Source organism: Schistocerca americana, chromosome 8 (assembly GCF_021461395.2).
Source record: "Schistocerca americana isolate TAMUIC-IGC-003095 chromosome 8, iqSchAmer2.1, whole genome shotgun sequence".
Lineage (NCBI taxonomy): Eukaryota > Metazoa > Arthropoda > Insecta > Orthoptera > Acrididae > Schistocerca > Schistocerca americana.
This window is the reverse complement of record NC_060126.1, coordinates 359,796,575-359,868,663: the sequence shown is the minus strand read 5'-3', so window position 1 is coordinate 359,868,663 and position 72,089 is coordinate 359,796,575. Positions and strand designations below refer to the sequence as shown.

At 42.1% G+C, this 72,089-nt stretch overlaps 1 protein-coding gene and 1 non-coding gene across 2 annotated transcripts; both read left to right on the top strand.

Moving 5' to 3' along the window:
- The first annotated feature begins 25,364 nt into the window (after positions 1 to 25,364).
- LOC124545851 (dynein light chain Tctex-type 1-like) lies at positions 25,365 to 51,074 on the top strand. Its single transcript, XM_047124809.1, has 3 exons — positions 25,365 to 25,388; positions 37,952 to 38,184; positions 50,879 to 51,074. Exons 1-3 carry the CDS (start codon positions 25,365 to 25,367, stop codon positions 51,072 to 51,074), a joined length of 453 nt encoding a protein of 150 aa, XP_046980765.1.
- Trnat-ugu lies at positions 50,326 to 50,399 on the top strand. The gene has a single exon. It is a non-coding gene; the product is annotated as a tRNA-Thr (tRNA).
- Positions 51,075 to 72,089: the final 21,015 nt, after the last annotated feature.

Sequence of the window (72,089 nt, the reverse complement as noted above, 5' to 3'; positions counted from 1 at the left end):
GCAGGTTCGAATCCTGCCTCGGGCATGGATGTGTGTGATGTCCTTAGGTTAGTTAGGTTTAATTAGTTCTAAGTTCTAGGCAACTGATGACCTCAGAAGTTAAGTCGCATAGTGTTCAGAGCCATTTTTTGAAGAAAAGAAATTGTCAAAATATATCTTATGCCCCATTTGGTTTTTTATTCTCTGGGCTAATTGTAAAACTACTGTTGGACCTTGGCCAAATTCCTTCAACAAAGATGTCTGAAATTCAGTCGATGCTCCCTGATAAAGAATAAAGTCATAGGCTTGTTCACTCTTAACACATAACATGTACATTTTGATACCCCACGGAGAAGGCTTTCCCTTCACATACTGTTTTACTGACAGCTTCCTTGTGAATGGGATTATTGCCTCATCAACAGCAAGCTCTTCCTCCACAGATAACTCCAGACATCTGTTACGGATGGCAGTATATATAGGCCGAACTTTATACAACTTGTCTTTATTGTCTGCTGGTATAGCCATGTTGTTAACAAGATGTAAATTTGTTCTGAGTTGGAAGAATCTATTTCTGGGCATACTGTCCAAGAATAATTGCATTTTCAATGTTGTGTCCCAATATTTTCGGACTCTAGGAAATTTTAGAGCTCCCATAATTATATGAAGCCCAAACAAGATTTGGAGTTCCGCTGGTGTAGTTTGTTTGAAATTGCTAATTGTTCACTCTGCAAGGCATATAGGTTTGTCATATCAGCCATAGTACTGAACAGATCATTGATAATGTACTTGCTGAAATAAGTTGAAGGAGACAGTATTTCCTGTTCTTCAGTACATTGTTCCCATTCGTAATATGAATCCAGTATAGAGAGATGACGATGACGCCACTTTATGTCCTTTTTTCTGACAAAATGTATTTTACATCACTGAGCTCATTGCTGGTAAGTGGATCACTGTCTTGAATATCACTATCGTTGTTACCATTGTCACTGCACACACCGCTTGCAGTTGACTCATCATTGACTTCTCCCCTGTTTATTTTGTCAGCCCCCACTCTCACTTCCTTCTCTCTTGAAGTACAGTAGGATTCTACATCAGGAACTGATTCTTCATCTGATGATAAATCGAAGTCTGACACCTCTCCATCTCTAAAATGGCATCTGCATCTCGCTCAATGTTGAAATACTGTTTCTTCGACATGATGAACAGAACTGAACTATTCACAAATAATAATATCAGTAGTGGTTTTCCCTAAAATAATAATTTGCAGTAGACCTAACAGACATTGTCATCAACTGGAGCTTCAATGCTATGTCTATTTTCCAAATTGTTGCTCATAACAATACCTATTAATACAACATACTTCATGTTTTGAATAAATCCTAGTCAAAACTCATACATCGTCAGGATAAAATGAAACTGTTCCAACAAGCACTTCATGTGAAGGAAACACAAGATACTCAGAGTTATCCCAGATCACGTGATCTAGGGTGTTATGTAAAACATTGTTCTTGGGACCTCATGGCTAGAATTGTGCACACAGAAAAACATCGCTTCTTATTGTTGACTAAAACAAATGATTTTGAAATATTGATTGTTGTAATAAATAAATCGAACATTCTACAATGTTCGTGCAAAACAACAATACTGGTACTCAACTATACTGTGGGTTATAGCTTACCAAAGACTACCAGGTACTTTAAAGGTCATAAACTGCTCTGCGCTGCTACATTAATCTGTTGATATGTTTATAGCGCTGCACAGCAGATGGCAGCACTTGTGCACCGTGAAAAGAATGAACATTTACAAATGTGTACATCAGCTCCCAATTGAGGAAAAATATTTCTATTGGAGTTAAGACGTCGCGAAAATTAATGTACACAATTGTAACGATAGTATCTGAAAGGGTTAAGCTGTTCCCTCCATTCACCGCCGAATATACTCGTAGATTTCGACGTCTTCTATCGTTCTTCTTCCTCTTATTCTTCGTCTTCTCTTCTTACATACATCAACTAAAATGCTTTGATTCTCTCTGTCTGCTCAGGCTAACCTCAGGAACTGCTATAAAAAGAAGGAAAGAAGATAAGAGTTTAACGTCCCATCGATAGTGAGGGGATTAGAGATGGAACACAACCCCGGATTGCGAAGGAATAAGGAAGGAAATCGGTCGCGCCCGTTTCAAAGGTACCATTTTGGGGAAATCACGTGAAACCTAAATCTGCATGACCGGATTGGGATCTGAACCGACGTCCTCCCAAATACGAGTCCAGTATACCAGCCACTAAGCCACCTGCAACTTCTGTAGGGATTTTGATACGGTTTTCAATAACAGATTTATAAGGCTTTATTTAATTTATTTATATTAAGGAAAGGCAAACCTACATTTCTAGCATTTGTAGACTTAGAGAAAGCTTTTGACAATGTTGACTGGAATACTCTCTTTCAAATTCTAAAGGTGGCAGGAGTAAATTACAGGGAGCGAAAGGCTATTTACAATTTGTACAGAAACCAGATGGCAGTTATAAGAGTCGAGGGACATGAAAGGGAAGCAGTGGTTGGGAAGGGAGTGAGACAGGGTTGTAGCCTCTCCCCGATGTTATTCAATCTGTATATTGAGCAAGCAGTAAAGGAAACAGAAGAAAAATTCGGAGTAGGTATTAAAATCCAGGAAGAAGAAATAAAAACTTTGAGGTTCGCCGATGAAATTTTAATTCTGTCTGACACAGCAAAGGACTTGGAAGAGCAGTTGAACGGAATGGACAGTGTCTTGAAAGGAGGATATAAGATGAACATCAACAAAAGCAAAACGAGGATAATGGAATGTAGGCGAATTAAGTCGGGTGATGGTGAGGAAGTTAGATTAGGAAATGAGACACTTAAAGTAGTAAAGGAGTTTTGCTATTTGGGGAGCAAAATAACTGATAATGGTCGAAGTAGAGAGGATATAAAATGTAGACTGGCAATGGCAAGGAAAGCGTTTCTGGAGAAGAGAAATTTGTTAACATCGAGTATAGATTTAAGTGTCAGGAAGTTGTTTCTGAAAGTATTTGTATGGAGTGTAGCCATGTATGGAAGTGAAACATGGACAATAAATAGTTTGGACAAGAAGAGAATAGAAGCTTTCGAAATGTGGTGCTACAGAAGAATGTTGAAGATTAGGTGGGTAGATCATGTAACTAATGAGCAGGTATTGAATAGGATTGGGGAGAAGAGAAGTATGTGGCACAACTTGACTAGAAGAAGGGATCGATTGGCAGGACATGTCCTGAGGCATCAAGAGATCACAAATTTAGCATTGGAGGGCAGCGTGGAGGGAAAGAATCGTAGAGGGAGACCAAGAGATGAATACACTAAGCAGATTCAGAAGGGTGTAGGTTGTAGTAGGTACTGGGAGATGAAGGAGCTTGCACAGGATAGATTAGCATGGAGAGCTGCATCAAACCAGTCTCAGGACTGAAGACCACAATAACAACATTTAATTTATTTTCTACTTCACAATGACCTGCTCTTCAGTTTACACTGAGGTGACAAAATTCATGGAAACCTCCTAATATTGTGTCGGACCACCTTTTTATCAGAACTCGACATGTCATGGACTGAACACGTCGTTGGAAGTCCCCTGCAGAAATACTGAGACATGCTGCCACTATAGCCGCCCATGCGGAAGTGTTGTCGCTGCAGGATTTTGGGCAAGAACTGTCCTCTCGATTATGTCACACAAACGTTCGATGGGATTCATGTCAGGCGATCTGGGTGGCTACATCATTCGCTCGAACTGTCCAGAATGTTCTTCAAACTAATCGCGAACAACTGTGGCCCGGTAACATGGCGCATTGACATCCATAAAAATTACATCGTTGTTTGAGAACCTGAACTCCACGAGTGGCTGCAAATGGTCTCCATATAGCCGAACATAACTACTTCCGGTCAATGACCGGAACAGTTGGACCAGAGGACCCAGTCCATTCTATGTAAACATAGCCCACACCACCACCACCACGTTGCACAGTGCCTAGTTGACAAACTGGGTCCATGGCCTCATGGGGTCTCCGTCATACTCGAACCCTACCATCAGTTCTTCCCCACTGAAATCGGGACTCATTTGGCCAGGCCACGGTTTTCCAGTGTCTAAGGTTCAACCGATATGGTCGGAGGCCCACGAGAGGCGCTGCAGGCGATATCGTGCTGTTAGCAAAGGCACTCCCGTCTGTCGTCTGCTGCCATATCCCATTAACGCCAAATTTCGCCGCACAGCTCTAACGGTTACTTTCTTCGTACGTCCTACATTGATTTCTGTGGTTGTTTTACGTAGTGTTGCTTGTCTGTTACCAATGACAGCTCTACGCAAACGCCGCTGCTCACGCTCGTTAAGTGAAGGCCGTCGGCTACTTTGTTGTCCGTGGTGAGAGGTATTGCTTGAAATTTGGTATTTTCGGCACGCTCTTGACGCTGTCGATCTCGGAATACTGAATTCCCTAACGATATCCGAAATGGAATGTCCCAAGCGTCTAGCTCCAACTACGGTTTTACGTTCAAAGTGTGTTAATTCCCGTTACGCGACCTTAATCATGTCGGAAACCTATTCACATGGATTAGCTGAGTACAATGACAGCTCCGCCAAATACATGCGCCTTCCTACCGTGTGTATGCGATACTATCGCCATCTGTATATGTGCATATCAGTATGCCATGACTTTTCTCATGTCAGCGTACAGTAACAGGTCTAGGGTTGCCAGACGTCCCGGTTTTCCGGGACAGTCCCGGTTTCGGATTTAAAAAATGAGCATTCTGAAAATTGCTTCGGGACGCTAGTTTAGTCTCGGTTTTGTGATGCCAAAAGAAACACTCTCATACCGTCTATTTCTTCCCAAATGCTGGCGTGGATTTATATTTCAATTGTCACTGTTAAGCAAAATATTGATTTTTGTTTCATTGTTGCACCTGCCAGCGTCTATCAATGGCATTTGTTGCGCGTAACGCTTCTTTCTATTATTAACTGTTGTCTTGGGATTCAGTTCAATTAAGACGTTTCAGCTATGTTGTTCTCTGTCTGAGGCTTATTGTGCTTAGTTCATATCTGCGTGTGTGTGAAGTGAGCTTCAAATGTCGAAGCGAAAGTGTTCCTTTCAAGACAAATATACAGAAGAATGGTCTTTCATCAAATGAGGAACTATGAAGTGCAATGCGTAATATGCAAGACATATGTTTCCATTTCACATGGAAGAAGGGCAGATACTACAGATCATTTAGGCAGCCAAAAGCGTAAGTCAAACTGTGCTCTGCTAGCACTTAAAAAAAAATAGACAGCTTTTCTTTTACAAAGTCATCAAAACAGAGGCAGTCAGTAACAGCAGCGGAATTAACCATGTGTTACCATACCATTAAACATCATAATTATGTCGTTGAAATCTGTAGACTGTACTTCTAGGCTAAGCTCCAATCTTTTAAACGATTCTGCCACAGCGAATAGTATGACATTGGGCGGAACCAGAACAACAGCACTTTTGAACGCAGCTTTGCCACCTGACACTGACAAACAAATATGCGATGACCCTTCACTGCTCCGCTATTATTCAATAGCTACAGATGCGAGTAATCACAAGGCTGAAAAAATATTTCCATTAATTGTTCAGTATTTTACACCTCAGAATGGCATTCAAGTGAAATTGCTTAAATTAGTTTCGGTGCCAAATGAAACCGCCTCTACAATAAGTATGCACTGAATTACTGCATTAGAAGAAAATAAAATTGATAAGAGTAAGTGTATTGCATTTTGCGGTGACAATGATAACACTAATTTTGGAGGAGTGCGACGAGCAGGTACAAACAATATATTTGCTAGACTGTAAAGCGAAGTAAACGAAAATCTTTTACGAGTTAGCTGCCCTGGTCACATACTACACAATGCTGCCAAGACAGCCACTGACGTGATGATTGTTGACGTAGAAACCTTTATAATTAAAGTTTTCAATTACTTCTCCATATACACAGGACGAACGGAGCGTCTAAAGGAGTTTTGTGAGTTTGTGGACATAGAGTGTCATGCATTGTTGTCACACACAAAAACAAGGTGGTTATCTTTGTTTGTTGCTGTAGAGAGAGTACTGAAGTTGAATGATGCTCTTAAATCATTCTTCCTCTTAGAAGAAAAGGCACCTAAATTTCTGACAACCATCTTCCAGAATCCGTTAACGGAAGCATATCTGTGGTTCCTGCATAGTCAGTTGAGCGTGCTTCAGAGACAAATACTTGAACTTGAGAAAGCTGACAGCAGTGTTACAGAAGTAGCTGCGATTTTGAAAAATACTAGCAGAACCATAGAACATCTTAAAGCAGAAAGTTTTATTCCACTCGAAGTGGCATCTCTCTTGCAGAACAGTGAGGTTGCGTTAATCAGCGAAATTCAAAAATTTCTTGTTGATGCAGAAGAGTTTTATGAAACGTGTACAGCTTATTTAGAAAAATAGTCAACAAATCTCAATGAGTTTTTCATTTTTAAATGGATGTTGCTGGACGCAGAACCTGAGTGGAGCAATGTGACAAGGACAACAACATTTCTACAAGGTAGAGCATTGTCATTAGATGATAGTTTATTGTTTGACCAGTTTTCTTTACTCAAGCAGTTCACTGACTCAAAAATCAACAAAAATAGCGATAACGGGGTAGTAAATCATGTCAGGAGAAATGTACCTATTTCTTTCGACAGATTGGATGCGAAGAACAATATTCTCAGTTGCTGAATCTGTGTGAATTCGTCTTCGGTATTCCAGGGCATAATGCAAATGTGAAACGATTATTTCATCTCATGAATGTGCAATGGACTGAGGAACGAAACAGATTACAAGTAGCAACGATCGAAGCAATAATTAAATGCAGAATGAGAGAGTAAAGTTTCAATATTTAAATGTATTTTTAATTAACAAATTAGTTGCTCTAAGTTTTATGAATACATCATACAGTGCAAAGATCTACTCTCCAAAGCTCAGAATTCAGATGAATGTGAGGTGTAGGATAACAAATTACGTGAACTTCGCACTTCAACATACAGTGTTTCAGTAGACAATTTTGTATCTCGTATTACTGTTTAAAAATAAAAAATTCTTGAGTTACCAGTACTAATATTGTAAAATTTCATTACCATTTGAATGCTGTCCCTTGGGTTTTATTAAATTAATTACAGTATAAAGTGTTCATTTATTTATTTATTTCACTAAATCAATTGAATACAGCAGTAATTTGCACAAGTGTTTCTCTTTTTTAACGTTAAGAAAAGTGTCCCGAAATACCCAGTTTATGATTCACAAACTATGGCCGTTTTTAGTTAATTTTAGAGAAATGTCCCGGTTTGCTAGCAACTAATTCTGGTAACCGTAAGCAGATCACGGAATTTTTTTCCTTTATTGTCACTTCATTCCCTCACGCAAGGACTGGCTGGCAGCAGCTATATAACAACTCTTCAGCCTCTAGTTTTAAGAACTTAACAACAGTGTTAACAATCATAGCAAGCTGAACGAAATGTGATAGCACTGAAAAACAATGGAGTGATGCCGATGTGGCGGAGCTGACGTATGGTGAGCTGCTTGGAGATGACGAGTTTCAGATCATGATGATGACGTCGTTTCTGCTCCAGTTAATGAGTAGACAGTCGAGATCAGAGTGGACAGTGAATGGAGGATGAGGATAGAGAGCAGATGTTGAAGTTGTGGAGAAAGGGAAAAGGCTGTTGTGTATAGATGGGTGAGGGTTGTGGTGAATGGGTAGGAACATCTATGCTGTGACGTGGGGTTGGGTGCTATGGGGTTTGAGGGGCTGCTCAAGTGTGAGTGGGAAAGTATTCAGAAAGGGTATCTGCTCGGAAAATGAGAAAAATGGGAGTAGTTTTATGAGTATATGGCGGTGGCATTTAAACAAAGTTCTGAATGGGCTGCCAGGGTGACTTGAGAGAGGATATGTAGATGCTCAAATGGGTCGATATTTTGAAGTACAGTGGTGCTGAATTGGATGACCTCTTGAGCAGTAGGAGTAAGTTCTAGGGAGTTATTTGGGTCAAGTGGTGTGCCGACAGAGAAGATTGGGGTAGTCAGTTCAGGTTTGGTGAGAGTGGGCTTGGCTGAACACTTACAGGAGTTTAAGTGGGACATTATTGGTTGCAAGTGTTCCATACGGATGCAAACTGAAGTTTAGTACCAAAGGTGATAGTTTTTGCAGTTGGGAAGGAGTTAAATGACCACTGGAGATGAGGCATCTGTGGCAGTGGTGAAGGCTGTACTTTGTGCTTACACTGATAGATGAAGACTCCGTTCTGAAGGAGGTGAGCTATGGTTGAGGGATCTTCAGAAAAGAAGCAGATGAGAAATGAAGGACCAGGATGGTGGTGAATTCGAAGAGCTATTCCGATTTTGGAGTCAGAATTTGTATTTAGCTCCTGCTCAACTTCCCCCACTGTGATCTCGGGATCATTCCCCTTGATCACAGCAGTGAGAGTGAGAGGGCAGAGTGGTGGTTGTGGGTATATTGGTACTGATGGGATGAGTGGAAGCAGGGAGGTATGTAGACCAAAGGTGATAAAATGTAGTCTTTGCAGTAAGTGGGTTTGACAATCAGGATCAGAAGACCTGATGATTATGAAGTCTTTGTGGGGTATGAGGTGTGATATGTTGAGGTTTGAAAGGTACTTTTTAGGATTGAGGAATCTGACATCAGGATGTGATAGGATGAAGGAATGTGTTGGAGGAGATGGTGGGTGTGGGATGGGAGAGGACTCCATAGGTACTGATGTTTGGGACTTACGTGTGGGTTTTCTGGGTGTCATAAATAGGTGGGGTATCTGTACTAGGTGGTGTGCAGCGATCGTCTGGGGATGGGTTGTTGGAGGGTATTGATTGTGGAGCAGGACAGGATTTTGTATGGCTCTTCAGTTTCTTACCTGGAGTTGGTACATTTGAGACTCATGCAGTCACAGCTGCGGCATGTGAGGCTGGTGCAGGTTTAGTTGTTGCTGGACTGGGTGTGGCAGGTGCTTCTTCTTCTTCCAGACAGAGATGTAGTGATGATGGTGGTAGCAGTGGTACAGGCTCCTGGCGTTGCTGGCTGGTACAGTTCTAATGCTGCTGGCAGAGGTGGTGGTGGTGCTGGTGGTGGTGATGGTGGTGGCGGTAGTGGTAGTGGTGGCAATCGAGCTGAAGCGCCTAGTGTAATGATGTCATCTGCAAATGAGGAGTCAGCTAAGTCTGGGGATGCAATGTGCATCAGTGGGAAGATGGATAAAGTCATCTGAATAGCTGTGAAAGATACACTACTGGCCATTAAAATTGCTACACCAAGAAGAATTGCAGATGATAAAATGCTACTCATTGGACAAATATATTATACTAGAACTGACATGTGATTACATTTTCACGCAATTTCGGTGCATCGATCCTGAGAAATCTGTACCCAGAACAACCACCTCTGGCCAAAATAACGGCCTTGATACGCCTGGGCATTGGGTCAAACAGAGCTTGGATGGCGCGTACAGGTACAGCTGCCCATGCAGCTTCAATACGATACCACAGTTCATCAAGAGTAGTGACTGGTGTATTTTGACGAGCCAGTTGCTCGGCCACCATTGACCAGACGTTTTCAATTGGCGAGATATCTGGAGAATGTGCTGGCCAGTGCAGCAGTCGAACATTTTCTCTATCCAGAAAGGCCCGTACATGACCTGCAACATGCGGTCGTGCATTATCCTGCTGAAATGTAGGATTTTGCAGGGATCGAATGAAGGGTAGAGCGACGGGTCGTAACACATCTGAAATATAACGTCCACTGTTCAAAGTGCCGTCAATGCGAACAAGAGGTGACTGAGACGTGTAACCACTGGCACCCCATACCATCACGCCGGGTGATACGCCAGGATGGCAATGACGAATACATGCTTCGAATGTGCGTTCACCGCGATGTCGCCAAACACGGATGCGACCATCATGATACTGTAAACAGAACCTGGATTCACCTGAAAAAATGACGTTTTTCCATTCGTGCACCCAGGTTCATCGTTGAGTACACTATCGCAGGCGCTCCTGTCTGTGATGCAGCGTCAAGGGTAACCGCAGCCATGGTCTCCGAACTAATAGTCCATGCTGCTGCAAACGTCGTCGAACTGTTCGTGCAGATGGTTGTTGATTATCTCAGTAGGTGGGACTATACCAGGCACGGCCTACATCTCAACAGGAAAGGGAAGGGGAAACTGGCTGGGGTAATAGCACGAAATTTAAGGGGGGGAGGCACTGCCATGAATGGTAAAATACCAGTGGTTACAGGTGTTGGAGCAGCACCTTTTTTAGGATAGGTAAGACAGAAAGATGTCAAGTTCTACGAGAGGTCAGGATTGAAACAAATCTTCAGTTTAGGAAAGAAATTAAACAGCACAATTCTAGCACATTGGATCACCAATCACAGCTATCAGTTATAAATTTTCACCAATCACCAGAAATTTTATCTCCACCATGTTGTATCTCAGTCCTAGGTAAGTGCATTGATGAATTAAAGTCACCCAACCCAGTTGACATAATCTGCCTCTCTGAACGCCATGTGACCACTGGTATAGGAACTAGGCCTAAGCACAATGAGAAACTCAGACATGAGAATACTGCAAATGTTAGAATAAGGAAAGGTTCTCATAAAAGTATAATTAAAAATAATGTAAGTATATTTCATCAAAATATTGGGAGTTTAAAGAATAAAGTAGATGAGCTTGTGGTTTGTTTAGAAGATTTAGAAGCTGAGAATGAAATAGATATACTATGCCTGTCTGAGCATCACATTGTTACTGATATGGATAAGGTAAATGTAAGTGGTTATAAGCTCTCTGCACATGTAATGAGAGAAAATATGGAGAAAGGAGGAGTTGCCATATATGTCAAAAGTTATCATTGTGCAAAAAGTATAGAAACAAAAAAGTTTTGTGTAGAGAAACGTATAGAAGCATGTGCCTGTGAGCTTAAATTAAACAAAGGCACATTTATAATTGTAACTGTATATAGATCCCCATCAGGAAATTTTCATCTATTTCTGAAAAATTTGGACTCCTTGTTGTGCTATCTGTCAGACAGGGGGAAGCAAATTATTATTTGTGGGGACTTCAATGTAGATTCTCTGAAAGAGGGTAATAGGAAAAATGACCTTGAAGTATTACTCGGTTCTTTCAATTTGACACCCGTTATTGATTTTCCTACTCGGGTGGTATAGGATAGCAGCTCACTGATAGATAACTTCTTTATAGACCAAGATAAGTTTAACCAGATAAATGCTCAGCCTGTTGAGAATGGTCTTTCTGATCATGGTGCACAGCTAGTTACAATATATGACATAGCTCCATTCAGCAATACTAAACAGTTCTCCAAAGTAGTACGTTCAGTCAACGATTTAACAATTGCAAATTTCAGAGAAAGCCTACAGCAGTTAGACTGGGATGAGGTGTACCGTGAACCTGATGCCAATTTAAAATATAATTTATTTCATGACATTTTTGTAAATGCATTTGAAAACTGCTTCCCCAAGAAAATAGTTAAATATACTCGTAAGAAACCTTGTAACAAACCATGGCTTACTAAGGGTATAAAAATATCTTGTAACCGGAAAAGGGAAATGTATCTGACAGCAAGAAAGAGTAGTGACCCAGAAACTATCAAAACTTATAAAAACTACTGTGTTATATTAAGAAAAGTTATTAAAAAATCCAGGAGTATGTGTATCATGTCTGAAATCAGCAACTCTGATAATAAAATTAAAACAATTTGGAATATTATTAAAAGAGAAACAGGTCAACCAAGAGCAGAGGAAGACAGTATTACCATCAAATTGAATGAAAACTTTACGAACAAAAAGTCAGAAGTTGAAAATATTTTTAATAATCATTTTCAAAATGTTGTGGATATAGTAGGATCCAGGTGTTCATTAGAAGATGCTAGGCTGTTAATGGAAGAGGCCATACCTATGCAATTTGATACAATTGAAATCTCACCCACTTCTCCCTCTGAAATTAGGAAAATAATAAACTTGCTTAAAAGTAAAAACTCACATGGAATTGATGGCGTTTCCAGCAAAATACTAAAAGCTTGTTCTCAACAGATAAGTAAGATTCTCAGCCACCTGTGTAATAACTCTCTGGAACAGGGCATTTTCCCTGATAGACTGAAATATGCTATTGTTATACCTTTGCATAAAAAGGGGGATAGATCTGATGTCAACAATTACCGTCCAATCTCCCTTCTAACAGCTTTATCCAAAATTTTTGAGAAAGTAATGTATTCAAGAGTAGCTTCACATATCTGTAAAAATGAAGTACTAACAAAATGTCAGTTTGGGTTCCAGAAAGGTTTTTCAACAGAAAATGCCATATATGCTTTCACCAGTCAAATTTTGAATGATCTGAATAACCGAACACCACCCATTGGGATTTTTTGTGATCTCTCAAAGGCTTTTGATTGTGTAAATCATGAAATTCTGCTAGACAAGCTCAAGTATTGTGGCATGAGTGGGACAGTGAACAAATGGTTTAATTCGTACCTAACTGGAAGAGTGCAGAAAGTTGAAATAAGTAGTTCTCGTAACATGCAAAGATTAGCACATTCCTCAAACTGGGGAACTATCATGAATGGGGTTCCACAAGGGTCAGTCTTGGGTCCTTTGTTGTTCTTATTATATATTAATGACTTGCCATTCTATATTCATGAAGAGGCAAAGTTAGTTCTCTTTGCTGATGATACAAGTATAGTAATCACACCTGAGAAACAAGAATTAACTGATGAAATTGTCAATACTGTCTTTCAGAAAATTACAAAGTGGTTCCTTGTAAACGGACTCTCACTGAATTTTGATAAGACACACTACATACAGTTCCGTACAGTGAATGGTATGACGCCATTAATAAATATAGACCTTAATCAGAAGCATATAGCTAAGGTAGAATATTCCAAATTTTTAGGTATGTCCATTGATGAGAGATTAAATTGGAAGAAACACATTGATGATCTGCTGAAACGTTTGAGTTCAGCTACTTATGCAATAAGGGTCATTGCAAATTTTGGTGATAAACATCTTAGTAAATTAGCTTACTACGCCTATTTTCACTCATTGCTTTCATATGGCATCATATTTTGGGGTAATTCATCACTGAGGAATAAAGTATTTATTGCACAAAAGCGTGTAATCAGAATAATAGCTGGAGTCCACCCAAGATCATCCTGCAGACATTTATTTAAGGATCTAGGGATATTCACAGTAGCTTCTCAGTATATATACTCTCTTATGAAATTTGTTATTAACAACCAAACCCAATTCAAAAGTAACAGCAGTGTGCATAACTACAGTACTAGGAGAAAGGACGATCTTCACTATTCAAGATTAAATCTAACTTTGGCACAGAAAGGGGTGAATTATACTGGCACTAAAGTCTTTGGTCACTTACCAAATAGTATCAAAAGTCTGACAGATAACCAACAAGTATTTAAGAACAAATTAAAAGAATTTCTGAATGACAACTCCTTCTACTCCATAGAGGAATTTTTTGATATAAATTAAGAAAAAAAAAGAAAAAAAAAAACAAAACAAAAATATTAAAAAAATAAAAATAAATAAAAATAAAAATAAAAAATAAAGAAAAAAAACAAAAAAATAAAGTTGTTATATTAACTTAAGTATGTTGTTAAATTAACATAATTATGCCATGTATTGGAAAATTCGACTCGTTCCACATCATTACGAAATATCGTATTCATGATCCATAGAACTAGTATTAATCTAATCTAATCTTGCAAACGTCCCCATCTGTTGACACAGGGATCGAGGCGTGGCTGCACGATCCGTTACAGCCATGCGGATAAGATGTCTGTCGTATCGACTGCTAGTGATACGAGGCCGTTGGGATCCTGCACGGCGTTCCGTATTACCCTCCAGAACCCACCGATACCATGTTCTGCTAACAGTCATTGGATCTCGACCAACGCGAGCACCAATGTCGCGATACGATAAACCGCAACCGCGATAGGCTACAATCCGACCTTTATCAAAATCGGAAACGTGATGGTACGCATTTCTCCTCCTTACACGAAGCATCAGAACAACGTTTCACCAGGCAACGCCGGTCAACTGCTGTTTGTGTATGAGAAATCGGTTGGAAACTTTCCTCATGTCAGCACGTTGTAGGTGTCGCCACCGGCGCCAATCTTGTGTGAATGCTGTGAAAAGCTAATCATCTGCATATCACAGCATCTTCTTCCTGTCGGTTAAATTTCGCTTCTGTAGCACGTCATCTTCGTGGTGTGGCAATTTTAATGGCCAGTAGTGTATTAAGAGCAGGAGGAGACGGTGAGTAGTGGTTAAAGGAATAAGTGGACGTGAGAGAGATAATGCAGGTGTGAGTGGATGATTGTGGACATTGTAGTTGTGAGGATGATGGTAACAAAAGCGACAACTGGCAACAAGGACTAGCAGAAAAGGCAATGACTGGTGGCAAGGAATGGCAGCAAAGGAAATGACGAACAGTAAGGACAGGCAGTAATGACTGGCAGTGAAGGTGATGATGGGCAGCAAGGTCTGGCGGTAATGGTTTTGACGTTGGACACGTCTCGTTGACGAGATTCCAACCGTGAGAGCAGCCCAGGCATTTGTTGTTCCTGAGGGGAAGACGGAGTCCAACTCTTGGATCCTGGTTTTGGAAGTGATTATACAAATATGAAATGTTGTCCACCACCAAGTAAACCAAATACAAAACATGCTGATTAGCATGTAATCTATTTCAAAAATTTTAACATAAAATTTAATAGAGAGGTTCATTTATGAGGAAAGTTTGTGCATATAATGTATGAATATTTCGTGCAACTTTTCTGAACTATGATGAACTTAAGTCCCCTGCCGCCGTGAAAATAGTGTCATTGCCATTTGGCAGTGAATGCCACAATTCTTCGGAATCGCGGTAGCTCGCGTACCTTGGTGATGCAGTCGAGTGCCTTTGGGTGGCAGAGGTTGCTTCATACCGACGTTGTGTGCCAGACCTTGCTCCATACCAAAGTTGCATGGAGGAGACTGTTTCGTACCAATGTTGAGAGTCAGAGAGTGTTTCGTATTTATATTGGATGGCAAAGAGTATTTTGTACGAATGTTGCGTGACAGAGGGTGCTTCGTACCATTGTTGCGCGGCAGTGGGTGCTTCATACAATGTTATGTGACAGAGAGTGCATTATACCGATGTTGCGTCGCAGATGGTGTTTCGCAATTATGTTACTTTGGAAAATACAGAAAAATACCACACCAAAAATGCAGTATGCGCTGTACTGCCTCTGGTGTCCGATTGCCAACATGTGGCTGTTGCTTGCACAAAACTGTTGTGATTGGGAGCGCCCAGGAGCCCAATACTAGATTGAAGAGACTACTCCACGAAGCCAAGCCGTGACTGAATATGTCACGGCCTCCATGATAGCTCGTGGCAAGCTGTCAAATAGTCTTACTAGACAGGGGAAATGAAATCACTGCTTACTGATACAAAATGACATTGCCCAGAGTATAGTCTGTAACTAAATGCAACAACTGCTCGAAAGTCGCAACCTCAAATGACCCTCGCCAATATGGCTTACTCACCAAATACCGTCACGGTTTTCAATGCAAAGACGCCTTTGAGTAGTCTATTCCGCTTAGTACTAACACGTGAGCTCATGACCCACCGAACCGTACTGACGCTGCGGCCCTGCCTCTAGCCATAGCTCACAATGAATGGCGCTGCACTGCAGCCCGTATTTCCCATCAGTGCCACGAGACGTCACGCCAGGCGCCAATTAAATATAGAATAGATTACATTTGTGCTTCTCAGACACTTTCTTGTGCCGACCGGGGTGGCCGAGCGGTTCTAGGCGCTACAGTCTGGAGCCGCGCGACCGCCTCGGGCATGGATGTGTGTGATGTCCTTAGGTTAGTTAGGTTTAAGTAGTTCTAAGTTATAGGGCACTGATGACCTCAGAAGTTAAGTCCCATAGTGCTCAGAGCCATTTGAGCCCCTCTCTTGTCAAGCACTGCTTAAACTGTTTAAGTTACGAGAACGTCACGATATTCAGCTACCTAGTGTGGTTCTCTGGATTTTAATCATAGCTCCATGCTGGGATCCATAAACAAAATTACCATTAAATAAAAAAAGTCGTGCGATCATAGGTACTAAGCTTATCAGTGCTAATCCGGAGTGGGTCACTGGTTTCATATAATTATTGACTGAATTTAAAAGTTTAAAACACTGTCACAATCTTCCCATTAAGAGGTTAACGCTATAAACCCAACAATAAAGTAAGAAACTGTGTATGTGTCTTGCGGCGGTGCAACTCACACCGCGCAAATTACACACATTATATTCATCCAGTATCTGAAAATGAGAGCATTTAGCTACTTCTAACAAACTTTACACATGATTTCAAATATTTTCTACACTTTTCTCATTTATAAACCAACCACAAAATGGTGGAAGACTTCGGTTTGTTGATAGAAGACTGGGGAAGTGCAATCAGTCTACAAAAGAGATTGCTTACAAATCACTCGGGTGACCGGTTCTAGAATATTGCTCAAGTGTGTGGGACCCGCACCACATTGGACTAACAGGAAATATTGCACGTATAGAGAGAAGGACAGCACAAATGATCACAGGTTTGTTTAATCATTGGCAGTGCGGTTCTAGGCGCTTCTGTCTGGAACCGCGTGACCGCTACGGTTGCAGGTTCGAATCCTGCCCCGGGCATGGATGTGTGTGATGTCCTTAGGTTGGTTAGGTTTAAGTAGTTCTAAGTTCTAGAGGACTGATGACCTCAGAAGTTAAGTCCCATAGTACTCAGAGCCATTTGACAGCCATTTGTTTAATCATTGGGACAGCGTCACAAAGATATTGAAGGAACTGAACAGCTCATTCATTTTTTCATAAATTAAATAAATTCCAGAGTTTCGTATACCTGTAAGTATGGTTTGCATGCTGTGCAAATTTCATCGAAGAATCTCTCTTACTTATGAAGAAAAGTGTACCTATAGCATCAAATGCCGGCTCCTGAAGACAGAGACTATCCCAAGAAAATCTGTTAAAAATTTCGAGAATCGGCTTTCAATTATTAATCTAGGGATATACTGTATCCCCCTACGCACCGCCCACATATGGATTATGAAGATAAGATTAGAATAATTACTGCACTCACAGAAGCATTGAAACAATCGTTCTTCCAGCGCTCCATACGTGGATGGAACAGGGAGAAACGCTAATAACTTCTACAACGGGACGTATCCTCTGTCATGCACCTCATGGTGATTTGCAGAGTACAGATGTAAATGTAGAAATAATGAACAACATTTTATCGATTACTTAATGTTCGTTTTCATGTCGTAATACTTCATCATCATGCTTGACTTTTTAATTTAGAATTTCTTTACTACCAACTCTTACTAAGCATCTATGTTGACTGCTTTCATAGAAGTAAACATGAATGAAGTGTCGCACAAACAAGAAACATATTTAACACATTAATTCATGTGTAAAGTAATCACACCGACTCGGAGCGCATCAGAAACGAAAACTTGTGCAGTGAAATGAGTGCCCAAGTCGCCACAACACAGCAAGAAGCATTATTCACAAATGAGTAGGAGAAAACGTCAGTCTTACTACACAATAATGCGTTTGGGACACAAAAAAAACCTGTCGCAGCTCAGGACTAGCCAAATGCTACAATGATGATATCGTGTACTGTACTGATTTAGTCTTGTGGCCGATTTCGACTAGCAACGCCAGGACACGCACAACATAAATAAAAGAGAATAATTAAAGAAATGCCCCACGGAGGATGCCATAACTGTAGTGAAACATGTTTGGGTGTTTAAATAAAAAAAAATGTACTTGCAAGAAGGAAGACCCATCCTTAATTCATTATTATTATCTGCAAGCACGGCAACTGAACTCCAAACTTCAATACGATAGTAAAATCAGGTTTGTCAACTACTTTCCTTCTGTAAACACATGAACAAGCACATAACTTGGTTTCACTCATTGTAGAACATGAACAGCTCATTCATTTTTTCATAAATTAAATAAATTCTAGAGTTTCGTATACCTGCATGCTGTGCAAAATTAATCGAAGAATCTCTCTTACTTATGAAGAACAGTGTACCTATAGCATCAAATGCAGCCAATAGTAATTGAACAAATTAAGAAATTTCACAATTAAAAAATTATTTCGTTTTGTTTTTGAACTTCCACTACTATGAGTGTGAATCCTGAATCCTCTCTTATCATTCTGACAAAGTTTTATGAATTTATTTGTAAAAGTATAGGCAGTGGTTATTAAATGTCCCGTGGTGCCTGTCCTGCTCCAAGTCGGCCAGTTTGACGTCCTGCTGCCCTTCACATCGAGTATAGATTTAAGTGCCAGGAAGTCTTTCTGACTGTATGGAAGTGAAATATGAACGATAACTAGTTTATCCAAGACGAGAATAGAAGCTTTCGAAATGTGGTGCTACAGAAGAATGCTCAAGGCTAGATGGGTAGATCACATAACTAATGAGGCAGTACTGAATAGAATTAGGGAGAAGAGGAATTTGTGGCACAATTTGACTAGAAGAATGGATCGGTGGGTAGGACACGTTCAGAGGGATCAAGGGATCACCAATTTAGTGTTGGAGGGAAGCGTGGAGGGTAAAAATCGTAGAGGGGGACCAAGACATGAATACACCAAGCAGATTCAGAAGGATGTAGGTTGCAGTAGTTACTCGGATGCCTCTGAGCACTATGGGACTCAACATCTTAGGTCATAAGTCCCCTAGAACTTAGAACTACTTAAACCTAACTAACCTAAGGACATCACACACACCCATGCCCGAGGCAGGATTCGAACCTGCGACCGTAGCAGTCCCGCGGTTCCGGACTGCAGCGCCAGAACCGCTAGACCACCGCGGCCGGCAGTTACTCGGAGATGAAGAAGCTTTCACAGGATAGAGTAGCATGGACAGCTGTATCGAGCCAGTCTTCGGACTGAAGACCACAACAGCGACATTCTTACGTGTCTTCTCGTCGTGAAGAGATGAGTTATAGCTGCTACGAAATCGGTCGATAAGACATATCGCAGTGCACGCAGTACCACATGTGGCGTTCTGAGAAACTAAACAATGCTCCAGAAAGCGTTGCGTTCAGCTATTGTCGTTTGCTTTAAGAAGTCTGCGCTGGGGAATTTGATATAGCTACAGTTCGAATTGGCCTCGTAGTCAACTTGACAATAATACTTCGAATAAACCGAAGTCGGCACGACTCCCAAGAGCGACTTTTTTCCGCCTTCGTTTGATCTGCTGTAGAGCAGCGTGCTCATTATTTCGGGGAGGAGAGCGAGACATAAATGTATGAAGCCCGCGCTCCATAATCGAGTGTCTAATGTTACTCTCCCTAAAGAGAAGAGAATATGGTAATTTCAATAGTCCTGTCACTGTACTATCAGTTACAAAATGCTACAAAACTATGTCACCCCACTGACTGGTTCCGGCCCAGCGGCAGTTACAATTACGTTGCTATTTAATACACGCGTAGTATTTTAAATCTCCGGTGCCGACTTGTTCCAGTGAGCTAAGAAAAAAGTCCATGGGAGGTACCAGTATATCGTTCCGACGCCGTCCGGCCGAAATTAAGCCCTGCATGTGGTTAGCACGCATCCTGTCACATCCTTTGGCTCTTTTCGGTGAACCACATACACCTGGCTTCATCTGGTTTAAGTTACAGGTATTGGTCGCGCGTTCGTGTAAGGTATGCACTTCGTGGATGGGTTGAGTGGACACAGAGGACTTTGACTATCCCAATAACGAGAAATCCAACGGATCCAGATCCTGTGTATGTGAGAGAGGCGGCGGCATGCTACCGGATCTCCTGAGTCAATCCATCGCCCATGAAACGTTGCGGCGGTGTGACGAAGAAAAAGGAGGAGGGGGGGGGGGGGTTCCCGTCATGCATAAGGCCAGTAGTTCTCCAGTAGCGCTAGGAAATCATCTCATAGATATGTATTATACATAGCTCATGTTAATGCGTTTGGTAATGTGTATGCCCTTATGAGTCTATTACAGACAATTCCTCAACGTAGATCGATACCGAAGAGATACTGATATCTCGATGATTGCTCATCTGACCACACGTGCGTATTGTGGTAGTTTACTATGCCATCTCGTGAATCTTGCCTGCACCATTGAATACTACTCGTTACTCGTACAAGTAAAATTGCCCATATTTCAACAGCTATTGATTTCCGGACATAAAAATGCAGGAACTTTTCATCTAGTGTTGACCAATACTCCCTCCTGTTGAGAATATGTAATGCTTTTCTTTTTAAACGCCGTGTATATCGATGTTGGGTCTTCGTTAAATGATAGTGAACCATGTGGCAAACTTTATAACTTACGCAAGTACTTTTCAATATTTATAGCTGTCGAATTACAATATCGACTAAATGACACTGTCCTTAACGCGCAAATCCAAACACACAAACCATCCCTGGGTCACGTGTTTGCTTACACTTGGTACAGTAGGGAAGATGTTTGTGGAACCGCTTCTCCTGATGACGGACGCCGATTTGCGACGTTAACTTCTTACTAACTGACGAAGTTCCACTCCTGTTATGTAGTGAAGTGATACTCAAAGGATAATGTAGGTTAAGTAGTGAGTAAGCTTAGGGACTGATGACCTTAGCAGTTTAGTCACATAAGATTCCACACACATTCGAACATTCGATACTCAAAGGCTCTTTTGTGCGTCACAGTAAAACACTATACAGTTCCATTTGGAAACTAACAAAGTCAGTGACTTCATTCGACTGCTACAAGTGTTAAAAATTAGTGATGTGAAGAACTTAAGAAGGAAAGTGGCTTTCGCATGATGTCTCACTGCCAAGTAACAAAGCCAGATGAAACTTAGACAACACATTGAAAGAACTGCTTTACTATAGTACAGAAGGTAACTGAACGAAATACACAATGAGACGAACAGAAATGACACTTTTATTCAAAGACAATAATTAGACTGTAGTCACCATGATTCATGATCCTCCCTTGGACATTACAATGCCAAGCGTCCCTTCATACAGGAACGCAAAATGCACCCGGGAAAATTGTCGAACATAATCGTTTTGTGGTCAAGGAGTGGGGAAGCATAATGTTGCGAGGGCGTACTGATGTCCAAATCTTTGAACACGGTTACTCCTTCCCCCATGTGCGTCTTTTCAGGTGTACAGTCGGCCATGACTTCGTGTTTATGGATGTAAAGCGCGACCGCATCGAACTGTGCAGGTGGAGGACAAGGTATTCGACTTACATCCCATCGAGCACTTGTGGGATGCATTAGGGAGACGTATTGCTGCACACCCACATACACAAACTACCATGCAGCCGTTGTCGACAGTGCAAGTGGAGGATGGAAGGCACTGCCACAACATCTCCATCCCAACGTTGTGGTAGGCATGGCAGTACGTTGCGTAGCTCGCACTGCCGTCCGCTGTGATGATCACACACCCTATTAAGAACCATGTCTCGCATTTTGTCATGTCCAGGAGACCTTCAAAATGGTTCAGATGGCTCTAAGCACTATGGGACCTAACATCTGAGGTCATCAGTCCCCTAGATGTAGAACTACTTAAACCTAACTAACCTAAGGACATCACACACAGCCATGCCCGAGGCAGGATTCGAACCTGCGACCGTAGCAGCAGCGCGGTTCCGGACTGAAGCGCCTAGAACCGCTCGATCACAGCGGCCGGCAGGAGACCTGCATGAAACGCGGGGACGTTGGTGTAAATATTCGCTTTGAATGGAGGTACTATTTCTGTTCGTCTCATTGGGTCTTTCTTTCATTTAATTTCTTTACTATACTTTTTTTCCTTTATTGACTTTCAATTCCCCCCGAAGGGGGCGGGCTGGCAGCAGCTTCGTACGCTGCTATACAGCCTACAGTCTTTTTTAAAAACGGAGGAAGAAAGAAACAAGAAAAACAGGCGATAAAACGGTGACTTAAAGTGTAAAATGGCGGAAAAATGCGGAAAGTTAAAACAGAAAGCAAAAGGGGTTGGCACTGTTAATAAAATACACAGGAATCAGACAAGTAACATAGTAGACACACAATTAAAAAAAAAAAAACATGGCGACAGTCTGGTTTCTGTTCGCAAGAGATAAAAAATCACACCCAGCGACAGTATGATGGCCATTCACAACACTTCCCAAAAGACACAACACGGAACACTCACTGTAAAAACACTCACTGTAAAACACTGCATGAAAATGGCGGCACAAAGATGACACTCCCGAGCCAAAGGCAGATGGGGGAGAGGACCTGGAGGAGGGGGAAAAACAAGGAGGGAAGAGAGGAAAAAACGAAAAGGGGGGAGAACCAAGGAGGAAGAGGACGCACAAGGGGGGAGAGGGGCAGGGCAGACGCAAGAGGGAATGAGAAGAGGCAGAGGAGGGAAACGCAAAAGGACTCGGGGGAGAGAAGGGGGCAGAGAGAGGGGAGGTGGGAAAAAAAGAAAATGGAAGGGGGGAGAGGGAGCCCGGGAAAAGGGCAGAGGAAAGGAGGGGGAGTGAGGATCAGAGTTGATAGGAGGGATAAATGGAGAGAGGGCATCATCCGGGAGGGGGAGTTGATGGAAGCCACCTTGGGAAAGGAGATGAAGGGTGTAGAGATGGAGGGTAGGGGGGACACAACAGTGAAGACGTGGCAGGGGGCAGGGATGGGAGAGGAGAGGAGCAACCAGGGGGTGAGGGGGATCAAGGTGGCAGGAGGTGTAGAGGATGCGGATATGTTCGAGGAATAGGAGCAGATGGGGGAAAGGAATGAGGTCATAGAGGATCAGCGTGGGGGACGGGAGACGTAATCGGAAGGCGAGGCGGAGTGCATGACGCTCAAGGATCTGGAGGGACTTATAGAACTTGGGGGGGGGGGCAGATATCCAAGTGGGACTGGCATAACAGAGGATGGGACAGATTAAGGATTTGTAGGTGTGGAGGATGGTAGAGGGGTGCAACCCCCATGTTTGGCCAGAGAGGAGTTTGAGGAGTCAGAGGCGGTTGTGGGCTTTGGATTGGATGGAGCGGAGATGAGGGATGCAGGTTAGGTGACGGTCAATGGTGAGGCCAAGGTAGGTGAGGGTGAGGGTGAGGCGGACAGGACGGGTGCAGACAATAAGGGAGAAATCCAGGAGCCGGAAGGAGCGAGTGGTATGAACTACGAAGATTGCCTGGGTCTTGGAAGGATTGATTTTGAGGAGCCACTGGTTACACCATGCAGCAAAAAGGTCAAGGTGATTCTGGAGAAGGCGTTGGGGCCGTTGGAGGGTAGGAGCGAGGGCGAGGAATGCGGTGTCATCAGCATATTGCAAGAGGTGTACTGGAGGGGTGAGGGGGGGGGGGGGTTGGGACATATCTGCCGTGTACAGGACGTAGAGGAGAGTTACTACACTTAGCAGTTATTTCTGTATGTATGGTCAAAGTTTCATCGAGCTATGTTACTTGGCAATGACACATCACACGAAAGTTACTTTCGTCCTTAAATTTCGCATACCAGTGTAGTTCCAGTTGGAAAAGGACTACGCAGGTGTCTTCATTTGGCAGCAATATATGTTAACAGTTACTTCCGTACGCCAGAAAATTTGCCTAATCGTCCGCTTTAACTTAACGAAAACCCAACATCGATATACGAGGGGCGTTTGAAAAGTTCGTGAAAAGTCCGAGAGATGGCACCACGGGCGCGTATCGTGGTCCTGTTTAGTTAGTAGCATCTTTGGAAAGAACGCACACCAAGTTTCAGCCATATTGGTCTATTTCTATGGGTTTGGCATTAGTGTGAATCAAGGAAGTCGAGTGATTATCAAAAAATGGACGAAAAAGAATTGAGTGTGGTGATTAAACATTATTTTATGGAAGGCGAAACGCGTCAGGAGACTAAAGAGAAGCTTTATAAACATTACGGTGACTCTGCACCTTCGATTAGAACAGTTTATAAGTGGTTTCAAAATTTTCGGAGTGGCCATATGGGCACAAGTTCTGGACGCCCAGTGGAGGTTACGACTCCAGAAATCGTTGATAAAATGGTGATGGATGACAGAAGAGTTAAGGTGCATGAGATTGCTAGTGCTGTGAGCATCTCGAATGATCAGGTACATAATATTTTGCATAAACATTTGGACATAAGATGGGTTCCGCGATTGCTCACGCTTAACCAAAAAAAGGCATGGTGTGAAGTGTTGCAAGGATGGTTAGCAGCTATTCAGGAAGAATCCGCAGGACTTTAAGCGTCGTTTCGTCACTGTGGATGAAACATGGATACATTACTATACTCGTGAGACCAAAGAACAATCTAAACAATGGTTTACCAAGGGAGAATCTGCACCAAAAAAAGGCGAAGACCATTCTTTCGGCCGGAAAGATTATGGCGACTGTCTTTTGGAATTCGCAAGGGATAACCCTCATCGACTATCTGGAAAAGAGTAAAACTATTACAGGTGCACATTATTCATCGTTATTGGACCGTTTGAAAACTTAGCTGCATGAAAAACGCCGGCGATTGGAGCGCAAAAGAGACCTTTTCAATCTCGACAATGCACCAGCACACACCTCAACAGTTGCGGTCGCAAAATTAATGGAAATAGGATACCAACTCGTTCACATCCCCCCTGTTCTCCAGACTTGGCTCCCTCGGACTACTATTTGTTCCCCAATTTGAAGAAATGGCTGGCGAGACAAAGATTTTATTCAAACGAGGAGGTTATTGCAGCAACTAATACCTATTTTGCAGACTTGGACAATTCCTATTATTCGGAAGGGATCAACAAATTAGAACAGCGTTGGACGAAGTGTATAAGTCTAAAAGGAGTCTATGTCGAGAGATAAAAAAGGTTTACCCCAAACACGTAAGTAGTTTTTATTTTTACACGGACTTTTCAAACGATTCTAGTATGTACTCGATGTGGAGATACTGTTTTTTGTCCCGTCTTAGATGCCTCGTATGGCATAATAACGCTGACCTTCTCAAGTGCCAATAAAAAATTTAAGAAAGTAAAATTAGCATACAACCACTGACCGTAGGTTGCTTTTAACAGGAATGCTACACCACGAAGAAACGTAGAAATAGCACTAGACGCCTGCACCTCTCCTACATTAAACACGATCTGACGAAAATGAAAACATACGCTTAGTTTAGACGTTCCTAACATGGTTCTGAAACTATTTCCTTTCATTTATTGACAAAATAAACCGTCGTTGTCATGGCGTCCGTGTTAAACACGAACGTTTTGTAGTAACTATTGTGCAGGTTCTTTGATTGCGGAGTCGGCTGGTGCGCACATCTGAGATTCCCCTTTGACAGCCCAAAAATAATGGATGATTTTGCGGAGGAAGAGGTAAGTCAAAGAGTACCACTTCAGCCAGAGGAAATTCATCTACAGTGCATGTCAGAATTGTTCGTCGCATTCAGTTCTTGGCTCTAGACTTTCAACACATCTGCTACTTGTATTTAGATGATCACGATGTTCTGTTATGTACTGTCGCTGACAAAGTAGTAAACACAGTTTAACAGCCATATCCTCGACAGCATTATGAAGTCGAGAATGAGGCAATTATCATACGTGAACCCATACTACCAACTCTACTTAGCGAAATTGTCTGTGAAAGTAAAGTCATTTATCACTAACAGAAATAAATAAACGTATACGGCACGAGTTACGTGTCCTACAGTGTTACTTCATATCAGTTAATTATGCCAGTATAGAATGCATACAATTTCCATTATTTCTTTTTAAGTTTCATTTGCAGACAAAGTTGGCAGGCCCGCTTATTGTAAGATTTTTTTTTTTTAATTTTCTTTCTATACAACCCACATCGGCGAAACTCATCTGAGAAGGTCATTTCCGAAAGGTGTTATATCCATAAAATCTAACTGAACAGGTGAGACAAAAACGTTTTACAACCACAGTGGCATCAGAATATGATTTGTAGCTTTATTATTATATGCAGGCACAAATGGCTCTGAGTACTATGGGACGTAACTGCTGAGGTCATCAGTCCCCTATAACTCAGAACTGCTTAAACCTAACCAACCTAAGGACATCACACACATCCATGCCCGAGGCAGGATTCGAATCTGCGACCGTAGCGGTCGCGCGATTCCAGACTGAAGCGCCTAGAACCGCTGGGCCACTCCGGCCGGCCTGCAGGCACGTGTTGAAACACTTTACGCCAAGTATCTCCGTTATATGTTTATTTATTTAATTGTTATTGCATCAGTAAAAATGAATTTGGTACCTTTTAGCAGAAAACTGTGTTAAGACCGGTAACTGTTGTCCTGGTATCACATTATTTTACTACAAGCAGTTGATTGTTTGATTTGTAGTGTTTCGTACCGCAATTTATTCTTATTAACTTAACGGTTTAGAAATATTGTAAAGAAAATTAGTGTGCATATTTTTATTTCACAAAATATTTAACTCGGTATTTTCACTTTCACACAAACTGAACAATGAACTAAATGGCACTCCCTGTCACTCCCTGCAGGACTTTCATCACCATGCAGAACAGTATTAGACACTTACACTACAACAGAGTCTACAGATGACAAGGAGGTAATCTACGAACATCTACATCCATAAGGAGACTGACATCATCACATCCTTTACCAGTATGTTCGTTACTATGTAAATTTTTTAAAAAATATTCGTAATATGAACATAAAAATAAGAAAGCTTCAAAACAAAGAATAGCGTTAATTTGCTACCGGTTGTCTTCATTAATCACTTCATTATCACTAACATCACAGCAAGATTCTGTACTGCTATCTTATTTCAATGCTCTAGTACATGATCCCATGTCCCCAAGAGGTTCAATTACATCACTTTTTTTCGTAGAATGTGCTTGGCTTTTAGCATTAACTTTCCTAACCTTTGCCATAATGTGCTCATATTTTACTAATTTTTTTTTTTTAGAATTTTGTGGTCACAATGAGATGTTTCCACATAGAATGGTGTAGACCAACCAGACCTGTTTGTGCCTGCAAAGTAATCCTCTTCGCTCAATTTATCTTTATGCGTTTTGGAGATGGCATACAGACTTCGAATTGATCTTTCCAGTTGACCCAATTAAAATCGACACCTAGCACATGCAATTTCCCAGTATCTTTAAAAAAATATCTCCTATTCTGGCAAAAGGATACCACGTTTTTTCTTATCTTTCTTTCGACCAGCCCAAAATCCCGATTTGCATGCATGAAAGAATGACCTCTAAGGGGAAACGACCACATTACTTGCAGATTGAACTGATAGACAAGTACTGACAACATGAAAAGATTACAACAGTTTTTTTCGGTGCTGAACAGCAGTCACAAAACACTCTTACCCCCTCTATATGCTACACCTTGCAAAATGGGAAGAGTATTTTCAAGAAAAAGTTCCACAAATAACAACTTATTCCATTAGGTCTTCGACCCATCCCATTTTCTAGCTGTTTATAAAGTCTGTTGTATTCTCATTTATGGTGTTATCTTTTTCCACAATCATAATACTAAAAATGTAATACTACAGCTGCCTTGAGTAATGGGGCTGCCCAATGGTAGTCTTCGGCAGAGACTTATTTTGCATCAAATCAACATTTACAGTCAGTGAATTTTCAGGCAACTGATTGAGTTTCTGGAAAACTGCCTTTGCCCTGTCTTTACAAACCATTGTTGAATAACTGTCTCCCTCTTCTCTTCTGCAGATGCAGTGATGCAGCTGCTTCAAATTGTAGACTGTAGTTCAGACATTCGCTGCAAGTGTCCTGTTTCATGCTTCTAGGCATAGGTTGAATTTGGTAACAAATATCAGTAAAAATAACTTGTTGTAGCGATTAAATCTTTTCATTTGAAGTAAATTATTTAAAATTGGAAACAATTATAGGAACTCCTAGTACAGAAAAAGAAGTGTATGCTAATGAATATAAGAATATACCTTAATGTAAAATCCATTACAAATTTGTTTTTCAGCTTTCAACCAAAATATGTTATAGGAACAATAACCAAAATGATTTTGTGTTTTCCTAAACTTTAAATTTACAGTGTATCTAGTATAAGGGATATTAAATGACACATTACAGCAAATTTCCTCGTAATACAAAGTGTAGGTGCAGTAATGAGATAACACAGAAGTTCCATGTTATCCACAAACTAACATCCACATATCTGAAATATTCATGTCTACAAGAAGATATTTTCTCCCTGGTCCTCCTCCTTGGCCTTAATGCTTTTCTCTGCATTTGAATGATTGAATTTGGGAAAAAAATCTGACCTTAAAGTCTAATAATTTCAACAATGTAGACCCACCTTCCTTCTCTGGATCGATAACTCCACCAATGTTCAATACACTTAGAAATGTATCTCGACGTACGTTTATCACACCAGTCAGAGATTTTACTTTATATTTTACAGACACAGTCTTCTTGACACCTTTGCCACTTCTCTTGATTGGACCTGGGCCTCTCCAGTGAAATTATATCAATGTATGCCAGAATAAACTTCTTTTGTGAAACAGAATCTTTATTCTGATAGAAAGTGAGATGAAACTCTTGAATTTTAGTTGGTAATAAACGTACAGTACACTGAGGCACTGTCACTAATTTGAGGTGTAACACTAGCTTTTTTGCATGCTTATTTTATTTTGCGACATTTTTCTTCCACTTTTCCGATCTGCATTCCCTTTTCCTTGAATTTTCAGTTACTGTTGATTCATGACGTTCAGCTGATATGTCAGACTCCATAATCTAATTAACAACTCACAACAAACCAAAGAGAAACGCCATACATATCTTTACAACATACTATGTCATGTAAACAAATCTCGGCCATGTTGAGTGTGATGTCACTACCATGAGGAGTAATGACTGGCTGCTGGGATTTGGTACTTTTTGGAAACGAAATAAGAATGAATTTGGTACTCTTTGTCATGGATCACAATACTTCAGGGAAAATATACAATGGATGCAGTACGTTTTGGCATATATAAAAGTTCTTATTATATAATGCTGCCACCCGTTATCCCATTTTTCAATTTTTTGGATTTGATACCTTTTGGAACTGACCTTCTCATATAAAGACTTCCGGTAACACAAACTTGGTTCGCTGCCAGGCCACTTGGAGCGCTGCAAGTTTAGCAATTCATCATCTCGCTTTCTTATTAGCTGATTTTTAGTCTTTGATGTTTGTTTCGTTTCCTAGTTAGCAGAAGAGGGCTTCATCACACTGTATTTCTAATGACAACTTCTCGTTTGTATTGAACGCTTTGAATTGTAAGTAAAGTATGCTGCTCATATTCTAATTGACTTCTGCTCCCATCACTAATACCGGGTGGGATAAATGATTTAATATTCGCCTCTGTTTCATGTACAACTGAAGCTGGTTCTGTCACATGGTGTTCTGTGGACTGTTATGTATTTGTTACTGATTTCGAATTTCTGTGTGAACTGCGTGATTTAAATGCATTGTACGAGTATTGCTTTTATTCGGCTTTATTTTTGTTTGCATTCGTTTTCTGTACTTCCTCGCATTTAATAGAGAACCCTATGTTACCAGGTTTTAATAGTATTGTTAATCAACTTTCTACGTGTTGCCACGGAATGAGTGTGTAATTCTGCTTTGATTGGTGTTGCTTCTTGCCATTGAGTGATATGCATTTCCCAGTGGCGTGCAGAATATGGATGTAACTGTAGATTAGTTAGGTTTGTAGTCTTGGTGACTAGAGCAGTCTTCCTTGCAAATGCTAAAAATGCGACAGTAAACACACAAATGTTTTCAGGCAATATTAACGGGCACTATAAACAGTATGTTTCAACATACGTCAATGAAAATTTCGGTGGCCTCCATTAAAAGCGAAAAAACAACGCATAATACGAGCGACATACTTACAGTGCATTTAAATCAAGCAGTTCACACACGAATTCGTAAGCAGTAACAAGCAGTCATGAGTCCACAGAATATCATGTACGAAACCAGCTTCTGTTTAATGTGAAACATAAACAAATATGGAATCATTTACCCCACCCAATATTATGGACGAGAGAAAAATTAAGCTGAATACAAGCAACATGTTTACAGTGCAATTCAAAGAGTACAATACACGCAAGCAGTTCGTTATCAGGAACACAATTTCCTCTTTATAACAGCCACAAAGTAGAAATTGCAATATTTGGTTTTACAAATAATTGCACTTTACCACCACGCTACCAGACTTAACCATAAAGTGTAAATGAAACGCACCGTTTAGTACTCGTATTTATCAGTGCAAGCATACTGATATTTTCCAGTATTGGAAGTTCACTGCCAGGCCACTAGGAGCGCTGCTGTCGGTCCCTCTTTTCGCATCGTAACGGCATTTGTACTTCTGATATTTTGGTGTTCTTTTTTACAACTAATCCGTAAGGAGGCGCGGTGAGAATAAGAAAAATCTATACTGCATCTGCCTCACTAACAGGAAATTTATTATTTTTACAGCTGGAGAATGCTGCAACAAAAAATTTTAAAAAGTGGTTCTTGCTGTGTTGTACGTGATCAAGAAAAATTTTGTCAGCGATTTCATCGAGATGTAGAGTGTTTTTTCCTTTTTTACTCATATTTAAAAACAAAAACTTAGATTAATTCTGTTGTAGTTAGCTGCGTGGTTGCGTGCCTCACTAAGCTATCGTACTACCTGTGTATAAATGAGCGACTCAGAGAAAAATTAGTAATTACCAATGCAGTAACTACACATTTTATTTTGCCGGCAGTTTTACAACTTTTAAACAGAACCATGGCAGACTTTCATCACAGTGAAATACACCGTAGACACGTTATAAAAAAGTCATGACGCTGTGTCTAAATAATGTGCCGTTGAAATTCTGCTCCGCAAATTAAACACGAAAAATGATTACAGAGTAATATTACGTTTATTATTTTTGTTACATACATATTACTTTTATTTAATGTATTAACAAAACCCTTACAACAAAGCCTTCGTAGAAAGTACGATTACGAGGGTAATCCCAAAAGTAAGGTCTCCTACTTTTTTGTAAGTACGAAACTCTGGTTGTGTGGCAGTTGGTCACACTGTTATAAAGAGTTCTTCACGCGCTGTGTGTAAACATACGCATGCCGCGCTGAGACGCAAAGTCTTGGCTTGGCAGCCGTTGAGAATGGAGCTCCCGTTGGATGTTACCACCAAGTGCGAATTGTGCGCAATTATTCGGTTTTTGAACGCAAAGGGCACTGCGCCGATTGAAATCCATCGCCAATCGACGTTAAGTGTGTGGTGAGTCGTACAGGGATGTCAAAAATGTTCCTAAGTGGTGTAGAGAGTTTGCAGCTGGTCGTACCGAAATTCACGACGAACAAAGAAGCGGGAGACCGTAAATTTCTGAGGAGGCAGTGTTGAGAGTTGAGCAAAGCATGCGTGAAGATCGGCGGATCACCCTAGATGATCTCTGCACGTTGGTTCCTGATGTTTCCCGAAGCACCGCTCACAGAATTTTAACGGAAACATTGAACTACCGGAATGTGTGCGCAAGGTGGGTGCCATGCATGCTGACTGAGGACCACATGCGGCAACGAGTTGATGCTTCCCGCGCATTTCTTCGCCGTCTTGTACCGGAACAGGACAACTTTCTGGACTCAATTGTCACGGGTGACAAACCTGGACATACCACTTTACACCTGAGACCAAGCAACAATCACGCCAGTGGCGGCATCCTTCTCCGCCAAAGCCGCGGAAATTCAAACAAACACAGTCTGCCGGTAAAGTCATAACAAACGTTTTTTGGGATCGGAAAGGGGTATTGTTGGTCTACTTTATGCCCACTGGGACCACAAATTAACGCTGACAGGTACTGTGAGACTGAAAAAACTCAAACGGGCAATTCAGAACCGGAGAAGAGGAATGTTGAGCAAGGGCGTACATATTCTCCATGACAACGTTCGCCCACACATCGCTCGGCAAACCGTTGCTCTCCTGCAACAGTTTCACTGGAACACAATCACCCACCAACCATAGCGATAATTACAACCCCGTAACGCTAACAGGGCATATATGGCTCGAAAACGAGTCCCGCGCAGAATTATTCCAACACAGATTTTAGTGTGAACCATTCATGTACTCCCAGTCGTTCTATGTCCACAGAAATTTCTGTATTATAATTTTCTACAGAGGGTCCCCTGCACTCTTACGTGAAAATTTGCTCTTAATACCAGTCACAGCATTACTAAAATCTGAAACCAAAATAATAGCATTATAAAATCCGAAACTAAAATCTAATTCATTCATTAAAAACTTAAAATCACATTAATTTCGAACATAAAGATACGAAACAAACATTTACGTAACTTGCGAACATCGACGAATTGCTTAAGGCAACGATTCATTTCCTTATCTAGTGCAACCTAGGCTTGTGCAGTTCGCAAGTGATATGTTTAACCCTAATGTTCCCTTTCCTTTCTTGCGGCCTCTCACGGTACCATTACCACACGTATCTTCTCATCTCTTTCGTGATCATGATCATTGTCATAAAATAATCGTCACAATTATCACAATAGCTTCGACGCCGTTATTTTCATTTGTTTTTAACTGGCACATAAAATCATCTGACTACACAGTTTTAATTGAATCTCAACATATCTTGTTTTGTTTTGAAACATGTAATTGATATCTATGAACACTTTTACACCACCTCGATTTACATGCTTTATGCGAACATGTAACCTCTAAACACTGTTAACTGAAGAGCAGTCCTCCACCTCATGGGGAAACATAAAAAAGAGAAAAAGTTATAGATCGTAGACTTCTTACTGTAGTTAATAATTCCATTTAGCACTCTCTAATGCCTATCTGTAAATCAACTTCCTTAATTTTGGTTCACAGCTGATCCGAAGGCTGTAAGCTTTTGTGAAAAATTAATATTCATTTCGACATTACAACTGGTAACCTAATAATCAGCCTCATACATCATCTGTGTTGACTGCTTTCTGGAATCACTTGACAATAATCTCTAACGTCAAAACTGGCAACATGTGATGTGCTTACAAATTTTCATTTCTGACGACGTTTAGAGCTACGGTTTCAACCTTTAATAAAGTCAGTCATGAAGTTTAATTTCTCTTCCAATCTTTGTATACAGCAGACAAAGTTTTCCGATGAGCTGTATATCTTATAATCACACCGGGAACAGCAGCTCTAGATAACCCCCAAATTTTTCGATTCATGTCGCAAGTGTACCGGCAAAGCCAACACGGAGAATTTTCCGTCGCTGAAAGTCTGTTAAGTCCGACACGAGAGTAGATCAACACAATACTGCAATTATTTCAAGTGTACAATCGTATCATAGTACTTCCTGGGAAGCAATACTATGATTCGCAAACGAAAGAAAACATCGTTGTGTTACAACAAATTTGGAACAGAGGTCTTTATTCATATCATTTTTGCAAGTACCAAATATGCCGAGGTTGAATTGTTTTTAATGATAGCATTTGTATCAGTTCTCCTCAATTGCTCCATCAGTCTTTTCCACCTGAATCTTTATTTTTATTATCTTACCAAGCGTCTCTCGCGTAATCGTATAAGGCATCTTCGGTGGTCTATAAGGAAATAAGAGATAATTGTTGTTGTTCTTGTTGTTGTTGTGGTCTCCAGTCCGAAGACTCGTTTGATGCAGCTCTCCATGCTACTCCATCCTACGCATCTCTCTTTACCTTCATGTAGGTGCTGTAACCTACAACCTTCTGAATCTGCTTACTGTACTTATCTCTTGGTCTCCCTCAACGACTTTTGCTCCCCCACACTTGCTTCCAGTACTAAACTGGTGGTCTCCTTATGTCTCGGAATGTGTCCTACCAACCGATTCCCTTTTTTTAGTCAGGTTGTGCCACAAATTTCTTTTCTCACCCATTCTGTTCAGTGTCTCCTCATTAGTTATGTGACTTAGCCATCTAATCTTCAGCATTGTTCTGTAGCACCACATTAAAAGTTCTTCTATTTTCGTCTTGTCTGAACTGTTTATTGTTAATGTTTCACTTCATAAATGGCTACTCTCCATACAAATACTTTCATAAAAGACTTCCTAACACTTGAATCTACATTCGGCGTTAGCAAATTCCTCTCCTCCAGAAACGCAACATTTTATATCTTCTCTCCTCCGGCCATGAACAGTTATTTTGCTGGCCAAATAACAAAATTCATCTGCTACTTTAAGTGTCTCGCTTCCTGATCCAGTTCCTTGAGCGTCGCCTGATTTAATTCGACTACATTTATTGATGATCACTTCATATCCTCCTTTCAAGACACTGTCCATTCCGCTCAACTGTTCTTCCTACTTCTTTGCTGTCTCTGACAGAATTGCAATGCCATCCGCAAACCTCAATTTTTTAATTTCTTTTCCCTGGACATTAACTCATACCCCATAGTTTACTTTTGTTTCCTTTACTGCTTGCTCAATATACAGATCGAAAAACATGGGGGATAGCCTACAACCCAGTCTTACTCCGTTTTCAACCACTGCCTCCATTTCATGCCCCTCGACTCTTATAACTGCCATCTAGCTTCTGTACAAGTTGTAAGTAGCCTTTCGTTCCTTGTATTTTACCCCTGCTACCTTTACAATTTCAAAAATAGTTCTCCAGTAAACATTGTCAAAAGCTTTTTCTAAATCTACAAATGCTATAGGTTTGCCTTTCCTTAACCTATCTTCTAAGATAAGTCGTAATTGCATAAATTTTTACCTTTTACCTTTTAACATCACTGGTTCACAACCTGTCATTTGTTGTGTTTGGCTTTTTTCTGCTATCGAATGAAGATATTGGCAATTTGGTGTTTTAAATGTTTAAGCTTTAAATTTAATTGGTTTACAACCCGTAATTGGTTATGTTTGGACTTTCTGCTATTAGATACAGATTTTGTCAATTGTATGTAGTTCGACGTTTGTATTATGCCATTATTTATGTCATATTTCCTTGTCATGTGCAAGTAGCTTTGTTGCACTTATTTTGTTATTAGCCATGCTGCTTTTTATTAGTTGTTTGTTAATGCTAATATCTTTTATAATGGCTCGTCATTACCTATATTGATTTTGTATTTTTTCGGCATTCGAATGTGCTTGTACCTTAGTTCCTCTCCATGCCATGTTACACACCCCATTCATTGTGTTTCCCACGAATACGGTCCACGAAGCTGCTGCTCACTCCGCTTGCCGTAGCCGCTCGGGTCACACAGGCACGCTCGCTGTATCAGAGTTTGGTAAGTGTTGGCCTCGAATTTGGGCGTTTTCGCGTGGTTTATTATGTCACGTTACAAGCTGATTTGCGCTCTCTGCAGCACAGCGTCGTTGTTTAGTTTAACTTTGGTTTAGGGCGTGATTTCCACCTAATGTTCTATGGTGGCTTTATTGTTACAGACCGTATGCTTTCCCGGTGTCAATTTTGGGACGAGATGAATTTTCCCAGCCCATGATTTAAAGCAGGAGTTCTTCGCAGCTGCAGTTTGGGAAGTTATCTGACGGTCCACATATGGTAGACGCTTGCCTATTAGTTGTTAGGGCATGGACATGACGTCCTACTATGGCTAGGTAGGCTGTTGTTCAATCATTTTATTCGTTTTTTTCATTTTCTAAACGTCAATTTTTAATTTTTTAAATTTTCTTAATTGCTTAGTGAAGTAGGTTGCAACTGTTGTTTTACTTCAGATTTCAGATACATTTGATGATGGAGCTAAGATCCCGAAACAGTATTAGTGTAAAGCGACTTCTGTCGTGCAAGTCATCGGTTAATAAAGTATTTTACAACTTGTCTGTTTTTATTTGCCATGAACATACACTACTGGCCATTAAAATTGCTACACCAAGAAGAAATGCAGATGATATACGGGTATTCATTGGACAATTATATTATACTACAACTGACATGTGATTACATTTTCACGCAATTTGGGTGCATAGATCCTGAGAAATCAGTACCCAGAACAACCACCTCTGGCCGTAATAACGGCCTTGATACGCCTGGACATTGAGTCAAACAGCGCCTGGATAGCGTGTACAGGTACAGCTGCCCATGCAGCTTCAACACGGTACCACAGTTCATCAAGAGTAGTGACTGGCGTATTGTGAGAAGCCAGTTGCTCGGCCACCATTGACCAGACGTTTTCGATTGGTGAGAGATCTGGAGAATGTGCTGGCCAGGGCAGCAGTCGAACATTTTCTGTAGCCAGAAAGGCCCGTACAGGACCTGCAACATGCGGTGGTGCATTATCCTGCTGAAATGTAGGGTTTCGCAGGGATCGAATGAAGGGTAGAGCCACGGGTCGTTACACATCTGAAATGTAACGTCCACTGTTCAAAGTGCCGTCAATGCGAACAAGAGGTGACAGAGACGTGTAACCAATGGCACCCCATACCATCACGCCGGGTGATACGCCAGTATGGCGATGACGAATACACGCTTCCAATGTGCCCCATACCATCACGCCGGGTGATATGCCAGTATGGCGATGACGAATACACGCTTCCAATGTGCCCCATACCATCACGCCGGGTGATACGCCAGTATGGCGATGACGAATACACGCTTCCAATGTGCGTTCACCGCGATGTCGCCAAACACGGATGCGACCATGATGGTGCTGTAAACAGAACCTGTATTCATCCCAAAAAAATGACGTTTTGCCATTCATGCTCCCAGGTTCGTCGCTGAGTACACCATCACACGCTCTCCTGTCTGTGATGCAGCGTCGAGAGTAACGGCAGCCATGGTCTCCGAGCTGATATTCCACGCTGCTGCAAACGTCGTCGAACTGTTCGTGCAGATGGTTGTTGTCTTGCAAACGTCCCCATCTGTTGACTCAGGGATCGAGACATGGCTGCACGATCCGTTACAGCCATACGGATAAGATGCCTGTCATCTCGACTGCTAGTGATACGAGGCCGTTCGGATCCAGCACGAGGTTCCGTATTACTCTCCTGAACCCACCGGATCCATATTCTGCCAACAGTCATTGGATCTCGACCAACGCGAGCAGCAATGTCGCGATAGGATGAACCGCAATCGCGATAGGCTACAATCCGACCTTTATCAAAGTCGGAAACGTGATGGTACGCATTTCTCCTCCTTATACGAGGCATCACAACAACGTTTCACCAGGCAACGCCGGTCAGCTGCTGTTTGTGTATGACAAATCGGTTGGAAACTTTCCTCATGTCAGCACGTAGTAGGTGTCGCGTACTTTTATGTCTCCTACTGTCTTTGTATGTCGTTTTCTCTTGTGGTAGCATTGAACACAATATAACTGCAGTTACAGTCTTGCATTTCTCGACACTTGGTCTCGCTTGGCGTGCGCTGTTCTTGACCTTGCTGCTGGGTTAATTAAGGGATGATTGGAACCTGTGAAAACAAAGTTTTGAGAAAGCTGCTTCGACACGTTAGGTACGCAGGTACAGACGTGTCCTAAGGGAGAAAATTACTAATTTCTTAACGAAATGGATTAATGACCTACAAAAAATACGGAAAAATATCTACTTACCTACATATCATCACTAGCTATTTTAGTATTTCTCTTGCACCCACGGATCTCACATAACTTCAATAATAAATATTAGACAGTTATTAATAAATTCAAACGTCTATTATTTCTGGCCTCAAGGGCTTCCTGTGCTTGTATGACCTCAATCACGCTTTATTCATTACATTGCAGCACCCTTAGACAGTCTAGCATCACAAACTATAGACGGTGGGGTGTAAGGGTGGGTGGGTGGTTTCCCGGTAAACTAGCAACGTCTAAACCCGTAGGACTGATTGTAAAGATGACGAAAGTGTTCAGCAATAACAGCTGAAATTACGGAAGGCCATTCGCTTACATGTTGTCACCCGCCATTTCAGCACGATTATCTTCGTCCAGGAATTTTCTGCACCTTCAACTGCACGCCTCTACTATTGCAGACAGAGTTCGTGGTGGAGGAGGTGACGACGCTGGTGAAGGAGTGCGTCGAGAAGATAGTTGGCCGCGAGACGTTCCAGCGGCAGAAGTGCGAGCTGTATGTGCACCGCATCGCTGAGGCGTGCATCTCTGCGCTCGCCCGCCTCAACAAGCCCTTCAAGTACATAGGTACGTCATTCCGCATCACTCGTGAACAGCTGTCGCGGAATCACGACGGCTATGATGGACAGGGCTGGTATAGTGGCCACTTCCTTTTATTGTTTTGGAAGCTGCCGTAACGTAGTAGCCGCGCGGAGTGGCCATGTCACAGATTGCGCGGCCGCTCCCGCCGGAGGTTCGAGTCCGCCCTCGGGCAAGGGTGTGTGTGTTGTTCGCAGCTTGTTAGTTTAAAAAGGTTCAAATGGCTCTGTGCACTATGGGACTAAACATCTGAGGTCATCAGTCCCCTAGAACTTAGAACTACTTAAACCTAACTAATCTAAGGACATCACACACATCCATGCCCGAGGCAGGATTCGAACCTGCGACCGTAGCGGTCGCGAGGTTCCAGACTGAAGCGCCTAGAACCGCTCGGCCACATCGGCCGGGTATTTTAAGTAGTGTGTAAGTCTAGGGAACGATGACCTCAGCAGTTTAGTCCCTTAGAAATTCACATGCATTTGAACATTTGTAACCCTAGTAACAACACTTAAAACACGATATACAGCCGCAGCACTCCCTTCTCTGAAAATTATTGCGACGTGACAGATGGAACGATACTAGCGACTCTAGAGCCGAGAAAGCCAGCTGTAAGGTTAATGTTTTTCTTATATAATTTTCTACTTCATTAACGAAATAGCTATTACATTTTGCGTTTCAGTCATAAGTACATGATCAAGATAAATGACTGATAGTCAAATAAATGTAAAAGCAGCCAGCTCTGATTCAGTAACACAAGCTACAACTTATTCGTGAAGAAATACTTTCTGGAATGCGTGTAATAGCACCTTACTTCGCAGAAAGCAAGAGAATATAAGTACATATTTCACGCATGAGAAGCATACACTGATGGGATAAAACTCATACCATGTATCCTAATACCGTATCGGACCTCCTTTTGCCGGCGTACTGCAGCAACTTGTTGGAAGTAACCTGCGGAAATATTGAGCCATACAACCTCTATAGCCGATCATAATTGCGAATGTGTTGCCGGCGCAGGATTTTGCGCGAACTGACCTCCAAATATGCCCCATAAATGTTAGATGGGTCGCGCGGAGTGCCCGCGTGGTTAGAGGCGGCATGTCACGAATTGCGCGGCCCCTCCCGCCGGAGGTTCGAGACCTCTCTCGGGCATAGGTGTGTGTGTGTGTTGCCTTTAGCGTAAGTTAGTTTAAGTAGTGTATAAGTCTAGTGGTCGATGACGTCCTTAGCAGTTTGGTCCCTTAGGAATTCACACACATTTGAACATTTCTTGTTCAATGGGATTCATGTCGGGCGATCTGGGTGCACAAATCATTCACTCAAATTGTTCCGAATTTTCTTCAAACCAATCGCGAATAATTGTGTCACGGTGAAATGGCGTACTGTCATCCACAAAAATTCCATCGTTGCTTGGGAATATGAAGTCCATGAATGGCTGCAGATGACCTCCACATAATCGAACACAACCATTCCCAGTCAATGATCGGTTCAGCCAGACCAGAGAACCTAGTCCATTCCATGTAAACACAACCCATACCATTATGGAGCGTGCCTACTTGACAAATTAGGTCCATGGCTCCGTGGGGTCTGCACCACACTCGGACACTACCATCAGCCCTTACCGCCGATATCGGGACTCGTCTGACCAGGCGACCGTTTTACGGTTGTCTAGGGCCCAACAGATATGGTCACGAGCCAAGGCCAGGCGCTGCAGGCGATGTCGTGCTGTTAGAAAGGCACTAACGCTGGTCGTCAGTGCCCTTGATATGGTATTCTCAGCACAATCTTGACACTGTGGATCTCAAAATATTGAATTTCCTAAAGATTTCAGGACTGGAGTGTTCCGTGCGTGTAGCTCCAACTACCAGTTCGCGTTCCAAGTCCGTCAATTTCCGTCGTGAGGCCATAATCTCGCTGGTAACCTTTCCACTTGAATCACCTGACTACAAATGGCAGCTCCGCCAATGCACTGCCCTTTTATATCTTGTGTACGCTATACTACCGCCATCTGTATATGTGTATACCGCTATCCCGTGACTTTTGTCACTTCAGTGAATGAACTGTACAAGGCAGTGCACTATTTCATGTTACATCCTCATCAATCAGCGTTAAAGCCGTGAACGGATGCATACCATACAGAGCCTACTGCACAGTGGATCACAGATTTCAGTGCTTCCAGCTGTGCAGACGGTTCTATTCGGTGTGTATCCGTTCTCAGCGTTAACGCCCATTGCTAATGTAACAAGAAAAATGACACTTTGTAGCGCAGTTTAATATATTGATAATGTAGTTTATATTACGATGTGACAACAGCGACTAATTCATGGTTTTATTACCTGATGTCAGTGATTTTATATTCGCCTGATATGATACTGTAAATGCTTTTAAGACCTGATGATATTCAATCGGCCGGAACTGAATGTTTAAATAAAGATCTTATTAGCAGCTCAAGACGGCAAAATGATATTTTTTTTCAAATACCTGCACGCTGTGGGGTACCAACTCTTGAAAATATACTGATTTCGATGAGCTTACTGACTTTATATAAGACCAAAACTTCTTAGGGTTTCGAGTCATATGTGCTAGCCTCTCAATGTCTTGTATTTAGAGAAAAATATAAAGGTATAATCTTAAGTCAGAGTCAGAAATCACGAAACGGTAGAGCCATGCTACTGGCCTCTGACCACTTACTCCACTATCAGTCGAAATTATTCTTTCATTTAATGACCCTATTATCAGACATAGAAGAACAAGTAAGCAAGGATGCCGAACGTGCAATACCCAAAACAAGATTTAAATTCATGAGGGTGCTAGGTGCATCTTAACCATCAAAAACATGGCAAATAAATGTGAGAGAAACGATATCTTATGAGAGTAATGATAGGTATCCTTCTTGCATGCTTCTGTATTTCAGGATGAAAGAACTCTGCTATTACCAACAGAAGGGAGCGACCCTACTTCGCGGACAGAACTTTGCTATCACCAACGGAAGAGAGAAATCCCACTTGGTGGAAAGGAGATGAATGAAGCAACTCGGAATACTGTCTCTGGTCCAGTCCTTCCGTAAACCCATTGATGAAACATGAGTCACACGTCAGAGCGAGCGAGAGGCACTGCAGCCAGACTCCAGCTGTCCAGCTCACAAAGCCCGATCAGCAAGAGATGTCGAATCAAAGAGCGCTCACTTGGTTACATTGAAACCGCAGGTGTCCTATGACAAGCAGCTACTAGCCCTCTTGGCCGCTTAGTAACACAAATTTTTGCCGTAGGCTCCTTTTACACTCAATACAGCCGCGCGGGATTAGCCGAGCGGTCCAGGCGCTGCAATCATAGACTGCGCGGCTGGTCCCGGCTGAGGTTCAAGCCCTCCCTCGGGCATGGGTGTATGTGTCTGTCCTTAGTTTAATTTAGGTTAAGTAGTGTGTAAGCTTAGGGACTGATGACCTTAGCAGTTAAGTCCCGTAAGATTCCACACCCATTTTTGAACACTCAATACATCAACTATTCTGCATGACACAAGACCTTGGTAGGTTTCAGGAGGCATATGGCGTTAAATGAGCACGGAAAAGACGTGTAATGACAATCTGTAACGTCCAAAACAACAGCTTCTACGTCTACTGCCGTGTAAATATAATGCAGTCCTTTATGGAGGGACTTAGCACAGTCCTGTGATCCAAGACAGTAATTTCTACATTTACTGTCACATAAATATAATGCAACGGGCTTCTAGCGAGATGCTAAGATGGAAGGCAAATGTCAAAATAATTCAAAGGCGTGCAGACGTTCTTGTTTCCAAGTTATTACTGAGAAAGTTTGCAGAATTAACATTTGCAACAGACTGCAGAACAATATACTGCCACGAATGCACGTCTCGTATGAAGACTCCGAAGACATGAGAGGGTAAGAAAGCTCGTACAGAAGCAGATTTCTGCTCTCTAGTCACTCCATTTGTGAGTAGAACAGAACCGAAATCAGCGAATGTTTTACTGAAATTAAGGAATTTTGCGTCAAGCCTGTTAGTGAACATGTACATCAAAGAACCAAGTGTAAGCATTCACTCAATTTTAAACTCAGGAAACGACACATGACACCAATCATAGAACATCTATATCTAAGGGTTCCTGCTTCACTATTTTATATTTAACGTTTAAGATATGACATCAGATGTTTCCACAGGATTTCTAAATGATGTCCAACGAATGTCCAGGTGTGGTTCCTTCAACAAGGCCGCTTGTGTGGGAAGACTTTCACAGGCCAGATGTGCGGCGTAATGACCATGCTTGGGGCTTGAGGGAAGCAGGCCGTGGTGGCCGAGCGGTTCTAGGCGCTTCAGTCCGGAACCGCGCTGCTCCTACGGTCGCAGGTTCGAATCCTGCCTCGGGCATGGGTGTGTGTGATATCCTTAGGTTAGTTAGGTTTAAGTAGTTCTAAGTTCTAGGGGACTGATGACCTCAGATGTTAAGTCCCATATTACTTAGAGCCATTCGAATTTGAGGGAAATTCTACAAATCGGGTAGATTGAGAATATTGAAATATGTGCGACTGGAAATCTACAAGTCTGCTAGCTTGAGAATATTGTAATATGTGCGACTATAATTAGACTTTCAAATACTTTTCACAGTTGTCGAACTTAGAGTTTTTCATTGTCATGGGGATTGCGAGGTCAGAACACCACAGTATCTAGAAAGTTGTGTGATGTCAACAGGCAAAGTCTCGCCCCATGTAGGTGATGCAGGCGATAATGCTTTATGGGAATACCATCTTATGTAACATGGAGGACCTTCATACAGTTTCTGATCTAACAGAGGCATTTTGTTAAATTTCACTTCAAGAGGGGGACATTTGTTACAATTTCACCGAGACATGGGGTATTTTGTCACAATTTTTGCTGTAGTATGGACACTTAGCAACAATTTCACTGTAACATGGGGCAATAGGTGGCATTTCTCTGTAACCTGGGATATTTTCTTATAACTTCGCTGTAAAAGTGGGCAATTTGATACAATTTATCTCTAAATGGGGTACTTTCTTACATTTTTTCCTGAAACATGAAGTAATGTTCCAATTTTTGCTGTAACATGGACAGTTTGTTACAATTTCACTGTAACATGGGCAATTTGGTAGAATTTCTCTGCAATTGGGGCATTTTGTAACAATTTTACCTTAATATAGGGCATATACTTACAAATTCACCGTAGATGTATGGTGTGAAATGTTATGTAGTCTCTCCTGTTCAACATAAATTGTTCAGTTTCCTGCCACATCTCGCTCCATATAAAATAAATAGTGTCCGCACTTCATCCAAAATATTTTAGAGAAGCGTTCATGGAATCACACTCCTCACAACCTTAAATAAATATAAGTTCAACTACTGTCGAAAATATTTCGCTACAGTTGACCACAAACTAGCAGAATTTTCCCAAGCCGGCAAATGTAGTTAATTAATTGCTCATCTCCTAACACTTTCAATACGCACTGGCGGGAGAATTCCTACACAAACGCCCTTGTTGAAGGAACCATAACAGCACCTGTCGGAAATTGTTTAGAAATTGTATACAAATCTATAAGCTATCAAACAGAAGGCCCACTACCCCGCAATCGATTAAGGTAATGAAAATCTTTTGCATTCATATTCACACTGATAACAGTTGGCATTGAATATTCTCTGTGTAAAACTACACAATGCCATACCAATCACACAAGAAAACACCATAAAATTCTATGTATGTATGTACAATTCCCAGTGACATTAATGTGACCACCACCTATGTCAATGTCCAATAACCATTCACAGAACAGTGTAGCAGGTGGCAGCACTGACAGTGGAGGGTATACAGGGTGCTTCAGAAGTGGTGGTCAATAAATCACACATGGAAAGTATAGGCAAAAAGTACCTAAAAAGCTTCAATAAACATGGGTCCACAAATCAAACTTTCTCGAGATATGACACATTATCTGTTGCGTTCATCAGTGTCTATGAACACTTGGAATCTCTAAACAATAAAGAATGTGTTCGATACGTAATCCATGCGTCTGAATGCAGCATTGAATTCGTCTCTAAAATGAGTTGCGGATCCTCTCAGGCAGTCCTGGGGAATTCTATAAATGCTGGAAGGCTGCTTCAGTCCGCAAGCGTAATTCAAGAGAGTTGACCTCGGTAGCGTAGACCAGGCTTTTGACGTGGCCCCACACACAGATATCCATGGGATTTAAAGCCAGAGACCTTGGAGACCATGGCACAGGTCCTCATCTACCTATCCATGTTTGACCGTATGTCTAAGTTAGAAGTCGGTGAACTCATAAATGAAAATGTGTTGGAGCCCCGTCATGCATGAACCACATATACCACATATTCAAGTGTTGGTACAGTGGGGGCTCAGTGGGACATCATCATGTACACCTGGAAGTACAGTCCGCAGAAACCGTATGTACTGCTGCACAGTCATTCTCTGTGGCAGGAAGTGTGGTCCAGTTACGCTGTCTCCAAACAGTCCTGCCCAGACATTCAACGAATAAAGCTGCTGACGTCGTGACCCGTGTGTTGTATTAGGACTGACATCGGCCAAAATTTACCAGGAAGTCCTCTTCAATTGACACTACATCCCAGGACAGGATTTCGTCTGCTCGATAATTTTCCGCCATTTCTCTCTGGACTTCGCTGTAGACCTCCAGTTATGGCAACCAACTCTGGCAGCGTCTTCTCCAACCTCATCACTCCATCTCAGCCTAAGTCGTCCTCTTGCTCTTCTCCCTCCAGGTTCACTGCAGCAGGCCTTCCTTGCAGGATCTGTCTCATTGAGTCATATTACATGTCCAGCCCATCTCAATCTACACAGCTTTATGAACTTGACCATATCATCCCTCTCATAGCAGTCATAATCCTCGTCATTCCTTCGCCTTCTCCAACTCCCATTTTCATACACAAGTTCAAATATTCTCCTCAATATACTTCTATCATGTGAATTAACAGAAGTTCTCTCCAGGAGGTAAGGGTGTATTGTTGATGGCTTGCAGTCCTGGAAATAATATAGATTGGATTCAGGATTTCCTAGAAGAAAGAACACAACATGTCATTCTCAACGGTTCAAAATCTGCAGATGTAGAGGTAATTTCGGGAGTACCGCAGGGAAGCGTGATAGGACCTTTATTGTTTACAATATACATAAATGACTTAGTTGACAACATCGGTAGCTCCGTGAGGCTATTTGCAGATGACACGGTTGTCTACAAGAAAGCAGCAACATCAGAAGACTCGTACGTACTCCAGGAGGACCTGCAGAGGATTAATGCATGGTGCGACAGCTGGCAGCTTTCCCTAAACGTAGATAAATGTAATATAATGCGCATACATAGGGGCAGAAATCCATTCCAGTACGATTATGCCATAGGTGGTAAATCATTGGAAGCGGTAACGACCGTAAAATACTTAGGAGTTACTATCCGGAGCGATCTGAAGTGGAATGATCACATAAAACAAATAGTGGGAAAAGCAGGCGCCAGGTTGAGATTCATAGGAAGAATTCTAAGAAAATGTGACTCATCGACGAAAGAAGTAGCTTACAAAACGCTTGTTCCTCCGATTCTTGAGTATTGCTCATCAGTATGGGACCCTTACCAGGTTGGATTAATAGAAGAGATAGACATGATCCAGCGAAAAGCAGCGCGATTCGCCATGGGGACATTTAGTCAGCGCGAGAGCGTTACGGAGATGCTGAACAAGCTCCAGTGGCGGACACTTCAAGAAAGGCGTTACGCAATACGGAGAGGTTTATTATCGAAATTACGAGAGAGCACATTCCGGGAAGAGATGGGCAACATATTACTACCGCCCACATATATCTCGCGTAATGATCACAACGAAAAGATCCGAGAAATTAGAGCAAATACGGAGACTTACAAGCAGTCGTTCTTCCCACGCACAATTCGTGAATGGAACAGGGAAGGGGGGATCAGATAGTGGTACAATAAGTACCCTCCGCCACACACCGTAAGGTGGCTCGCGGAGTATAGATGTAGATGTAGATGTAGATAGAATTCTTGCCGATGTAAAATCCGCCACATATTGTTACGATTCAGGACAAGTGGCAATCCTCCTTGTTGAAGTACTCGGATGTTCGTGTACAATGCGTAACACCCTCTCCTCGACATCGGGTGTTATGGATCCGGGTGTGCGAAACTACAGGTTTCTCTAAGGGTCTGAGGTAACCGGCTAAATGTACGCCTGTCGGACTACCTCAACGACACTGCCATTCCCTTTGCCATACATGAAGTACATGTCAGCGTACTCTTCATTTGTGTAACCTCTGTCCTTGGTGCCTTCGTGTTTGTAACTGATTATGAGGCTGGCACGACACAGTGAACGGAGGGGAAAAGGGAAGTAGTTGCGCATGGACAAACAAATGGTTCAAATGACTCTCAGCACTATGGGACTTAACATCTGAGACCATCAGTCCCCTAGACTTAAGAACTACTTAAACCTAACTAACCTAAGGACAGCACACACATTCATGCCCTAGGCAGGATTCGAATCTGCGAGCGTAGCAGCAGCGCGGTTCCGGACTGAAGCGCCCAGAACCGCTCGGTCACAACGGCCGGCGATGCATAAACAAATAGACAGTCGATCCCAAACCTTGAGATACCAACGTAAATACCGCGGCATCCAGGGGCGTTTACAGTTGGTTACCAACTCGAATTAATGCGATGCCTCGGCAACGGTTGATTTGCAAACCCATGTTTATTGGAGCTTTTTATTTACTTTTGGTCTATATTTTTCCATGTATGAATTATTGACCATCACCTCTGATATACCCTGTGTAAAACATGTCGAGGGGATACAGAAAACCAGTGCAGTCATTGTAGTAATGAGACAACGGAGCAATTTATCCGACACCCAAAAGGCCACGATCATTGGCTTTCGAGCCAACAGACGTAGCATTCCTGAAACGAGACATTTACAAATTTAGCAAGCCTTTTAGTACGATCGATAGAACTGCCAATGCTAGAGAAACAAAAAAGCTCTTTAACACTATCAAAACATTAAAATCAAACGTAGGTTAGTAGACTCAAAGCATCAAAGCATAAGTGAGAGATTGTAAATTGGGTATGTGAGAGTGAATGTCCAGCCATTCCGTTGATTTTCCTTCGGTGTAAACAGTAGAAAGTGAAAATCGTGTGGAGATTTTGTACGATTCCCTTAAGATTCCCCTTCTACAGAAGCCCATAAGAACTGTACAACACAGAGGCTATATCATCCGTTCTCTGCTATAGATGCCACAACATCTTTTCTTTGCTATCTGGGGATAACAGGCATTCCAAGATGCAAGCTGAAGACTAGCTATTATCAGTCCGAAAAACATCAGCTGGTATCAGCAATTCTGAAAAGGGCGATTGGCGTCATTTAAATCCGTGTCGAAAACGTTCGAAACGCTTTCAGATAATTTAAACTGAGTAATAAATTATTGAATAATGTATTTTACCATGAGGGAGGGTCGAATGAAAACATTAAGTATTTTTTACTGAACAAAAGTGGAACACAAGTGTATCATTTGACACAGTCTCCCTATCGTTCAACACAATTCCTCCAGCACGTTGAAAGTGCACGGATTCCTCTAAGAAAAATTATTTTGGCCGTTTGCACAGCCACTCGTGCACCGCTTGCTGTACCTCTTGATTCTTCCTCCCATCGTCTCCCTGAGTGGCCCAAACATGTGATAATCACTCGGTGTGAGGTCTGGTGAAATGGTAGATGTGGCAGAATATCAAGGTGCAAGTCATCGATGGTTGCAAGGTTGCACGGGCAGTATGAGGCCGTTCACTGTCATATTGTAAAATGACACCTGTAGTCAGGAGTCCACGTCGCTTTGATCTTACTGCAAGCCGAAGAATATCGGAATATGACACACTGGTGATGATGTTTCTCCTAGTCATGTATTGTTCCAAGACAACGCCTCGTTCATCCCAAAAGAGAGGCAGCAAAAACCTTCCCTGCAGATGGCTGTGTCTGGAACTTCTTGAGGTTTGGTGATGAGGAGTGGCACCATTCCTTACTTGCTCTCTTTGTTTCAAGTTGGTGGTACTGTACCCAGGTTTCGTCTGCTGTGACGATTCTAGTGAGAAAGCCATCACCTTTTGGCTCAAAGGTCGCAAAAGTTCTTCACAGATATCAACGCATCGCTCTTTCACTTCTGGAGAGCGCTGCCAAGGCACCTTGCAGGTACTTCAGAAAACTTAAGCACTTCATGAATGATGTGATGTGCTGAGTCATAACTAATGTTCAGATCTGCGGCTATTTCATCCAATGTCACACAGCGATTTTCCATCATAATGGCTTTAACTGCTGCAGTAGACGCTGGTGTTACAATGCGATGTGTCTCACCTGGGTGCTGAGCGCCTGTCACGGAAGTCAAGCGATTTCCGAACTTCCTACTCCACTCCTTCATTTGCTTTAGTGATAGACATGCATCCTCATATTGGAGAATCATTTGCCGCCGAATTTCAACATGTTTCGTACTTTCACTGCTCCGAAAACATATGAGGGAATGCTGTTCTTCCTTGGTCCATGGAGCAAGTGGGGCAGCCATTTTGAGTTAGTGTTGTTAGCGCGTTTCACTTGTCTGTATTATGCTACCATCTGCGGGGCATTCCTTACATCATTGGTAACAGTACTGCCGACTTACAGAACAATGGAGCAAAATGCCAACTTTTAATTACGGTTTTAAGGGTTTCATTTGGGTCCCTCATATTGAGTTGGTACAGAAGTTCTAGCGTTTTTCCGTAAGTTAAATAAACACGATAGATACACATAACACAGACTTTAGGCATCAATAATATACTCTCCTTCACTATCGAAAACAGTGTGCCAACGCTGAGGTCACTTTTAGATCCCACGACTGTCGAAATCACGTTGTTTTGATGCGGAGGACTCTTCGAGTCGTGTCGCGTTTTCATCTAGAAAGTAAGTTCCTTGAGGGTTGTTCGATAGAAAGCGGAAAAGGTGAAAATCTGAGGTGGATGTCATCGTGGAGTAGCACCACGCAGTCTTCCTGGTCGTTTGTTCTTGGATTGTGTCTGCAAGACATCACAGTTGTTGACAATGAATGTCGGCAATGATGGTTGTACCTCGGGGAAGCAGTACGTAGTACACCACACCGTCGTCGTTCCACCAGATGCATAAAATTATCTTTTGTGGATGCGCGCAGGTCTTTGTATGGCGAGTTGCTGCTTTGTTTGAGCTCAGCCATTCCTTTCTTTTCCTTATATTGGCATAAAGACACCATTTCTCGTCGCCAGTAACGATACAGTATAGGAATGGCCGGTGTTGCTTACAAGCTAATTGGTGACGAGCAAGCAGAGATGCACATACGGCCACCCGCTGATTTTTGTGATTTTGGATCAGAGCATGCGGTACCCATATACCCGATTTTTGAACCTTCCCCATTGCATGCACAAGTCGCACGATGGTGGAATGATCACAGTTCATCACATTTGCCAGTTCTCGAGTACACTGAGTTGAATCATTGTGGATTAATGCCTTTAAACGATCTTCATCGAACCTCGAAGGTCTTTCTAAATACGGACAGTCATTAATGTGAAAAAGATCCCCCTTAAAACGAGAAAACCATTTTTTGGCGTACTCTGCCCACTGGCATTATCCCCATACGCGGCGAAAATGCTTCTGGCTGCCTCTACTGCTGTCACCCCTCTATTGAACTCAAGTCCGCCTCCGTAGCGTAGCGGTAGCATTACCGGCTCCCACGCAGGGGGCCCGGGTGTGATTCCCGGCATGGGACTGTGTGTTGTGTGTCCTTCATCATCATTTTCCCCATCATCACTGACTCGCAAGTCGCCGATGTGGCATCACCTAAGGCCATACGATCATTTCCATTTCCACTGACCTCAAACAGAAGAATATCTCGGAAATGTTCCGATTTCTCCACTTGGCACTTCATATATATATATATATATATATATATATATATATATATATATATATATATATATAAGGTTCATTGACCATCTTCTTCTGTGCGGATGCACAAACAGTGCCCGAACACTTACGGAAATCGGCAAAAAGCAGCGGGTAATGAATATAATGGGCAGGGGCACTATGAATACAGTGCGGGACAGTAAGCTGGGAATGTGGGTCACACGGGAGGCATGCCAGAGAGAAGTCCCTGCAGTCGCACTATCCTCTGTGTCCTCGGTGGCTCAGTTGGATAGAGCGTCTGCCATGTAAGCAGGAGATCTCGGGTTCGAGTCCCGTTCGGGGCACACGTTTTCAAGTGTCCCCATTGACTTATATCAACGCCTGTATGCAGCTAGGGGTATTCATTGTAACTACATTTTCTATCTGAACTCAAACAGCAACAGTGAACTACAAATAAATAATGACAGTCGATAAATAGATCCATAGGGACCGGACAACCGACAAAACCGCTGAGAACGTATGCACCAATCTATTATATACACTGGGCGGCTCCACATCAGAGCCTTTAACTACGAGCGGCGTGTGCACTGTCTTCTCGTCTTACGGCTAACGTTGCTGCCCCTAGATCGCGGGTTCCCGAGTTTGACTTTCTTCATTCGGGGACTGGGTGTTTGTGTAGTCCTTATTATTTCGTCTCATCTTCATTACAAAGATGCGCTTGTCTTAATATATTTTCCAGCTAGCATTCCACAGTTCCTCCGTGGCGCAAGTTTTGCTACCTTTCTTGTGTTATTTGTGACACAGTGTATTGTTACTTTTGCAGTTTATGGACTCACAGGTTGTTGTACAACGCCCTGCTCTTGTCGGCAGTGACGGTGGAAGTGGCGCAGAATGACGGATGTGGCCGCCATGGAGCGTTCGCCAACTTATGGGACGCTGGCCGCGACAAGTGCTGCAACGTCATCTGGAAGAATGACGTCGTTCTATGCATCGTCACTGTTATTGGCCTTCACATATGATGCGCCTGCCTCAGAATAAACACATCACATAGAGCTTCACGTCTTGCATTTCTCTCGTCTAACGGCACAAGCAAGGAAAATGCATCTGTACACAGAATTGGACATCATTTTAGTCTCACAGCAGTACAAAACCACACGGCGCGTCGACAAATTTTTATGACTATAATGATAAAAAAAAGAAAAAATACGACCCAAATATCTTCACTCTTTTTCAGAATAATTGCCGGCCGAAGTGGCCGTGCGGTTAAAGGCGCTGCAGTCTGGAACCGCAAGACCGCTAGGTCGCAGGTTCGAATCCTGCCTCGGGCATGGATGTTTGTGATGTCCTTAGGTTAGTTAGGTTTAACTAGTTCTAAGTTCTAGGGGACTAATGACCTCAGCAGTTGAGTCCCATAGTGCTCAGAGCTATTTTTCAGAATAATCTTCATTTGTCACAACACGTTTATGAAACTTTTTATAAAGCTGCAGGAATCTCTCTCTGACGACTCCTTTGGGAATCGATCGAAACGTTGACGGCACTATTCTGCAGAGATCCGGTTTTGCGGACCTTTAAATTTTTTTTTTTTTTTTTTTTTTTACACGATTAGGCTACACTGCTGAACTTAGATGACTTTTAGTAGTCAGTACATCGCACCAAAAGTTGTTCAGTGAGAATTTCTGAGATTTAGTTACATAAAACATAGCACGGCAATAGCAAACTGACAGTGTGTTAGAGTTACAGGAAGTCGAAAGTCAAGATACAATAACAAGCCTGAGAAAGAAGTTGATATTGAGGCAGCGCAACAGAAGCCAAGACTCGTGTATTTATCTTACGTTGCTCCAATAGCCTGGTAGAGTCTTATAGAAACATGTCATTCAGTGCTCTTCGCATCCGTCAGCTGTGATAAAAACTCTTCCAAGTACTGTTAAAAACGATCTAGGTCTCCGGACAACGCATTTATGTTGCGTTACGAGCAAATCTGTCGTGTCTTACGTGAGGCAGACTACTTGAAGATGACAAGGAGAGATGCAACGAACATCAGCGATATATCCCACTAAAACAACCAACTGACTACATAAATAAACAGAACGTCAGTAACAACTTGACACAGTATTAGAGCTGTAGGTAATAAAGTTGCAATAACACACTTGACAAAGAGGTTGAGACTGAGACAGAGAACGTGGAACCCAATCCTGGGAAGATCGGTGGACTTCTACAGTAATATGACATCCAATGTATTTCGCTGTTTTTTCAATTAAGATAAAAAGTGATCTCTGCAATGTTAATAACAACCTAGGTTTTCCAAACTCGGGCGTGTGCCGCATTCCATTCGAAAGTGGTATGTCTTTTGCGAGGAGAACCATCACAACAGTCAAGGAGCATAAGCAGCACACCCGTTTAAAACAACGAAGCAAATCAGCTGCCCCCGAATACCTCCTCAAATATAATTGTTAAATGAAATATGATGAGACCGGTACCGTGGTGCAAACGCCAAGATTCTGGGACAGCGTAACTAAGTAGTCTATCGAAATAAAGATGCCGACAGTCGAACAACCCGAAACGAAGGTTTCAATTTAAACAAGGCTTGGGGTGCAGCACACAATTTACTGAGAAATATCGCTGACCACCACATCCACCAGCGCTGGGAAAAGCGGAGATAATGTGCGTTTCCCGGAATATCAGTGCCGGCTCTGAAAAACAACAGAACGTCGAAGGGTGCCGTGGGCGTCGGGAGAAGCACTTATGTATAAACTGTGGCACGAAACGAACAGTTATTCACATTCTGGTTGAGTCTACACCATCAGTACACATAACAGCGCAACTCGCAGTGCCTGAAGAGAACAGCTGAGTCGGCGGTCGGAATATTGTGCGTAAAATGGAAACATCCATTTGGCTGAACACCCAGAAATTCACCGCCAACACAGATATTGACGTGCCCTTGCATACCGTATCAAAGAACTGTTGTCAATTTCTTGCCAATTTTATTTCGTCGTCTGCGCCACCAGCAAATAATATGGCGGAAAATTTAAGGATTTAATTTTGCCGGAAGTGAATTAATGATAGTTAATTAAGGACCCGTATTTATGTACAACACAGTTGCGACAGCTTTTTGACTCTGCTCAAATCGCAACCGGCAATTAATAGAGCTTGCAGGAAAACAAAGGGTAATTAAAGAAAATGAACACTTTTGAGATGTAAGTATTAATTTAAGTGACGACTTAGGAATGAGAAACAATAACGAAACTATTTATTTGTAGGTAAAACATTTTCATAATCTCGTGGTATTTTTGGTATCCTGTTGAAAACAGTGTTTTGAACCGCATTTCGCTTGAGCGGCCACAAAAACAGTATGTGTGCATTATACTGGCTAGGTGGCTAAATGTTCTAATAACGTAACATGACGAACCTAATTTATGGAAATTGTCCAGATTTCCAGCCAAAATTTTGCTCTCCCCAAATGCAGGCGCCTAGAAACGAAAAGATTGAAACGTCCCCTTAGAAAAATTGTACAAGACTGTGCTTAAACTGACATACAATATTTTTGGCGCAACGTAATCTGACTTTCAGTAACCCCTACAAAAGAATGTCCCTGACTAACATTAACCTATACGTTTCACAAATCACTTACCTCACAAAAATCTTTGTTACTCGAACTACTGCAATACAGCGAGCGCCACTACTGCCAGCTAAATAAAAGATTCAAACTGCTGAAGGCACTAACTACTAATAGGCATAGTTAGCAAATGAAAGATTTTGATAGAGAACAAACAATGTATTTACCTTAATAGTGTTCAAAAATGATAATATATATACAGCAGTTCATGACATCCATTCTTACAAATGTACTGTTTCTGATGGACACACGTCCAGATCATCCGCTCTCAAAAATGCGCCATCTCACTTCCCCACATCCACCACTGCTGGCGGCTCACCTCCTACTGCGCAACGCTACGCGCTGTTAACATCCAGCTGCCCAACACTACAATAGCCAACAACAATGCAAACCAGCCACAGACTGCACACAGCACAGCCAGTGATTTTCATACAGAGCGCTACGTGGCGTTACCAATATAAAAACCTAAACAGCCTACTTACAAGATGACTTCATTTATTCATCACCGAGTGTTGAGAAATGGCTAGCCGACATAGCCTTTAATGCTGGTATAACGAGTTATTCAGCTTCTAATAAAAAGTCTTACATGTGTTATCTAAAGGTACGGTTTTTTTATTATCTACATATGTAATAAAATTGGTTCATTCATGTAAGCACTTCGTCTATTTGAAACAGAAAACCAAAGAGTTTTCGAATGTCTTTTACAACGGCAACTACTTCTGGATGGTTCGCTCCTAATTCCCCAATGAAACATTGCGCAACACAACCAGAAGTTCGGGCTAAGCATGTAGGGCCTGCCTAGCACAGAAAACAAATTAGTTATCATTCCGTTTTCAGCTATAACAGCAACTGTATCTTCGGAAAATCAATTAGAGGTAACTGATATAGAGAATGCTCCTCTGCTAAAGGACGGTTGTTACTACACATTAACTTAATACACCGAAATGACAGAGAAATGATGACTATCTTTGAATCAGTTTTTTGCGCCATGAAATGAATAAATAACAGAGAAAGTTCCTATCTTCACAGCCCATCACCTAGCGTTCTGCATCTTGCCGCAGCTTGGAGTATGGCATCAATTACTTTAACAGAAACATATGTCACATTCCATAAATACTTTAGACTGTTCGTCTTTTCGCTAAGTTTAAATATTTTTGTTGCGCACACGTGTTATTACCATTACATTTCCCTTCGTGTAGTCTCCTCGCTATCCTGTAGAACCAGTACTGCTGAATGTAGTTTTGACTATCAGAATAGCTACTGCAACTGCCTGGAACAGCCGGATGTAGCGAGCATTGCGTAAAACGCAACAGAGTGTGCTGAAGTTACAAAACAACACCAGTGTGAAACCTCTAGTAATACTTGAATATATCCAAGTAAGGCATCAATATGGAAGTGTAGAGCAACGTACAGGTTGCATAAGGGGGTCACTGACAGAGCTCTAGCAATGACTGTTAAAAAGTCGGCAGTAAAAAGGAGTTGGGCAAATGGAGCAGCAACGAGTGACAGGAAATGGGACAAAGCAAAGACGGGAAGAAAGGTTAATCAGCTATTCCAGCTTTGAATGAAGAATCGACACTCATTTATGGGATCAATAAATTCAATCACACTATGGTACATATCCAGAGCACTTCTATAGAATATAAAGAGAAGTGTAACAGGACAATTAGTAAAATCCCCTTCCCGATTAAAAATGTGTGCCAAACAATGACTCAAACCTGGGGCCTCTGACTTTTGTAGGCAAGTGTTGAGCAACTTTTTTTTACGAAAACTTTTTATTGTACTCAAGTATAATGAATTACAATATTTTCCAAATATACTGTAGATGCATGGCTTAATCATTACTAATATATATTCCAAATTATTTACATTAAACAAGGAGCTCATACTAATAGTAAAGGCTGATAATAGCAGTGTACATTCTATATCCATAAGAAAACAATTTTTTAAACAATACAAGTTTTTGCTGCAGGATATTTTGTGTGTACTGTGTTGTTGATTGAACTACTTGTACGTATAAACTGGAGAATTTAAAAAGCAGATTTTCAACGATTGCCACAGGATACAAGTGTTTTCCTAAAATAAGAATTACATGTGATTTGTTCAAATTTTTTGTCGAGGAAAGTCATGTTCCAATTTATTGTGAATTGAACTGTATACATAATAAAATTGTACATAGTACAAAACATATCATTTTCTATTCTTAACCTATGTCGAGAATAACATGCAGATAACTGTGCACTCACAGTCCGTATCTGATTCTTTGGTGATGTTTAAGACTCCATTGTTGCAATGACAAACACAGTCGGTACATGCCTGGTATATCAGTGTCCTTCAGAGTAGTGAGAACGAAGTTAAACATTCAACAAACCAGGCAGACACACTGAGTTTAGTGGCAGGGAAAATTTCAGATCTGGTCACAAAAAAATGATCAATGTTTATCATATTAATGGGAGTTCTCACGAAGATAGAGTTTCTTTCCCATTCAGTTCCAAAAGATAATCGTTTTCTTGCGTAGACATGTGTGTCTCATACTTGCTTCAACACTACACACTTTAATACATTGACTATTCCTTGCTAATCTGCTGCACCTTACTCAACTGCTGAATGGTACTCAAGTAAGCGGATTCTTTAATACCTGCTAAAAATTCCTTCTGATCTCAACAAACTTCAGTTACTCCTCTACACACAGAAAGCTAAATGAAATCAACACATATTAGATAACCAGCCTGTCTCTTATTTCTTACTTTTCCTTTTAATACGTAGACCGCAAACACATATCCATGTCCACATTCATTCAGATGTATCGCAAGTGCATCAGACAAATCAGCTCGATAAAAATCAACTACATGATATCATAAGCAGTGGACACAGGCATAAATTAAAATTAAAATTATTTTTTGAAACTGGAATTTTCTGGATTTTTATCAAATCACAGTGTAAACATTTTTGATTTAGTTCAGTACATTCTATATGTCAACTCCACTGCAAAAGCTCTCATTAAGAAATTATCTGTTTTCAGTTAAATACACTGTACATACAAGGTGGTCAGAAACAGTATATAAAGCTTATGGGAATGTTGTGGGGTAGGTTATGCTGAGAAATAACTGTGTTAAGAAAAAAATTCGGTACGTTCCGCCGTTTCCGAGTAAGGTCGTTGCGCGCTCGATTTCAAGTGACCCGCCAGACACAATTAGTGTCAGTTGTTCTCATAACGTAGATGATAGTGCACAATACTGCTCAGCCTTTGTCTTGGGTCTGTTCTTTACTACCATCCCATGTTCAGTTTTTGTATTGGTCTCTTGTTTGGTTTTAGCAAATAACACGAAGCCCACGTTTGGCGACACCGTCTCTGGCAGGCCGCTTGGTTTGCGTGCGCAACGGCCTGATTGGCAACCATCAATGCTAATTACCTTGAAAACGGCGCTATGTATCGAATTTTTTTCTCAACATTTGTTTCGCAGCACATTCTATGCTGCAACATTCTTACAAACTTATCAGACTGTTTCTGACCACCTGGTATGTGCGTCACATTTACTTGTACCAGGGTAACTGAATGCAGTGGATGTGATAGAATTAACAAAGTTTGCGTTTTGTAGACTGTGTTTTAATATTGTTATTCATTTCATGACCGGCGATGTCTTTCTTTTAGCTTCTTACCTTTTCGATGTTACTGGCTACTGCTGGATGCTGCATAATCTCTGGTCTTTTCCCGTCATAGCAGTTCTACGTTATCTGTTATAAATGACAGCTATCAGTGTCAAACGTGAATTTTTGCTAAAAGTTTATCTGACACAGTCCTGGCTTCAGAACGTAATGCCATGTAAAATACAAGTCTTAAACAATCCGAAGAAAACTTCTGAATGGGATTTGACACAGTATTCTTCAAACGAAATACTGCCGTAGCCAACATACAGCCCCAGTTAGATTTGTATTGTTCGGTAGTGTATGCATTTATTTAGAATTTCACTCCATACAAAGTTCGTGCTACGTCTTCCAGTTATTGAATAGTTCTAATTTTATTATAAAACTATGATGTTCGTGTAATATTCTTAACTTTCCACAGACACAGTTTATAGCTCTAGACACTGTCCATACACACACTTGCTCTTTCTCCAAGCTCCTTAACTCCTGACAGTTGTTCGCACTTTCCATTTCTTTGACCCATGTGTCCTAATTTAGAGTGCAACAGTTACTGACTTCTCAAATTTAACTTGAATGATCTCCTCCATTAACTGTTTCAAAAACCGCTTCGACTCTTCTCCCCTCACTCATGTTTCTTCACCAGTAGATGCTTCTATCTACCATTCAACCTTCTTGCCATCTTCTCCACCTCCCTTCCATTTTTCCACAGTCATTGTATAACTAAAATGCATGATGCTCCAACATAAAGTTCTCTAAACATCTGTAATGCATCGGCATTATGCAATAAAGTATCAAGCAATATTGATAATACTACTGTAGCAGGAGAGATGTGGGGCTTCGAGCACAATAGACTCATTGCTCTCCTGTAAATAAATTGGTCGCCTGGCCACACCTCCTTATGTAAACTAACTGGTCACTTGCCTGTGGTCCTTACGTAAGCAAAATGTCTGCTAGATGCTTTTAGCCTTATGTAAACAAACCACACACTTGTTCTATTATGTTATGTTTATGTAATCCAATGTATGACTAGATTCTTTTAGCCCAATATTAATGATCATAGTTTATGATCCAAATTGGTCATCTTCTCCCTCTTACCTGTCTCCTCCCCCACTCATCTACGCCAACTGGGTGACGTACAAATGGTGCGAGGGATACCAGTGTTATTTAGCACATATTTTGCAAATTTTTCGTACACAGTATTGCTACAGGTCGTGCATTGCCATTGTAAAATCTGAACCTTCCATTGTCATTTACAGTCTTGAGGCAATTTGTTTCAATTTTTGGTCGTGTTTCTCCCAGTATCCAAATACCGACTTTTCATTATCATCATCCATAGACACGCGGCGATTATCTCAAATATGAGGCGTTTAATTTTTAATAATTAACACATTGGATTACTTAAAAAAATATATTCGTTTACCGATATCTTATGGTTCCATGTTTAACAGTTACTGCAGTGTTACGTATCAACTCTATTTATCTATGAATGTTTCACTGTAGGAAACTTGTCCCTATATTTTTTGGTGTGTTACAGACAGTGGCCTACACACTATGACATCACTATCAAGTTACCTTAGAGGAGTCTGACACTATGAGATTACAGTAGACTTGTACGAGTAAATAATGTTGGAAAATATAGAGAATATAATTAGGAACATTTCTGCAGGTATGTATGTTAAAAAACACACGAGACATCGCTAAATTACTCTAATAGCCTCGCTTGTGCTGCTGCCATCACTGGTATAGGACAGATGGAGATAATTACATCCTATTTAAAATACAAGCAAAAATGACATGTGTCTGCTGCTCCGATTGTGTGCTGATTTTAAAATGATAATTGTAAAGTTGCCAGACTGAGACAAGTGCATGGGATTCGTGATGCATTTTAAGTGTTTCATTTCAATGCATTGAAGCATAACGTGATAGCTCTCTGCAGCACCGTTTGTATTTTGTAACACTCATCTCATAAAACTTCCTGCAAATGTGACGTCACTTTGACATTACATGCTTTACCGACAAACGATGTGGCGGGTGCCATATTCATTTTGGCATATTTAACTGCTTTGTATTATAACTTTCAGTATGCCATTTCAAAGCAATGGCACATTGACAGCGTAGCACACATATCTCAACCTTATCATTAAATGTCAGTGAACAACGCATCAATGATATAAGGCTTCAAGAGATAATCAAGACTTTAGAGGAAAGTCACATGGCTAAGCCCTAGAATAAAGGCAGTCCGGTTTTAACAGCCGAGCAGAGCAGACGTCGTGTGTGTTTCCGCCTGCAGTGCGAGCACGCTCTCCTTGTTTACTTCCTCTGGCCAACACTAACGCGACGTCCAAGTGCGGCAAGATCATGGCCTACCAACGCCGAAAATCAACACTGAAATCTGCTCTTAGAAACGACTTTGTTAGGCCAAAAGGACTCGATGTCGAGTACTTTTTAAAGGAACAGTCCAAGATCCTGGCTGCTGACATTGTTGGCATCCATTTTTCGGTCATAAGTAACTTGGTCTGCGTCAAACTTACTAATGACGCTACATACGACAGGGTTCTTCGAGAGATGAAGCAAGTTCTCTGCTTCTGCCATGCAGACGGAAATGTCGGCAAAATCGAAACTGACCATGACAGACTGGGACTGCGGACTAGACGCATATTCGAACTACATTTTGAACTGCCGGCAGCTTTCGTTGTGGTGACGCTCCGCCCCTATGATACAATACAAGAACATGTGGCAGAAAAGTGGGTTCAATTTAGGACATATCCAGTCCTCAATGGAGTACATCAGGTGCAATACGCGCCATCGTACCTCCAAATAGGAGGCTACCGGACCATAGTTATTTATGATGGTCAGCCTAAAATGTGTTCTGGATGTAGTAAAGAATGTCACCTATGTTCCGAGTGCCTCCAACGTCGGATCACACACCTTCCACTGCAGGAAAGCGACAATTTTCCCTGTAACTTACTCGGTGGTGCCCACAACATCCTCGCCTGTCCAGATGGAAAAGATGCAGTACTGGAACAAACCTATGGCAGATCAGTTAGGCTGGCCAGTGGCACAACTCTGTACAATGCAGTGATACCACTGAACACTGGAGGCACTGCCAAAAGCACGATGGCAATCGATACATTTATAGTGCTAACTGAAGCCTTTGTGCCTCCGAGATGTGAGTCAGTGCCATCATCCAACACAAAGGTCATACACGAAAGCAGTATTCACCGAAACGCCAAAAGCGACACTGCAGGACTATTTTGGAACACGGCAACTTCCACTGGCAGGAGGAAGAAAAACTTATCTTCAGGACGCTGAGCCATATGGCTGACACCATTGCCACTGACTCCACCCCGGCAGAACGGATGGCGGTACAGACGGATTCCGTCAGACAGTCCTCTGTTGTGAAAAGTGATCCGCAGAAAGGCTCCAGTGCAGGTTGCGAAGCCACTCGGGCCCTTCCTATTAACAATGACGACTTTACCTATGGAACATGAACGGCCTTCCACCCCCACATCGTGGACCAATGACGTCGAAACCAGGGAGAACCCTGATCTGGGACCTGCTGAGGTCTGAGGGAGGACCATAGTCGGTGGGATGTGACGTCACTCGCGAAGTCCACTTGTCTGCACCATCACCATGGATACGCCTTCCCAACCACTACACCGCCAGGCTTACCGCATGGCCAAGATGAATATGAACATGGTTAGCTCCCATGCCAAGACTAAACTCCTGAGAGAAACAATACCAGTCACAGTAGTCGTCATTACATCCATGTAATACGTGTGACGACTGCTGGTGATCCCACCAGCGTGGGGATTTTCGTGCGTAATAGTACCGAAGCCACCAACATCACATATCTCCCCTCTGCTCAAGGATTTGCAGTCATGGCACTCGACATCTGATTCATTAATGTTTATGCACCATCAGGCAACAAAAAACATAGTGATGAGGCCAAGTTCTACTCTGCTGACATCGCCCCCCTCTTCCTAGAACGGTATGAGCACAGTGTCTTCGGCAGTGATTTTAATTGTGTACTTCATCCCAAGGACCAAATCCCACACTACGTGTATTGTCTGAAACTGGGGGCAGTGATTCACAATGTTCACTCGTGCGAAACGTGGGGAAAGATACACAGCGACAGCTCTGGACACGCACAACTAACCAGTCATTTGGCGAAGCGACTGAGTCATTCATATGTGTCACAAGGTCTTACGCAAGGAGCGATAGCCGCTGAATGATGGCCTCTGGCCTCCTGTGATCACACTGGCTATATCTGCATGATACATCGCTACCCTCAACAAGTCTGACATAGTGACAGCTTCTCAAAAATGAATTAACTCACCTCCAGAATCCAGACTGCTATCAGCACGTCGCCGCAGTGTGGGCCAACTGTGAATAACGGTACTCCCAGTACCACTCGACTTTGGTGTGGTGGCTCCTCTGCGCCAAACTGTCAATCAGCAAAACACTTATGCAGTTTGACAAGGACACAGCTACGTGGCACCTGCAGACCCTGGATTTGTGCCACTCGGCATTCGGAGACTTCAACGCTCTATCACCGTTGTCAGACAGACAACGAGAACGAGAACGAATCAAGGCTTACATACTGTCGTTGACGAAGTGCCGATAGAAGGCACCGTAGTCCGCTCATGATAACACCACCGAACGACCGCAGAGGTACCCACCACGTACCAGATTGTGGCGGATATTCTCTGGCACCACCAACAGTTAATCACATGTCAGTCGTTCCTGTACGAACCAAACAACCATAGTGAAAGCCATGGAGAGTAATTTTCATAATAATACTGGGAAAGCGCCATAGATGACGAGGCCCCAGCAGAAGCATTACAACAGGTGACACGCACTATCGACACAGCAACAGCGATGGTATTAATGAAGGAACTCTCGTCTGAGGAGGCGAGGAACGCCTTGGACAAAGCTGCGATTAATAACTCTCCAGCACCCAATGGATTACAAACCGAATTTTACTGTACCTTCCGTGACATCACGATGCCCCACTGGGTTACAATGTTCCGAGGACTCATGTCCCCAGATTTCACTGTACCACATACTTTAGTTGAAGAACTTCGCATACCAGTACGCAATCCAGTGGGAAGGCAATCGCTCAATGACTTTCTGCCACTTACGATATTGAACGCCGACAACAAGATATCTGCCAGGCTTTTTGCAGGCCGCTTTAAGAAGACATTGCCGATGATTCTTGCCCCAGAACAGACGTCGCAGGGGGAAAATGCCAAAATGCAAATGGCCACTGGTGACTCAGGGACTTAACAGCAAACGTCCCGGCGTGCCGCCTGAGAGCAACTATCTTCACCACCGATTTCAATTGGGCTTTCGATAGAGTACACCATAACTACCTCCTATTGTTGATGGACCACGTGGGATTTCTCCCAATCTCATTGACACCCTGCAGTGCCTTCTGGCAGCAGCCAGCTCTTAGGTCCAGGTCAACAGATGGACGGTGGGTCCAGAACCCCTTAAGAGGTCTCTACAACACAGTAGGCCCCTTTCTACCTACCGTTATGCAAACACACTCGAGCCATTCCTCAGAGGTCTCAACCACAGGCTATCTGGCATCACCCTGTGAGACGTCACCTTTCGCTATAGGGAGTACACTGACGACCTGCTCGTGCTGGTTTGCTCTACCAATGAAGCCTGCAGCATATTAAACTGGATAAAGTGATACAGTCATCTGAGCATCAATAAGTCGGCGGCGCTTGCTATCAGACGCGATCTCGGGCCGGGCGCTGTCCTCCCCCTCCCACCAGTTACTGAACTGAAATATTTGGGAGTTACGTTTATAAAGTATCTGTGCAGAAGGGCAGCGGCAAACTATCGACAGTTACTATTGATTGTATGCTTGATGTTGCGCCAGAACCAGCTCTGTGACTTGAACCAGCTGCAACGTGTGGTTACCTGAACCTTTGCATGGTGTCAAAACTCAGTCACGTCGCACAGGTTCTCCTCCTGCCAGTGGTAATAGATCGCAAACTTAGGCGGTCTTCAGTTATTTCCTTTCCACAGCACTTGTATTTAAAGTAATTATGACACTCTCACCCCCCCCCCCTCCCCCAGAAGGCAGGGGATGTTTAAAGTCCGCTCACAGCCAGCTGCATTTGTATGACCAATATGTGGGAGGATGGACACTCTACACGCCTCCCTCGAGATTCATCTATCGGAGATCCTAATGCCGGTCTCCGACGTCCCGCCAGCGTCGATGGCACACGTCACGACACAGCTCTCCCATGTATAGACATTCATTCTAGAACACGGCCACGTGATCTCGGATATCCCAGCAACGTGTCCGCCGAAGGCAAAAGATTTTTGCACTACCCTTCTGCGTGTAGTTTCGCGTAACATGACAGAAACCAAATACCCAACTGTCAATTGGCCACAAGTGTGGAAAACGATATACTACCACATTCTGTCAACCACAATCCGTGCAACGTGGTATCAAGTCACCAACGAAAAATATGCGACGAGACACCGGTTCCACGTTATCGGATTAACGGACTCCCCACTATGCCCTGACTGTCGCCTCCTGGACACCAATGAACATCTCTTAACGTGTGTATCGTCGTCCGGCCTTTAGCGACTGACACAGATCTTAGCTTGCTGCCTCTGTATCACACCTGATGTGATTGAACCTCGGACTCTCCTTTGTCCGAATAACTATTACTTTCCCCCCACAGAATATTATCCGTTAAATGGCTCTGAGCACTATGCGACTTAACTTCTGAGGTCATCAGTCGGTTAGAACTTAGAAGTAATTAAACCTGACTAACCTAAGGACATCACACACATCCATGCCCGAGGCAGGATTCGAACCTGCAACCGTAGCGTATTATCCGTTAACCCGATGACGTGAGCAACTGACAGTTCGGTACTTGGTTTCTACCTCCTTACGCAGAACCGTCTGCAGAAGGGCAGTGTAAAAATATTTTGACTTTGATAGTTCAAGGAAATGAGTATCGACTGTGTCTTTGGTGAAGGGAAGAAGTGGACCTTGATTACTGGTGGTACCTGCAAAACGCTCACAGCGCTCCTGAACGCACACTGAGGTACCGTACGCTCTTTTCAAATTATTAAAACCGTGTTTTCGTTAATCGTCCTTCTAGGTGAGGAGCACCAGGGTCAGTGTGACGTTTCGCGTAGCATCACTTCGAAAATAGAATGACGTGAACTGTAACCAGTGAGGAACAAAAGAGATTCATGGAAAGCGGCATTCATTGATCTGTTGTACATATTTCAGGCAGCATCTTTGGAGACAGAAAACGCCAATGACAGTGGACAAGAAAACTCCAGTTGTGCCTGTTCTTGAAGAAAGATTCTTTTAGCTAAGGTAGCACAACAAATATACAAAGTTATTTTAGTTTATCCTTTAAATAACATTTTGTAACATTCTGTGTTATAGGATTTTCATTTCTAGATGTTTATTAATTATAATCATGTAATAAAAATAAAGAAAGAAAGAAATATTTTTAAAAATAATAAAAAAGGAAAAGAAAATTATAGAACCTTGGATCCTTTTGCCTTGGGAGAATTTTTGGGAATAATTAGGGGCAACGTCTAAAGAAGGGTATTTCATTATTTATGGTAGGATAAAAGTGGCGGTGCCAAGTTGGGGTAGATTTGATTTTTGTTTTTTAGATTAAACTTAGATGATGAGAAAACGCCAAATTAAAAATGCGGTCAAGAGCGTGCCTGGAAACCGAGAGGTCGCGGCATTATATGTGAAAAAAAGGAAATAAAAATATAAAAAGAAAAAAAATGGGTTAGGCGATCGCTCACGATAAAAAAATATAACGAATAATGGCGTGGTTTATGGAGTCAGGGGCTGAAGGTTCGCATCCCACTACATGCTAATACTTTTTTTTTCATCTTAGTATTGTTAAAACACTCTGCACCTTACTGATGAATGTAATACGAGTATTTCCGCAGTATTCGATGTTATTTAACATTTCCTTATTATTGGAGAACGAAGGATGAAATAAATATTTGGCCGTTTATTTCTGAATATGTGAGGATTTTCGAGTGTGTGATTAGCCTGGAATGTAAAAGCACATTTAAATTGCAGCGAGTGAAACGACGAGCAATCACATTCGTATTCTTTCTTGTCACAAATACTCATCTCAGAAGACTTTCCACAAACCTTCAGGTTGGTATATTTCCGTCGCTAACGACAAGCGTAAGTTTTACCCATGCGAGGGAGGCCAGCATCGAACGCTAGCAGTTCCTGCGGTTTTCCATATTGCATGTGCCTTCAAAAAGATGTCACGTTGGCATCAAGTCTTGTGAAATGAATGTTACCTGTTTATATCACGTGGAAAGATGAGGCAAACACGGCGTTTTATTGCCACAACATTTCGACATGATTTAATAACAGCATTCCATCTTTAACCTAAGTCCTCCGTTAAAACAGAGCCACCGGATAGAGGGTACCTTGTACCACTGCTGTCACTCCCTTTCGGAAGAACAACAATGTAGTTGTCGCGAAACTCTGTTAGGTAATTTTAGGGAACGGGCGTTCCAAGTAGACTGCACGGTAATTCTACTGCAATTATCGTATATCTCGCATAGAGGCAACAGGAATAAGATACGAGAGATTAGAGAACATACAATCACTATTTCGTCATTCAATATGCGCATAGGGCAGAAAATCCTCTAATATCTTTACGAAGCACCCTCCAGAATCAACGGTGATCTATGGTTGTACACGTGGATGTAAGTGGCCCGAAAACTCTATTTTATGTTGCCTTAATAACATCACACACAGAACAACTACATATGTAAATATTTAGACGCACTATTAATTTCTCCTAAGCGCTATTCGAGAATGGCATGACTTTGGAATCGAATTTCGGGTACGGTACTGTGCATCTCATCTGTCTGTTACAGAAACGTAAATTCCTTGACAAGAACCTTCTTAAGTCTTTTGTATCCCGCGTGGAAGGCGGTGTGTAGGTCTGCTCCTGTAAACTGAAGGGTAGGCCGAATGTAGGAAACGAGTAGGAGCAGGTGAGGTAAAAATCTCTTTGTACTGCTGTTAAGGCAAAAGTGGTTTCACTATATCACAACAATATTAACTTGAATACATAATAATGGGAATACCTAACTTTGCACTGAGGAGCACGTAGGTGCGAAGCCGGATGTATCAAAGCTCATAGAAGTCACACAGGAAAAATCTGTATTGGCTCGCCCATTATGAAAATGAAACAATGTTGGTTGGTCGTCAGCTCGCGAACAAGTGGGCTGAATTTGGAGTGGCGCTCGTAGAGCTGCACAGCGCCGGCTAGAGGGCGCTGTCGTCGGTGTCATTGCAGAGCCAACCTAAGAACTTGTACCTACACTGTGGCATCGTAGCTATCGATACCACAAAGTCTATTCCGAAGTCCCACTGCAGGTTAGAGTCTCCAGCGTGCACCCAAGATCTGACTAAACCACCATGCGGTATACATAACAAATATTTCCTCCTGTCTGTGTTCCTAAAGGTTTTCACAGGTGATGCTATTGTCTATACTGAAAACCAGATGCACGACACCTGCAAACCCCTTTACGACGTGTGGTGTAATTTCTCGTTGTGGTCGTTTTGCGAGACATACGTGGGAGGAAGTAGTAAACCTCTCCTAGATGCACATCAGTTGCTACCCCAGTGCTTCTTCCGCTGTAGAACAATGTTTTATATTCGAAATGTGTGACAAGGAATGGTTTAAGTCACTTGTTGTGCAACCTATCGCCAGCTAACATGTTGTCAATTATTTTTGTTGGAAGGACATGCACTGGAACTATAGGAAAAGTCACTATCTGTCCAAAAGTACTGAATAAGGGTTGCCGCAGGGATCCATACTGGCTCTCCTGTTGCTTAATTTATATACAAGGTGTTCACTAAGTAACTATGGAGTTCATAACGTGCCGTATGAAAGTCATGGAAGTTATGAGAGATGCTGGAAGTGATCCCCTTGAACTTCAAGACACATTTGCACACGTTTCTTCATGTTGTTGAAGACGTTGTGCAGAACATCGGGAGTAATGTTTCAAATGTGATGTGTCAGTGCAGCTTTGAGTTCTTGTGTGGTGTACGGATTGCTTTCATAGGTCTTTCCCTTCAATGTACCCCACAGAAAGTAACCCGGTGGAGCCAAGTCGGGTGAACGTGGAGGCCAGAGCCCTCGAGAGATGATGCGGCAATCGAAGATGGCCTTTAAAAAGTTCATCGCCTTGTGGGCGGTATGTGCAGTCGCCCCATCCTGATGGAACCAGGCATTCTCAATATCGTCCTCATTCAGTGCACGTAGGAAGGGCTCCAGAATGCACGTGCAGCACCGTTCTGCATTTATGGTGTCCTGAAAGAAGATCAGCCCAATGATGCGTTTACGAGTCACGGCGCACCAAACACCAACCTCTTGATCATGCAGTGGGGACATCTTAAATTCATGCGGATTCTCAGTAATCCTCACACGATAGTTCTGGTTACTGACGTAACCGGAGAGGTGAAACAATGCCTCATCCGCGAAAAACGTTGTGTCAAGAATTTCCTCACCATTGTCCTGCAGGAAGGACAGAAACCAGTTGCAAAAGTTCACACGTGCCGGGCGATCGGTGTCTCCGAGTTCATGCGCGACCGACATTTTGTACGGATACATGGACAGTGACGCCGGAGAATCTTGTGAGAGACGATTTCTTTGGACTGTACAGCGTCATGTCCTGCACCTCCGCCACCTTCTCTTCGGATGTGTATGTGGATGCGAATGGCCTACCCGCTTTTGGAACATTATGAACACTTCTGGTCTTTCGATATTGATCAGGTTCTGTACAGCATTGCGGTTGGGCACCTTCACTCCTGGGAAATTTGCAGCAAATGCAGCTTCTACTGGTGAGGTAAGCTTGTCTCCATTGCGGAACACATGCTCCACAAAAAACACTATTAGTTGAATCGTCAGGATGGTGACCTGGATCACAATGATATCACACAAGACGTTGGTCTTCAGTCAAACCGAACCTGCGAACAAATACAATTAACTGGTCAAATATGGTTCAAACAAGTTGAACAATAGAAAATGATGTATTAATAATTGACAGTCACATCAGTCAGTACTTAGCACACCACAATATGGCACTGCATAGTTACTTTCTGAACACCCAGTATATCTGATGTTCCTTCAACACAGTCCAGAAAGTTTGTCTATGCAAATGAGTGGGTAATAGCTACGCCGAACAAAACCTTCGGTGCAAATAAAGAAATCCTAGTTTCTGATCTAGAAATCTTAACTCACTACTTCCGTAAATGGAGCTTACACCCTAACTCAAATGAAATAGGAGTTTCATGTTTGCATTTGTCTAATAGATTGGCATACAGAGCCCTTGATGTCTATTATGAGGGAGGTAAATTTTGTCATAACATGCATTCAAAATACCTTGGGCTCACATTAGACAGGATACTTTCTTTTTAAAGCACTTGATACGGCCTCTTGGCTAAGCTTAAAAGAAGAAAAAATATTATCCATAAGCCCTGTGGCACTAGCTGTGGATCGCCAGCAGATACTCTTCGAGTATCAGCACTCGGATAGGTTTATTCAACAGCAGAATACTGTGCACCTACCTGACTTGATAGTCCATATGTGTAAGATGTACAACTTTACGAATCGATGTGCATTAATGAGTCAGTGCGATCTACTCGAGCATACTGGTTACCTGTCTCGAGTCACATTCCAGATCCTCATATCAGATGGAAGAGTGCCCTAATACGTGAATACCAGAAGACATTCAATAATCCCGATCTTCCAGTATTGAACGATGCATTCCTTGTGAAGCGAAAAAGATTAAGATCAAGCCATCCCACTCTTATCAATGCCAACATTCTTACTGAAAATCATTCAGTGCCATCGATAAGTGGAAATGCAACAGCGTCTGTTCTCCAAAATACCCGAAACTGCCCTGCATCGAGAAAAAAACTCCCTGTATTTGACACGCCCCGGGCAATTTGCACTAACTTGAACTACATCCGAATGGGCCATGGAAGATGTGAGACAGGCTCCACGATTGAGGCAAATCTTCATCGCCGTCTTTTGACTGTGGTACAGAATAACAAACAGTTGTCCATGTTGTATAAAAATGTCCTGCGCGCCGCGCGGGATTAGCCGAGCGGTCTTGGGCGCTGCACTCATGGACTGTGCGGCTGGTCCCGGCGGAGGTTCGAGTCCTCCCTCGGGCATGGGTGTGTGTGTTTGCCCTTAGGATAATTTAGGTTAAGTAGTGTGTAAGTTTAAGGACTCATGACCTTAGCAGTCAAGTCCCATAAGATTTCACACACTTTTTTTTTCGCCAATAGCTATTATCATTTGTGTAACATTACGCTGGAGAGTTGTGTTGAAATGTTAATATGTAGTAGCTTAGCAATCTTCGAACATGTATAGCTTTTCTTGTGGTTCCAAAACAATTGCATTGTGAACCACGCGATAAATAAATAAATAATCACATACAAGATTATGAATTTGTAGCATTACTGGTACGTTTGTTATAGAACAACGGTTGCGCTGCCAGTCACGGTTTTCCTTTCTTTTACACATGACGCCTTTAGGGAAACAAAACTTATTATCAAGAACATTTTTCGTGTGTTATTACATTTCTACACATGACGTATGCAATGTGAGAGCTGCTGCATTATTCTCGTTCGTGTAAAATTTGTTGTTACCCTCTAGCACTACGTTTGTGAATACTATGGCTGTGGAAGCGTGGAAATAGGGGAATGCTCTTTGCTGAGGTCGTTTCTTTATATTTAAAAACGCGTACTGTGGACTGTCAACTGTGAGAATGTTTAATCACAAACTGCAGACTTTCACGGCTGGTATTTGCGCATTTAATGATTTTTGTTTTATGCCTTGATATTCGCCAATAGCTATTATCATTTGTGTTACATTACGCTCGAGAGTTGTGTTGAAATGTTAATATGTAGTAGCTTAGCAATCTTCGAACATGTATAGCTTTTCTTGTGGTTCCAAAACAATTGCCTAATGTTTCGTCTTATAATCAGTGCTTTTTTTCTAAAAAAAAGTTTGAGGGTACTCAGACATTGGACAGAATGATGCGAAAATTACTTGTAACTTAAGCATGGGGTACCACCCGTCTGCTTTTAGCCATGACGTCATCAATATGTTGGATGCAGGAGAACAAGTAAAATAGTTTGTTAGTTTTCTGCTCATCTCTCACCTCCAACTTACCTTGCAAGTTGCAACGAAAGACAGGACACACTGTAAACCTTCGCACAACCGACAAGAACGGAACAGCAAACTCAAATGAATAAAGAACAACAAAACAAAGATGGCAATCAATCGCGAAGGATCATAGGACCGTAGAGACATCTATCGGTAGCTCAGCCTTTGAGCGTACGCATATCCGTTTAGCACTACCATCGCCCACTATCAGCGGGAGAGGGCACTACATGCTTGTCAAATTGGCTGCCAGCGATTCAGTCGTCGAGAACGATTGCCGCAGCTTCGAAATGCTTGAAACAGTCAATGACATCGCTTTTCACACCAAAAACTGCACTGGTATCGTTCGTATTGCAATTACCAACACGAAAAAATGAAATAAAAAATTTACGTCCGTGAAATAAATCTTTGGCACCCTTCCAAGTTCTCAGCAACGTAAAAAAATTACTTTGTTGACGAAAAAGTTTAGGGGTACCCATCCCCCAGCGTTCCCCCAGAAAAACAGCACTGCTTATAACGCTGGAGATATTATAAAGGCCCACAAAACAAAATACACCAAATATGTGAATCATTTTAATTCATTCAACTGTGGGTTCTTGGAGAAACATTTTATACTGTATTAACTGAGCGAAACACTTTATTAGTCTTGTCTCACACACTTTATTTTTAATATTTGACCTACAATACGGATTCTATGTCCACATTCCAGTACAAAACAGATTCCAAAGATGAGAACCAAGCGCCGGCTCTAGGCGCTACAGTCTGGAACTGCGCGATCACTACGGTCGCAGGTTCGAATCCTGCCTCGGGCATGGATGTGTGTGATGTCCTTAGGTTAGTTAGGTTTAAGTAGTTCTAAGTTCTGGGGGACTGATGACATCAGAAGTTAAGTCCCATCAAGCTCAGAGCCATTTGAACCATTTTTTTGAGAACCAAGCAAACACAAATATAGCGTAGCGTTCGTGCGTGAATGTCGTATAGGCGTGGATCCAGGGCTCTATCCTGCCGAAGGTCACAGGCTCTTCGTACTTTAGAATGATTTTCCAAATATGAATCATCTTCGACGTTTGTATTAGTGGAGGGAGAGGAGACAAATGAAACTGATGCCTAAAAATATTTAATATGTTAATGAGAAATCAGTAAGGTGTTTACATCAGTGCTGTAGCAAAGCTTCCATCATACTGCAAATCAGACAAACATGTCATTGGAAAATTTGAGAAAGCTGTATGCCACGCAACTGACTTAAGAATCCTAATAACAAGAAACATTTACAATTTTGACAATGTCATAATTTACACCTAGTAAAATTGAAATCTGCTCTCACCGTTAGAAGTATTTTACATTGCAATAAATTTGTGAACACAGGTCTCCATAGAGCGAATTTGGAAGCTCATGAATGATGGATATGCTGCTTGTTTTGGTCGTTTCTGCTACGTTTGACAATAGGGAAGCTTCATGTTTCATTCTTTTTTTTTCTTTCTGTAAGATCTGTCTCTTTCTTTCTAGCCTTACTTAACTGTCTTGGGCTCTAACATTTCGAATATGTTCTT

What these genes read in the sequence shown, in the direction of transcription:
- LOC124545851 (XM_047124809.1), top strand. Translation starts at nt 25,365, where the DNA reads ATGGATGATTTTGCGGAGGAAGAG. An exon ending in ATGATTTTGCGGAGGAAGAG is followed by an intron (nt 25,389 to 37,951) that starts GTAAGTCAAAGA and finishes CTACTATTGCAG; the next exon opens with ACAGAGTTCGTGGTGGAGGA. An exon ending in GGCTATGATGGACAGGGCTG is followed by an intron (nt 38,185 to 50,878) that starts GTATAGTGGCCA and finishes TTACTTTTGCAG; the next exon opens with TTTATGGACTCACAGGTTGT.